The sequence below is a fragment of the Hyperolius riggenbachi genome, chromosome 4 (genome assembly GCF_040937935.1).
Source record: "Hyperolius riggenbachi isolate aHypRig1 chromosome 4, aHypRig1.pri, whole genome shotgun sequence".
Taxonomy (NCBI): domain Eukaryota; kingdom Metazoa; phylum Chordata; class Amphibia; order Anura; family Hyperoliidae; genus Hyperolius; species Hyperolius riggenbachi.
Window position 1 is genome coordinate 111,910,542 of NC_090649.1, and position 72,089 is coordinate 111,982,630.

Sequence of the window (72,089 nt, forward strand, 5' to 3'; positions counted from 1 at the left end):
AGATCTTAAAAGAAACCTAATGTGGCCAGTTTAGCTTACCTGGGGCTTCCTCCAGCCTCCTGCAGTCCTTCTGGTCCCTCCCAGTTGTTTTACTCTGCTCTGATCAGCAGCTGTTCCCCTCTGAAAGCTTCATGCAAGGCCCTGGGCTGTGTGTCGCCTAATCGCACATCCGTTGATGGGAGCATTCTGCACTTGTGCAGCTCATAAAAATTGCAACTGCGGAGCATAGCAGAATGACTGCAAGACTACGGGCCTGGAAGAAGTCCCAGGTAATGTAAACTTGCCACCTTTATTTCTCTCCCTCTAGATTGTAAATCTTCGGGCTCCTCCTTGTGTCTCCTAGCTGATCCTGCACCTCCATTACCGTACACCCATCCTATGGATCTGAGTGAACTCTTGCCTAATCTCCATGCTCCCATCCAGTGACTGACTAAGCGTTACATTGTACTCATACTGTTCTGCGTGATCTGTTTTTCATATATTCCTGTATTGTCTTATTGCTGTATTTCACCCCTAAATCCAAGATCCAAGATGACGCCGCACCGGTAGCCACGGCCACAGGGCTCCGGCCTCTTTTTCTCCTGTCCCTCTCTTTCTTATATGTTTTACCCCCTAACCCTCCTTAATCTATAGAGGAGGATGCGGGGAACAGAGGCAGAGACACGGACTGGCTCACGGAGGCTCTCACCTACTGGATGGCCGGCTGCGGGCTGCCAGCTGATCGCGCGGTGAGCTGATCAGCCATGTGCTCCCCCACTGCCATCTCAGGGCCGCTGCTGGTGGCGAGATCGAGGAGGACGCCGGCGGCTGCAGGACCTCTCAGCCACACTTCCCTCCCGGCCCCTCACCACGTGGGGCTACTTCGGCGCTGCTGCCCAGGGACACCAGAAGCCACAGCAGCGGAGGGAGACCGCCCAAACACCGCGGCCCACGGGAGAGGCCCCTCACCACGTGGGGCTACTTCGGCGCTGCTGCCCAGGGACACCAGAGGCCACAGCAGCGGAGGGAGACCGCCCAAACACCGCGGCCCACGGGAGAGGCCACACGGGATCCCATCTGGCAGGGCCACCAGCAGTGCTGCTCCGTCTGCTGCGGGTGAGTGCCCGCAGGAGAGGCCACACAGGATCCCCTTCAATCCGGCAGGGCCACCCACAGTGCTGCTCCGTCTGCTGCGGGTGAGCTCCCACGGGAGAGGCCACACAGGATCCCCTGCCATCCGGCAGGGCCACCCAAAGTGCTGGGGGTGAAGGCCCACAGGAGAGGCCACACAGGATCCGCCCCCTGTGCCCATAGGGAGGCCATCCACAGTGCTGCTGCGGGTGAGGTCTGCAGCCACAGACGAGGTACGCTGCCCCTGTCCACCACTTTTGCCCAGCCAGGGTGCCCCCGGCCCTATGTCCACCAATTGCTGCCCAGCCGAGATGCCCCCCGGCCTCATGTCCACCCTGCCGCTCAGCCAGGGCGGCCCCAGGCCCCACATCCATCACTGCTGCCCAGCATGAGTGCCCCCGGGCACCACAGGGCCCCCACTGTGTCTGCGCCCTCAGTACCCAGCCGTGCGGACTTGTAATTAGAAGCGCTACTCCTGGTTCGAGTGAACTCTGCTGTCCACCTCCATCACGATGCTCCGCTGCTTCTGCTTTCTCTCTACTTTCCGTGGACAATCGGTTGCACCTGTCTTGTTGGGAGCGTGTCGCTGTGTAGCGTCCAGTGCCGAAAATGGCAGCGCTCATATCAGCTCTCAGGCTGCTCCTCCTGTCCCACTCTTTTCTGCTCCTGCTATCAGTGTATGTAATTGCTATGCTTGTATTACGTTAACTGTATGTGTATGCTGTAATGCCCTTGTTTTTGCTTTTTATTTTTGTTCTGCTTTTATTGTTTATACGTATGTACCATGCTTAATTGTTTACGAGGCTCTGCTTCATTGTACGCACAAGCTGTTAATGTTGTCCTATGTATGCTTGTCCCACGTCTACGTATGTACCATGCTTAACCGTATGCTACTTTCTTGTTCTTTCTTTTCATCAACGACCCTGTATGTGCCAAAACCAATTCCGGGTACAACCCACCGTTGTACTTGGCGAAACAAATTCTGATTCTGATTCTAAATATTGCCAGTAACCTTAACTAATAATGGCCCATACTCATGAGCTACAAATGTAGCTAGTCGCTGGCACACGGGAGCGTGTGCGCGACAGATCGGCGACAGCTCGTTGCCGGGTCCCTCCGCATACACGCTGAGGAAGAGGGATTAGTGGTGTGACGGAAGCTGTCGCCGACTGCGCCAATCGCCTGGCGACAGCAGCGACGGTTCGGGGGGCGCGCGCCATACTCACGGGTGACCTGTAGCCGCAACACGCGCGTGCCACGTGGTTGCAGCGACAATTGTAGCCCGTGAGTATGGGGCTTAATGTACAGCGCTGCGTAATATGTTGGTGCTTTATAAATACAATAAATACATTTCACTTTAGGTATGCTTTATGTCTGCATGGTTAAGTGCTCAAATACAGTTATGCTGGGATGAAAATAGGAGAACAGTTCATTGAATAAGAGCCAATGGTTTTTCGTTTTAAAAAGTTCTAGTTCTAAATGTAATACTTATAATTTATACTATTCACCAAGACTGGTTTGAAAATTTGTTTTAAGTTTTGGAATTTGTTGGACTTTATGTCAAAGAGGTTGGAAGCATCTCAACATAAATACAAGAATACACAAAACAACCTCCCCCATGTGATGAATTATCATACTCATCCTCGTATGCGGAGAACTGGTTAGTCCAGCTGGTTTCTGACTGGTGACAGACAGCATGTCTCAGTGCGTAAAATCATTGGCCTGTAACACTATTTGTTAGTATAACACCACAGCAGTCTGTTTGTTCCAGTAACACCAGGCTGGGAGGAATGGCTGCAGAACGGTCAAAGTGAAGATCCATAACTGAGGTAAGGGTCATGCTTCACATGGTGTTGCTTATATTGAGTCACTCACTACTTCACTATATATACTATACTTCTGAAATTCTCTACAAAAGCAAAGCTTCAGTTATTCTATCTGTGGTCAGCCTCCTGAGCACGTACAAGGTATGTTGCCCGGTGCGCATCAGCACCTGATCCCATGGGCGACACTGCAGGGCTGAGGCTATACAGACAATATTATTATTATTTAGTATTTATATAGTGTCGATATCTTTCACAGGGCTGCACAGAGTATATTGTGTTCTCACTTAGAACTGTCCATCAAAGGGGTTCACAAGCTAATCCCTACCAGAGTCATATGTCTATGTATGTATCGTGTAGTGTATGTATCGTAGTCTAGGGCTAATTTAGGGGGAAGCCAATTAACTTATCTGTATGTTTTTGGGGTGTGGGAGAAAATTGAAGTGCCCGGAGGAAACCCACACAGACACAGAGAGAACATACAAACTCTGTAATGATAGTGCCCTGGTTGGGATTCGAACCGGTGGTCGAAGGCGAGAGTGCTAACCACTATGCCACCGCGCTGCCAGACATGCCACTAGCCTGCAGACGATGTATTTTGTTAACTATGCAGGGGTTGGGGGCGGAGCAGCAGTGTAAGTGCGTGAGAACAATGCTTTCATCATCACTCTGCTGAAGTGATCCACAAGGCTGAGGGTCGGTAGCTGCTGTACACACACTTGATTGAGGACGGTTGTTATCATCTACCTCGGTCAAGTTTCATATACCGTGTACAAAGTTTTAGTTAAAGTTTTAGTTACATAGCCCCCCTATATTATCATTCATTTTCATTGTTAATTATTTCAAAACATTATCTCATGTCATAATGTATGGAGATTTAATATTATAATAAAAAAAAAAAATTTAAAGGACACCCGAAGCGAAAATAAACTAATGAAATAAATAATTGTATCTATCTTCCTTCACTGAAAAATGACTATTTAAGATATTCCACAGTTTTATTTTATGTTTAAATCTGCTTTTTAAGTTTTAACTGTTTTATTGTTTTTGCTCAATGACACATTCATTGAAGTTTGCCAGCGCTAAAGATCTATGAACTATTGACCCTTTTTTATCCCTTTCCTGCTCTCAGAAGCCATTTTCTGCTAGGAAAGTGTTTTGTAGTTGGAATTTCTTATCAGTGAGGGCCACATCGTAGTTACTTCCTGTTTGAGTCAGGACTGAGTCAGCCACTTACCTAGCTGATAATTTAACCCTTTCAGGCAGAGAAAGAAAAAAATGAACACAGCATAGTTATTCATGTGCTTGGCAGTGTACATAACCATGTCTATCTCATCATGTCACATATCACTTTGGGTATCCTTTAAAATAAAAAAGCTAATTTTGAGGCAAACTGCAAAATACACATATTAAAAGTTTACAGGAACAAGTTTACAGGGACCTACCTGGGGCTTCCTCCAGCCCCCATGTAGCCCCCTGGTATCCTCTTCTGCTCTTCCTCAGTCCCACAGGCTGCTCCGGTAATCAGTGATTTTGGGTGAATTCGCTTGTGCAACCCCCCCCCCCGCCACTTTCCCCTCCGCCATAAGCATCCTGCGCATGCACAGTTCAGTCTTTAGAGAACCGCGCATGCACAAGACCTTTGCGGTGACCAGTGTGATGATGTGCGGGGACGACATCACCCAATTTCCAGAGCAGCCTGTGGGACCAAGGAAGAACAGAAGGGGATGCTGGGGGACATCTCTGGTTACGGAGGGCTAGTAGAATCCCCAGGTAACTCTGAATTTGTTTTTTTTATTACTGCTCAGGGTCCCTTAAAATCATCAAAAGATTTGTAATTCTGTCCAGTCTTGTGATTTAAATAGAAACGGTGGTCAGTCACTGTGGGGATACCACGGTCACCCGTATGACAAGGAGAGACCAGGAGCCAAATGGTGCAGTATTGTGGGGTGTTAGATGTTAGATTGTAGTATAAGAGTATTTATACTCATAAAGGTGGGCTCCAGTCCCTGCCACCACCGTACATCACCAACGGGGAAATAACTGCCCCCACTCGGTATTCCAGGTCCTACTGGAACTGGATGGTCGCACTCCTGGTTTGTCCTTCTTGGTTGCAGAAAACACCACACTCTTAAGGTGAACACCTCCAAAGGAGATGTAATGTATTGTACTGTGGGGGGAGGCGCCCAAAAATAGGTAATGTAATGAAACAAAACAAAAAAATGGTGGAGGGAGGGTGTCTTTACCACTCCAGATGGAAGAACTCAAACCACAGGGTAATGTAAAAGAATTCAATTATTTATTCAGCACAATTAAAAGGACCCCGCGTTTCTCAGGTCTCAGCCTGCCCCTTCAGGCCAATACAAGTGCCTTTAAAATATGGTCACAAGAATGGACACCAGAAATATGTGGCCTGAAGAGGCGGGCTAAGACCTGAGAAACGCATTGTCCTTTTAATTGTGCTACATAAATAATTTAATATTTTTACATTAACCCTGTGGTTTGGGTTCTACCATCTGGAGTGGTAAAGACACCCTCCATCCACCATATATTTTTTTTTTCATTACGTTACCTATTTTTGGGCGCCTCCACCCCAATACTATTGTGATGTAAATGGCTCTAAACATCACACCCAATCAGCATAGCTATTTGTGTTTCCATAAAATTGAGCACAGAACCATTGTCATTTTATTTCTTTGCCTATTAAATATTGTGTTACCTTTTACATTGGCTTTTCTTTTGCAGTGCAACAACCACATCTTAAATACAATGACTAAATATTACAAACTCCTGATCTTCCTGCTTCTTTTTGTAGTCTTAGGCTACCTGTACAGAGTTGAATACATACATTTCCCAGAGGAAAATATATTCAGTACTTTCATATCAAAATTAAATTCTTCCCAGAAAAATGATGAGAATTCTTTTAATAATAATAATAATTTGAATATTAGGACTTCAAAAGCAACAACAACAATAATACCATCATCCTCAACATCCTTGTCGTCCACATCAAAAGCAAGTCTCAAGGAAGTAGATAATAAAGACGGTAAAAGTCAAAAAGAGAATAACAGATTTTTGGAGAGTGTAAATGCCGCAGCAGCAAGATCTAGTATTACTAATGTTACATCTAGTCATTCAAGCCCATCTGAAGTTCTGAGAGGAGGAAATGGTGTCATATTTATGGAGACCACAGACAGGATGGAACCTCCTTCTCTGGTGTTGTGTGTAATTGAGTCAGCAGCTCGAGTGTATAAGGACAGACCTGTGGTCTTCTTCATGAAAGGATTGAAAGACATGGATTCAGAGGAAGCTAAAAAGAAATACCTTCCAGTATTCTCATCCTTTAAGAATATCTACATCTTCCCTTTAAAAATGGAAGAGGTTTTTGCTGAAACACCGCTTCTTCCATGGTACCACAAGGTAAGGCAACTTATAAAAAATGTCATTTATTAGCACATAAAAATACATCTGAACCATAAAAACACAATTTATGAAGCCAGTTACATGCCTCCTTTATTGATGTAATCGGACTTGTGGAATTTTAGGAATGGTCTTCCAGAGATGAATTGACTATCAGCACCTAGAGATAATTGTTGCTGAGTTAAGAGAACTTCCAGCAGTTGACTCCAGATATATACTGTATATACTCGAGTATAAGTCTAGAAATGTAGGTCTGATTCACTTCATAAAAGTATATGGGTTGACTTACACACGAGTCACGGGCAACACTGAGGGTACTGGGTTATGTGTGTACTAATAGTGACATTCCCATTTGCAGCAATTTACCCTGTGGTAAGTGATAGTTTGGGGAAAGGAAATGCCAAGAAAACACAGGTCTGAAAGTCCTGGCCACAACAATTAACAAGGAAATGGGCTGGGGGGAAATATTGGGCTGCATAAAAGGGAGTAAATAATTGCAGCACTTTGGGGCCTGAAGAAGGTTTTGGCTGCACTTAAGGGACAGGAGGGGTTAATGGCTGCAATACTGTATGCAGTGCAGTCATTAACCCCTCCTAAGCCCCAAGTGCAGCCATTAACGCTGTTGGGTAGACTTATACTTGAGTCAATAAAAAAATCCAGCTTAAGAGGGTTGAATATTGGAGTCAACTTATATATGAGGTTGACTTGTATTCGAGTATATAGGGTACTGTAATAATATTTCAATACAGGTATGTATTCAATTTTCTTTCCCTAATAAAAAAACAATAGTAAGCAAGACAGATTTTTTTTTACAGATTAATGTAGATGAACAGGGCTGGAGTTGCTCCCGTGTCCAAGAGGCCCCTGCACGATCTGTGCACCTAATTTGCTGCATGCTTGTTAAGGGTCTATGGCTAAATTTATTAGAGGCAGAGGATAAGCAGAGCTGCCAGGGAACTAGCATTGCTTAAAAGTAAATAAATATAGAAGCCTCCATATTCTTTTCACTACAGTTGTCCTTCAAGAAAAAACAATTCATTCTTGTCTGTGTTTCGCAGGCCAAACTTCCACATGCAGTGCCAGTAACAAGGTTCAAGGGTCAACACATGGTAGCTGTATAAGGGCGTTATGATTTTATATGAGAGAGAGAGACACAGACACGTACAGTATGTATTTTTGGATGTGTCAATAGGCCTTTTCAATGTAATTATTTTTTATTTTATATTGCAGTCTTCTCTGTTCTCCCCCTCCTCCCACTCACTAATTGGTGGCTCAGAGGCATTATATGACAGGAATTAACAAGTGCATGCAAAGCTGCTTGTCCTGACTCCGGCACATCTCTATCATTGTGTTGTATTGCGATTGGATACAAACAACTGTACTTTCATGTCTTCCATTTTGCAAAATCTGCTATTAAATATGGACGTTTAAAACCAGTTAGTGCCCATGTGAAAACGTTGTTTATGGTTGAAACATCTCTATCATTGTGTTGCCTCCAATCTCAACATATTCGCCTCACAGTGTGTTACACAGTTGCAGCAGTGTGAGAAACTCTCTGAGCAGATGAATCTGATTGAGGTCTGATGATTACTGAAGGGTCAGATTTTATATATATATATATATATATATATATATATATATATATATATATATATATATATATATACATACACACAATAGAAAATTAAAAACACCTCACCTAGCACAGTCAAGCATATAAATGAGTGATGCTCAGAGAGTTCAGTCAGTAGCTAGTAGGAAGGTGGGGTGCTTTTAATTTCCTTTTAGGTTATTCTTTGGCTTTTGGAATGGTTCCCACTAGATTGCTAATAAAAACTAGCATTTCTGGGACTCACCAGATTGGGGACACTTTGGGGCAGTTGGTGAGCTTAAGCGCATTCAAGCGTAACCAACAGCCCCTATCACTGTTTTCCTGTTGTGTGCTGCAGCCCCTCTGTATTTATATACAGTATTTCTTATGGGGACTGGGGATCTCCACTGCTGTGTGCATGCTTTGCATAGAATTGCATAGAATTTGGTTTGTGCTACTCAAATATATAAGAAACCTCACTGGAAATACAGTGAGACTGGAGGCGACGCAGAAGTTTGTGACACTGAACCAGCCACGAAATGAGGTCTAGGGTGCAGTGGCAACATTGTATATAATGTTTTCTAAATACAGCAAGATCCCCCTATATCTGGCACAGGTGGGGATTGCCTGATGCCAGAAAGAGATGGCCCAAACGGTTCGCCGGGCGGGTAGTTCGTGCGGATTTAAGCTGTTGGAGTCCGCGGCGAGTAGCGAACAGATAAGGCGGTTCGATCCGCCCCCTTTACTTTGTCATTGGGCTAAACTTTTGTGTGTGCTGGCACAGATGCTGCTCTGTCTGTCAGAGCTGGCCCTTGCTGTACTGTGCCAGCACACTATATTAAACCAGTGCATATCTTTTCACTGTATTTTTGTGATTGAACTTACTAAAGCATAGCTCTCTTTGTGGGTGACACACTGCATAGATACAGCCCACAGTCCCAGCTGGCATTTGTAGTCCACCAGCACACTGTATTATACCCATGCATATCTTTTCACTGTATTTTTGTGATTAACCACTTGAGGACCACAGTGTTAAACCCCCCTAAAGATCAGGGCATTTTTCAATAAATTGGCCACTGCAGATTTAAAGAAAACCTGTACTGAAAATTAAAAGTCAAAATAAACATACACAAGTCATACTTACCTCCTGTATAGTCTGCTGTTCAATCTATTTTTCCTCTCCCGCGTCCTGTTTGTCCACTGTGATCAATGGAATTCTCCATCCTCCAGTTTGAAAATAGCCATTACCCCATAACAGCTTCCTGGTTAGCACACAGTTAAACTGTAACATCGCCCACTTGAGCCATAGGGAAACATGGACACATCATTTTTCCTCTCAGCTGTAACTGACAGCAACTGATATATAACTGACAGCAACTGGTATATTTCAGTTCTGACAAAATGTTGTCAGAACTGGAAGGGATCACTGTAAGAAGAAAATGGTGAGCTTCTGAGAGGAACTGATGGCAAGGTAACTATGCAATGTTCATTTGAAGTTACCACATGTGTTTATTTTAAATAATCTCACTCAGTACAGGTTCTCTTTAAGTGCTCGATGCAGGGCCGCACATGCCAGCACACAAGTAATCCTTCCCCCCTTTTCTCCCCCCCAACAGAGCTTTCTGTTGGTGGGGTCTGATATTTATTTATCTTTTTTACTAATTTCCTACTTTTAATTTTTTTTACCTCTTAGTCCCTCCCTCCCCCCGCCAATCACTGTGATTGGCTGTCATAGGCTTCAGCCTATGACAGCGGATCACCTCCGAGCCCACAGAGGGGACAGCCATGTCACACGGCTGTCCCCAGTACAGTGATGCCGTGGATCGCAGCACTGTACAAGCTAATTAGAAGGCGGTTTAGCCGTCTAACAGTCTCATAGCAGTGATCACCGTTGGGAGGCTGAAGGCGGAGAGCTCTGCCTACCAATCGGAGATGTGTGCGCATTAGCATGCACGATCTCCTACAAAAAAGGCCCCCAAAGACCTTAAGCAAATCGGCATTGAGCGGTTCTGGGGCTGCCGCCACGTCCGCGCCCATCGGCGTGATGAGGTAGGCAAGTTATTAAACTTACTAAAGCATAGCTCTCTTTGTAGGTGACACACTGCATAGATACAGCCCACAGTCCCAGCTGGCATTTGTAGTCCGCCAGCACACTGTCTTATACCCATGCATATCTTTTCACTGTATTTAGTGATTAACCACTTGAGGACCACAGTGTTAAACCCCCCTGAAGATCAGGCCATTTTTCAATAAATTGGCCACTGCAGATTTAAGGGCTCGATGCAGGGCCGCACATGCCAACACACAAGTGATCCTCCCCCCCTTTTCTCCCCCCCCAACACAGCTTTCTACCAATCGGAGATGTGTGTGCATTAGCATGCACGATCTCCTACAAAAAAGGCCCCCAAAAACCTTAAGCCAATCGGTATTAAGCGGTTCTGGGGCTACCGCCGCCACTGTATTTGTGATTGAACTTACTAGCATACCTAGTTAGCATAGCTCTCTTTGTGGGTGACACTGCATAGATACAGCCCACAGTCCCAGCTGGCATTTGTAGTCCACCAGCACACTGTATTATACTAGTGCATATCTTTCCACTGTATTTGTGATTGAACTTACTATAGCATAACTCTCTTTGTGGATGACACTGCATAGATACAGCCCACAATCCTAGCTGGCCCTTACAGTAGTCTGCCAGCACACTGTATTACCACCAGTGCATATCTTCCCACTGTATTTGTGATTGAACTTACTATAGCATAGCTCTCTTTGTGGGTGACACACTGCATACAGCCCACAGAGAGACAGGGACAGTTAGCTAGGCTGTTCTTTATTGCTGAAAGCAGCCCAAAACAAAATCCCTTTTGAGGGCTCATATTGTTCTAGTGTGTGTGTGTGTGTGTGTGTGTGTGTGTGTGTGTGTGTGTGTGTGTGTGTGTGTGTGTGTGTGTGTGACACTGCATACAGGCCAGGCCACAGTCACTGCTGGGCCTTGCAGTTCTGCCATCCTCTTCTAACTATTACAAACAAGCACACTGTGTATCATAAGCAGTGCTTAGCTTGCAACTGTATTTGTGATTGAAAGTACTAGGGTATCTCTATATGTGTTAAAGTACACAGCCCTGTGATATACACACAGCTGCTGTGTATTTGACACTGATTGTGTGCCTCTTTGTGATTACACACACTGGGCTTGATTCACTAAAGGGTTCTAACACAGTTAGCACGCCTAAAAGCTTTGCACGTGCAAACTAGGGTGCTAAGTAGTTTTCACGGCAAATCTGTTACTGTTATTGAGCTATTTTAGTGCATGTAAAAGTTTGCGCGTGTAAAGTTTTACGCGCACTAGTTCGCGTGCAAAATCAGCTGCTTTGCGTGCAAAGTATGCTTATCACACTAGTTAGAACACAAAGCGGCTGATTTTGCAAGCGAAGTAGTGCGAACTTTACACGCGCTAAACTTGATGCGCGCTAAACTTTACGTGCGCAAACTCTTACGCGCGCATTAGTGCACGGAGAGGCAGTTTGCACGTGACAAGCGGCTTTTTACTGGCGTGCTACGTTTTAGTGAATTAAGCCCACTGTCTACCACTATTGAATATTGTTAGTAGTACCGCATTCCCCCAATATGGAAAAAATAACAGGCAGAGGCAGGCCACCCCGCAAGTCTGTTCGAGGTCGTGCTGGCATGATTTTGTGTGGCCCTCGACCAAAGTACAGTGTTCAGAGGGCACATACCCTCAAACCCCAAGATTGTGAGGACATAGTTGACTATTTAACACAGAACACCTCATCTTCCTCAGCTTCCACATGGAACCGTGAAATATCTTCCTTCTCCTGCTCCGATTCGGAAACCCCACAACTACTTAACACTCAGCCGGCAGCCACCACCGCTACTACTAGCACCACAGCCGCTCCACTTCAGATGTCGCAGGAGATATTCACACATGTTTGTGGGGAATTTACTGATTCACAACCATTACTGTTACAAGATGAAGATGCTAAGGATGTTATACCACATCATATGTCACAGCTAGGCGACGTTACTATGGACGTAAGGTGTGAGGATGATGAAGTACCTGTTGTTGGTGCAGTTTAGGAGGTGTCAGATACAAGTGAAGCTGTGGATGATGATGATCATGGCATAGATGTCACGTAGGATCCCAGAAGACAAGATGAACAGGGGACAGTTCAGAGGGGGAGTCAGAGAGGAGTAGACAAGTTGCTGTAAGAAGCAGTGGAAGCTCGTCGGAAACAGCTCATGGCAGTGTCCGGCAGCATGTATCACTACCTAGGGACAGCCAGCCAACGCCAGCTGCTGCTGCCACCTCCAAAATGCCATCATCCCAGAGCTCACCAGTGTGGACATTTTTTTGTGTCTTTGCCTCAGATTACAGCGATGCCATCTGTAATCTCTGCCACCAAAAAGTGGTGGAAAAAGCAACACCCACATAGGGACAAGTGCCTTACGAAGAAACTTGATCTTTAAGCGCAAACACCAATAGGATGATGAGCACATGAGAAAAAGCAGCACACAAACGCAAAGCCACCCTCTGCCTCCTCTTCCTCCTCTAGGTGCAGCATCTTCAGCCGCTTTATCCTCTGCTACCCTTGCACCTTCACAGCCACCCTCCTCCACTCCACCTCCCACCTTGAGCATTTCCTGTTCCTCTGTCCACAGCACCCAGATCTCCATTAAGGAAATATTTGAGCGGAAGAAGCCAATGTCTGCAAGTCACCCCCTTTCCCCGCGTCTAACAGCTGGCTTGGCGGAAATGTTAGCCTGCCAGCTGTTACCATAAAAGCTGGTGGTCTCTGAGGCCCTCTGAAAATTTGTGGCGATTGGGACACTGCAGTGGAAGATACCAGGCCGCAATTATTTTTCCAAAAAGGTGATACCCAAACTGTACCGTGATGTTGAAAGGCAAGTGGTGTCATCTCTGGCACAAAGCATTGGGCCAAGGGTCCATCCGACAACGGATGCCTGGTCTGCAAAGCATGGTCAGGCAGATATATTACTTACACGGCACATTGGGTAAACCTGGTGACAGCTGGCAAGCATGGAGTATGTGGCTGTGCAGCGGACTTGGTGGTGACACCTCCACGGCTTGCAGGCAGGCCTGTTGCCACCTCCTCTTCTTTTCCTCCTACTCCTCCTCCTACATCCTCTTCGCTGTCGTCCTCCTCCTCGACTGAGTGCTACTCTACTGCTCTCCAACTGCACACCCACAAATTTGGTCTGTTTTTGAGTGGAAAATTGAAATGTTTTGGTTTCGAAGAAATGGGAATGTCATCTTTTGCTGATAGTTTATTTCTGACCTCAAGACATGACTATAAAGTTGTAGGTTTTAATGAGCACTGGCTAAAATGTGTGTCTGATAAAAAAAAAATACTGCTACACTGTTCCACAGTTGGACATGCATCAAAATGTATCTACAGTGGGTTGCAAAAGTATTCGGCCCCCTTGAAGTTTTCCACATTTTGTCATATTACTTCCACAAACATGAATCAATTGTATTGGAATTCCACGTGAAAGACCAATACAAAGTGGTGTATACATGAGAAGTGGAACGAAAATCATACATGATTCCAAATTTTTTTTACAAATAAATAACTGCAAAGTGGTGTGTGCGTAATTATTCGGCCCCCTTTGATCTGAGTGCAGTCAGTTGCCTATAGACATTGCCTGATGAGTACTAATGACTAAATAGAGTGCACCTGTGTGTAATCTAATGTCAGTACAAATACAGCTGCTCTGTGAGACCCTCAGAGGTTGTCTAAGAGAATATTGGGAGCAATAACACCGTGAAGTCCAAAGAACACACAAGACAGGTCAGGGATCAAGTTATTGAGATATTTAAAGCAGGCTTAGGCTACAAAAAGATTTCCAAATCCTTGAACATCCCACGGAGCACTGTTCAAGCGATCATTCAGAAATGGAAGGAGTATGGCACAACTGTAAACCTACCAAGACAAGGCCATTCACCTAAACTCACAGGCCGATCAAGGAGAGCGTTGATCAGAAATGCAGTCAAGAGGCCCATGGTGACTCTGGATGAGCTGCAGAGATCTACAGCTCAGGTGGGAGACTATGTCCATAGGACAACTATTAGTCATGCACTGTACAAAGTTGGCATTTATGGAAGAGTGGCAAGAAGAAAGCCATTGTTAACAGAAAGCATAAGAAGTCCCATTTACAGTTTGCCACAAGCCATGTGGGGGACACAGCAACCATGTGGAAGAAGGTGCTCTGATCAGATGAGACCAAAATGGAACTTTTTGGCCAAAATGCAAAACACTATGTGTGGCGGAAAACTAACACCGCACATCACTCTGAACACACCATCCCCACTGTCAAATATGGTGGTGGCAGCATCATGCTCGGGCGGTGCATTTCTTCAGCAGGGACAGGGAAGCTGTTCAGAGGTGATGGGAAGAAGGATGGAGCCAAATACAGGGCAAACTTGGAAGAAAACCTCTTGGAGACTGCAAAAGACTTGAGACTGGGGAGGAGGTTCACCTTCCAGCAGGATAATGACCCTAAACATAAAGCCAGGGCAACAATGGAATGGTTTAAAACAAAACATATCTATGTGTTAGAATGGCCCAGTCAAAGTCCAGATCTAAATCCAATTGAGAATCTGTGGCAAGATCTGAAAACTGCTGTTCACAAATGCTGTCTATGTAATCTGACTGATCTGGAGCTGTTTTGCAAAGAAGAAGGGGCACGGATTTCAGTCTCTAGATGTGCAAAGCTGGTAGAGACATACCCTAAAAGACTGGCAGCTGTAATTGCAGCAAAAGGTGGTTCTACAAAGTATTGACTCAGGGGGCTGAATAATTACGCACACCCCACTTTGCAGTTATTGATTTGTAAAAAATGTTTGGAATGATGTATGATTTTCGTTCCACTTCTCACGTGTACACCACTTTGTATTGGTCTTTCATGTGGAATTCCAATAACATTGATTCATGTTTGTGGCAGTAATGTGACCAAATGTGGAAAACTTCAAGGGGGCCAAATACTTTTGCAACCCACTGTAAATACTGTATACTCCACTGATTAACATAATTGTGCTACTTGGATCCCTGAAATGAGTACTGTAATGTATGGTCTTATAGAGATCTGAAGGGCAATGTAATGATCTGTCCTATCTGGTTCACTGTTCCCAATACACTTTTTCTCCTAAGTGTTTCCTAGGTGATATTTTCACATCTTATCAATAAAATGCCCTGAAAGCCACCAACAAGAAAGAAAATTCTGTGAAAAATTAAGAGAAAAAGCGAGAAATTGATTGGGCTCACTGAGTTTAATCTGGAAAAAATATACATCTATAATTGCCTTATTGCTTTTAATGCTAGTTATTTGATGCAGTTTATGTTTTAAGACTTTATTCATTAGTAAATTACTTTTTTTTAGCTCTCAGAGGGCATTTTCTTTTTCATGGGTAACATGCATTACCTTATGTTGAATGTTGTGCTGGGGTATTGGTTTACATGATGTTTATACATCTGTGGGTGTGGTCAGGGCCATCATCAGAAATTTTGGGGCCCCTCACACATCATCAGGCCTGGGCCCTCCCTACCTGGGCCCACCACTGGTTGCTGTGCCCACCCACTAGCCACCCCACCCCAGTGTCCGTGCGCAAAGTGTACATGGCTCCGACACTAAAGAAAGCGGTATGCACAGCATGATGTGGGAAAAGTGGGCGTGACCATGGCATGTTGTGGGTGGAGGCAAATACTAACAAAATACAGGTAGTCCCCAGTTAACAAATGAGATAGAGACTTGTAAGTCCGTTCTTGTCCTTTATTGGTTCTCTTTTGTCCCTCTCTTTTATTCCTGTGCCTGTTTTGTCCCTCTGTCTCACCTCAGTTTGTGCCTCTTTTGTGTCCCTCTGTGTGACTTCATGTTCCCGTCTCATCTCTTTTCTGCCTGGGCCTATTTTGTCTGCCTCTTTTCCTGCTGTGCCTCTTAACCTCTTGTACTCTTCTGTCTCAGCTTGCCCCCTGCTCTAGCCAGGTATAGGTGCCCCCAGTATAGGTATCCAGGCATAGGTACCCCAGTATAGGTAGCCAGGTATAGGTTCCCCCAGTATAAGTAGCCAGTTATAGGTGGTGCCCCAGTATAGGAAGCCTTGTGTAGATGCCCCCAGTATAGGTAGCCTGGTACAGCTGGGGCCCCAGTATAGGCCAGAATATAGATAGCCTGGTATAGGTGGTGCACCAGTATAGGTTAGCCAGGTACAGGTGCACCCAGTATAGGTAGCTAAGTATAGGTGGTGCCCCAGTATAGGTAGCCAGGTATAGGTGGTGGCCCAGTATAGGTAACCTGTTGCCAGATATAGGTGGTGCCCCGGTATAGAAAGTCCGCTGTAGCGGGCTCACTCATCTGCTCCCCACTTTCAAGTGCTGATGTCACTCTTCTCAGTGCTGGAATGCGGTGTGCTGGTTAGTGAGCCGCAGGCTCACAGCCAGCACATGCGGCCCTTCCAGCTCTTTGAGGGGAGGCAGGGCCCCCAGAAGCCCTGGGCCCCTCACTGCAGTGTCAGTTGTCCCCCCCTGATGACTGCCCTGGGTGTAGCAGGGAATTTAAAAGGAATTGGAGGTGAGAGTAAAATTGAGGCTGCCATATTTATTCCCTTTAATCAATATCAGTTGCCTGGCAGTCCTGCTGATCTTTCTGGTTAGTAGGGTTTAAATCACAGAGCATACAGCTAAACTTGTCAGATTGATGTTATAAACATGTGATCTACATGCTGGTTCAGGGTATATGGCTAAAAGTATTAGAGGCAGTATTAGATGAGCAGGACAGCAAGGCAATGTACATTTGTTACAGAACAAAAACAGGTATTGCAAGGAATGACCACAGTTTGCAGAAACACTGATACTGAGACAGGAATGTGCAAAAAGGTGTTTTATTAAGAACCAAATCATGCAAAAAACATACAACCATATGCAAACAATATATACAGTGAATCTCCCGCAAAACCAAACAAAACAGTGTGCACACATATAACCAAAACCCTGACTATCTATCTATCTACAAACTGTGTGCAGGAGATATATATGTACAAGCAAATATATATACACAATAACGCGGTATTAAAGGGAGCAGGCAAAGACAGGTCAAAACGGAAATAACAGAGTCAGCAACGGGTAATCAGATACATACAAGGTACAAAGGAATAGACAGAAGCAGAGTCAGGACAGGCAAAGGTTCAGCAGCAGGTAATCAGATCACAGAGCAGGTACAGGAAACCAGGTAACAGATAACAGAGGTGACCAGAGACTCAGACCTGTAGCAAGGAAGTTCTGGCAATACCTTGCAGGAAGAGGCAGACTTAGGCCCGGTTCACATTAGCGGTTGTTTGCCAAACGGACCGGATGACCTGACCGGATCCGGACCGGATCCGGATCGGAACCGTACGGTTCTGATCCGGATCCGATCCGGATCCGGTCAGGTTGCATCAGGTGGTAATCAGGATGCGATCCGGATCCGTTTGGCAAAGTTAACGTAAAAAAAAAAAAAAAGGTTGGGGTCTGGGAGGTCAGCAGAAGGGGGACCTGTGGAATCAGGCCCTCTGCTGTTTAGCACTCACCTCCACCTCCGACATGCTGCCAACATCCTGCCAACACCTCCAGCTCGTGCTGCTCCACTCCAAAATGCTTGCCCATGTGTCCCCAGCCAATATCGCCGCAAAAATCCGCATAGGAAGTGGGGTAGAACATCCGGATTTCTCAGCCAGTGTGTTGTGCGGCCTCCGGTTCCCATCTGTTTGTATTGGCCGGATGGTGCAGTCCGGCTCCGCCCCGGATACGGCTGCCGGAGGGGCCGGATGAAAAAATAGCGCATGTTGGAACGGAGGCCGGAGTCCGGATCCGGCCCGGATCCGGTCCGGCTCCGGTTCTGCAGAACGGACCCATGTGAACGGACGCATAGGCTTTAATTGCTATGCCGTGCGTCCGTTCCGTCCGTTCTGCAGGCGGTGCGGCTCCGGCACGGCGATTCCGGAGGGCCACCGCAAGTGTGAACCGGGCCTTATATAGTCCATGTAATAGGAAGCAGCTGGTGGTAATTGATCAGAGACACATTAGAGGCCTCTGCAGGCCATACAAAGAACTGCAAGTCCTTAAATGTAATGATAAGCCACCTGCTGGTGGATAGTGGAAGTCCAGGGCAGTCCAACTCAATACCACCACCAGCAGGCAGGAGATGATACAACATGAATCGTAACAACATTGTTTAAAGGGAAATAAATATGGCAGCCTCCATATGTCTCTCACCTCAGGTCCCCTTTAAAAGAAAGTCCAACACTATATTTGTAATGGGTAGGATGGAGGCACTCAATGTGTGTTATATTTTAGTGTTTTAAAATATAAATAATAATAATAAAGAGAGGTAATCGCTTACCTCTCCAGAAGATATACACCAGTTCGACTGGGAAATGTTTATTCAAGAAGCAATGTGACAACGCATTTCACGGGTCATGGCCCACTTCCTCAGATCAATAGAAAATGCATTGACAGCATAGGGGATAGAGTGTAGGCTCCTCTAATAGTATTTATGGTGCCTCTGTGACTGCTTACTGAACAGGTGAACAGGTGTTGGCTTACTGAACAGGAAAGCCCTGGTCTCCTGTGTCAGAGGCAGAGCCCTTAACCATTACACTTTCCAGTCAGATTTATGTCTTTATATAACTGACACTGTCGTGCCCATGACCCATGCATGCAACCGTGACCCACACACGCACGCAACCCTGTGGGAGTTTTTTTTTTAAGATGACAAGAGGAGGATTATTTAACAATTCGTGGATTCAATGAGTCGAGTCATTATACCTAAGCACTGAGCCTTGCGGACAGGTGCTATTGAAGTGCCTTCAACAGAGAATGTGATATTGGGCGGGGGCATTGATTTGTGACAGAGCAAACTATCCTTGACAGGCAGGACTGCATGAGGAAATGGTTTCATGTACTTTCAAAAAAGGTCCTCCTGTGCTTACAAAGTTAAACAATTTATCACTGGCAGACACCTGACATTCTTTTTGTTTGTGAATATGACAGTGTTATCTTTGTATCTCTCAGTCACACATTCCATCACTCTATTTTTCTCTCTGACTAATTCTAGATATTGACAAGAAGTAGAATTTGAAGAAGATCGGTATATAGAAGTTGAGCTGCTGAAAACTTTGAGGGACAGAAACATTTCAACGGACATACATAACCCTATTCATATTCATTGTCTAATCCAATAAAAATGAGTGGAATTTTCCTGTGAGACTAGAAAATGTTTTTGTGCTTGGACTGGGATGACTGGCTCCATGTGCTCTGTAGAGTGCTGTGTAACATATTGTTACAATATAAATAAGCAATGTGCAGCAAAGAAAGTAAATTTGGGTGCCCGAAGGTGTCACTGCAAAGCCGCAATTCGTGGCAAAGGAGGTAAATGTGTCCAAAGGTGCCTGTCTGCCTGATAAAATCACAGGCAACAAGGCATGCCGATATGCACCGCCATTAGCCCGAATTTCCCTTCTTTGCCGCAAACGGCGTTTTTCATAATGGGCGCTTCTGGCGGCGCTCTTTTTTCCTCAATGGCTCCTGCACCATTTTTATCTTATTTTAACGAAGTACTCTGCCTGTTAAAAAAGGATGATCATTAAGCAATGTAACAACTAGTTGTTTTTAGAAAAAGGAAACCAAATTGTTGTTGACAGAGTCCCCACATTCTTATGCTGACCATAAAATGTTTTGCCTGGCAATGAACAGATTTCTGCAGATGGACAATTTTGTCTTAGATTGTCTAAAGCTTAACATGCTGATGCTTTCTCACCTAGCTGCCTTCATTGTTTTTACAGGTGGACCCAAAACGGGAAGTATATTGGACCCACGTTAGTGCTGATGGATGCAGATTGGCTCTGATCTGGAAACATGGTGGTATTTATTTGGACTCAGACATCATCTCACTTCGGCAGATACCACATCAGTACTTCCTGGCCAGAGAAGGAAGTGGTAGTTTTGCCAATAGTGCTTTTGGATTTTCTTCCCATTATGAATTTATATGGAAGTGCATGGAAGATTTTGTTCAGAATTATCGTGGTGAAATATGGGGGTTCCAAGGCCCAAGCCTGTTAACTCGTATGGCAAAGCAGCTTTGTACTATTCCTTCAGATAATTCGAATGACTTTATTTGTGGAAACATCAAAGGCCTAAAAATTGAGCGTTTCTATCCTGTATCTTTTCCAACATGGAAACGCTACTATGAAGTTTGGGACAAAGAGCCAACATTTAATGAGTCCTATGGTGTCCACCTCTGGAGTTACATGAATCGCAATGAACATAAATTCATGGTTCCTAGGAGCAATACACTGGTAGAGCACCTCTATCAAAAGTATTGTCCTTCTACATATGACTTGGTTGCAAAACAGACTAATGGCTAAACAATTGTCATCTGGTTAACTTCACTTTCTTCAAAGAAAAAAACGTGTAAAAATAGTATATCAGTGCTTCATAAGTTTCTTTTCTTTAGTCCAAAAAGAAAAGTAAGGCAGCACTCAAATAACCTGGGCGTAAAAGCGTGCAATGATTTACCCATGTATCAATGGGACTCATGTAACATCCACTTTAATCCAGCACAGATGCTTTATAGAAATATCAACTCTATTGTATAGAAAACATTTAAAAAGGTTACATTAAAAATGCTTCTAGAGTGGCATTAGCCCGCCGTTTCGAGCCCCTCCGGCTTTTGTTCATGCCATGCAGCATACTGTTATATTCAATGCAACAATACCCGTTTTATATAGTGTTTCACAAGTCTGTAGCAACCAATCATAACCTGGTATGCAAAGAAGCTCACCTGATTGGGAACTGACTGGAGATGGCCAAATGTATGCAGCTTTACCAGTACATTTTGTTGTTTCAAATAATACAACTGTTCTAAACTTGGGAAGGTACATCATGTATGTCTGGGGAATCTCTGTGTAGGGCACCCTCCAAAACAGGTAAATCTGCCTGACCCACCACATATAGTGGAGTTGGAAAAAATGAAGTTCCAAGCTAATTGATGCATTGGTAGCTATAGTAGCCATCAGATTTAGGTAGGCAGAGGAGCTCCCAGCATAGGAAGCCATATACAGCCCCCAGTATTAGATAGCCAGAGCTCCCTCTTCATGCAGAGAGTGCAGAAGAGTGAGGAGTAAAGTGACCCAATGTCTCTGAAGATCCAGTGGTGGAAGTGATGCATGCACTATGTCTTCCTCTTCAATGTCCTAATCTCCAATGGCTGGAGTGGTGTAACTCATCATATACAGTGGCTTGCAAAAGTATTTGGCCCCCTTGAAGTTTTCCACATTTTGTCACATTACTGCCACAAACATGAATCAATTTTATTGGAATTCCACATGAAAGACCAATACAAAGTGGTGTACATGTGAGAAGTGGAGCGAAAATCATACATGATTCCAAACATTTTTTACAAATCAATAACTGCAAAGTGGGGTGTGCATAATTACTCAGCCCCCTGAGTCAATACGTTGTAGAACCACCTTTTTCTGGAATTACAGCAGCCAGTCTTTTAGGGTATGTCTCTACCAGCTTTGCACATCTAGAGACTGAAATCCTTGCCCATTCTTCTTTGCAAAACAGCTCCAGCTCAGTCAGATTAGATGGACAGCGTTTGTTAACAGCAGTTTTCAGATCTTGCCACAGATTCTCGATTGAATTTAGATCTGGACTTTGAGTGGGCCATTCTAACACATGGATATGGTTTGTTTTAAACCATTCCATTGTTGCCCTGGCTTTATGTTTAGGGTTGTTGTCCTGCTGGAAGGTGAACCTCCGCCCCAGTCTCAAGTCTTTTGCAGACTCCAAGAGGTTTTCTTCCAAGATTGCCCTGTATTTGGCTCCATCCATCTTCCCATCCACTCTGACCAGCTTCCCTGTCCCTGCTGAAGAGAAGCAACCCCAGAGCATATTTGACAGTAGGGATGGTGTGTTCGAGTGATGTGCAGTGTTAGTTTTCCGCCACACAAAGTGTTTTGCATTTTGGCGAAAAAGTTCCATTTTGGTCTCATCTGACCAGAGCACCTTCTTCCACATGTTTACTGTGTCCCCCACATGGCTTGTGGCAAACTGCAAATGGGAGATCTTATGCTTTTCTGTTAACAATGGCTTTCTTCTTGCCACTCTTCCATAAAGTCCAACTTTGTGCAGTGCACGACTAATAGTTGTCCTGTGGACAGATTCCCCCACCTGAGCTGTAGATCTCTGCAGCTCGTCCAGAGTCACCATGGGCCTCTTGACTGCATTTCTGATCAGCGCTCTCCTTGTTTGACCTGTGAGTTTAGGTGGAAGGCCTTGTCTTGGTAGGTTTACAGTTGTGCCATACTCCTTCCATTTCTGAATGATCGCTTGAACAGTGCTCCGTGGGATGTTCAAGGCTTTGGAAATCTTTTTGTAGCCTAAGCCTGCTTTAAATTTCTCAATAACTTTATCCCTGACCTGTCTGGTGTGTTCTTTGGACTTCATGGTGTTGTTGCTCCCAATATTCTCTTAGACAACCTCTGAGGCCGTCACAGAGCAGCTGTATTTGTACTGACATTAGATTACACACAGGTCCACTCTATTTAGTCATTAGCACTCATCAGGCAATGTCTATGGGCAACTGACTGCACTCAGACCAAAGGTGGGTAGGAATAATTATACACACCCCACTTTGCAGTTATTGATTTGTAAAAAAATGTTTGGAATCATGTATGATTTTCATTCTACTTCTCACGTGTACACCACTTTGTATTGGTCTTTCATGTGGAATTCCAATAAAATTGATTCATGTTTGTGGCAGTAATATGACAAAATGTGGAAAACTTCAAGGGGGCCAAATACTTTTGCAACCCACTGTAAACCCCCCAGTGGAGGTGGATCACATGAAGAGTGATGCCATGCAGTCATGGAAACCAGGTCACCAAAGAGGAAGATGGACCTTGTGTGTCCTTCAACCACATTCAGGTGAGTCATTTCAACCACATCCACTACACTCTCTTCACAGGCCATGCTTCTTCCCCCTCCACTCCCCCACTTATCCTCTCTCCACCACTTTACCCTAGGTGGTAACCTGCCTCGCCCACCCCTAAAAATGATCCTGACCATGCATTGTAAGCACAAATACTTTATCCTTACGCACAAACTGTAAATTTATTAATTGTATACTTATCCACAGGCACCAAGCAGAGTAATAAGTGTTACCATGGGGACAAGCAGAAGGAGTGTACCAGAGCTATTTGAGTCCAGAACCGCTGGTGTATAGCATGGTGATGGTGTATATTGAATCCAGAACCACTGGTTTATAGCAAACCTATAGCTTTAAATTTTACAGAGCTACACCATTCCCACATTACAGATGTTCACTTAAAGCGGAATCATTGCAAATAATTTCTGTTTTAAGAAGGCAGAACACACTAATCATTGCTTTTTTGCAGGAGGGCTTTTTGGTCTTTTTAAGTCCACTACACTTTCCTAGTGGTTTGGGTCACCCTGAGCTGCTTGGTTACGCTGGTGTACTGGTCCAAGCCCTATCCTATAGAGCCATATCAATCCCTGCCATGCACTGAGGAGGACCAAAAGACTGAAACAGGCTGCCTGCATGTGGGGTTGGTGCGGCTTTGTAAAATTTAAAGGTATAGGTTTACTATACGCCAGTGGTTCTGGATGCTAGCCTGGCTTCAGGGGTATAAAGTGATAATTTGCATATTCAGTAGCAGTGCATTGGGGATAACCACAGATGTACATTTAAAGAGAGCCTGAACTAAAAATAAAACGAATGAAACTCTCTCTCCTCTCATGCATCCCATTTGTACACTGTGATTTTTAAAAATGGCCATTACCCCATAACAGCTTCCTGGTCAGCACACTGTTAAACTGTAACATCACCCACTTGAGCCATAGGGAAACATGGACATTACCTTGCATATTCAGTTGTAACTGACAGCTGCTGATATATAACTGACAACAACTGGTATATTTCCATTCTAACAAAATATTGTCAGAATTGGAAGGGATCACTGTAAGAAAAAAATGGTGACCTTCTGAGAGGAACTGACAGTGAGGTTAGTATGTAATATTCATTTGAAGCTATTATCATGTGTTTATTTTAAATAATTTTACTCGCTTCGGGTTCCCTTTAAAGCTGAATTATTGCAAATAACTTCTGTTTTAAGAAGGCAGAACACACTAAGAATTGCTTTTGAGTAGGGGGACTTTTTCAGTCTCTTTTAATCCCCTATCCCTTTCCATGTGGTTTTGCGTCACCCCGAGCTGCCTGGCTACTCTGTTCTTCTTTTATTTGTAATACTAGGCTACCTAAGCCCATTTAAAAACGGGCTCTAGGTAGTTAAAGGGATACTGTAGGGGGGTCGGGGGAAAATGTGTTGAACTTACCCTGGGCTTTTAATGGTCCCCCGCAGACATCCTGTGCCCACACAGCCACTCACCGATGCTCCGGCCCCGCCTCCAGTTCACTTCTGGAATTTCAGACTTTAAAGTCTGAAAACCACTGTGCCTGCGTTGCCGTGTGCTAGCTGCCACTGATGTCACCAGGAGTGTACTACACAGGCCCTGCATGGTCTGTGTCTGCACCGTGCGCTCCTGGTGACATCTGCGGGAGCGAGGACACGGCAACGCAGGCACAGTGGTTGTCAGACTTTAAAGTCTGAAATTCCAGAAGTGAACTGGAGGCGGGGCCGGAGCATCGGGGAGAGGCTGTGTGGGCACAGGATGTCTGCGGGGGACCATTAGAAGCCAGTGGGACGTTACAGCAGCCAGTAACGCAGCCTAACTCACAGCACTGTAAAATCAATGTGCTGTTCACAGTGCACACGTTGCGTTACATAGTAACGCAGCACGTTTAAACAAAGTGCTGCATGCTGTACGATATACTGGGCTAAAGCCACGTTAGACTGTTTGCACATGCTCAGTAATGTTGAAGAAGGAGGTCTCCCCTCCTCCTCATTGGCCAGCCACATGGCTAATTAATATTCACTGCACTGTGGTGACTCGTGGTGGAACTGTAGTGTTGTCCGGTTCATTTGATCATTTTTGTGAGTCGAATCATCCGGATCATCACAATGAAAGATTCGGTTCACAGTGGATGTCTGTCTGGAAGAAACAGGAACATACAGAATGTACAGTGCAGGGAAAGTCCTGTCCTGCTAGTCATTTCACCCAGTCTGCTTCCCTAGTTAAATGATTCAAATCATTTGGTTCAAAGTTCCGAATCTTTTCAATGATCCTATTCAAATGATCCGAATCCTTAAAAAGGTCCGGACTTCCTATCACTGCGTACGTTAAAGAGGGGCGCTGGGAAAAAAGGGCGCCGGGTTTTAAACGATAAACATGGATAACGTTTAAAAATATAATGTACTATATTTCGTTTAAAAATAATGTTTTATAAAGTTATAAATCATTAAATAATGTGCATGAAATTGGCAATTGTGAAAACGTTAATCTTCCGTTTAAAAAGTGAAACGTATAATAACGTTTAAAAAAAAATAGTAAGTAACCATCCCTGTACCTACCCCTAACCCCTAGACCCCCGTGTTGGTGCCTAAACCTAAGACCCCCCTGGTGGTGCCTAAACCTAAGACTCCCCTGATGGTGCCTAAACCTAAGACTCCCCTGGTGGTGCCTAAACCTAAGACTCCCCTGGTGGTGCCTAAACCTAAGACCCCCCTGTTGATGCCTAAACCTAAGACCCCCCTGGTGGTGCCTAAACCTAAGACCCTCCTGGTGGTGCCTAAACCTAAGACCCCCCTGGTGGTGCCTAAACCTAAGACCCCCCTGTGATAAGCATTAATAACGTGTGAAAAAAATATTGTGCTGTTTTTCGTTTAAAAATAATGTTTTAAAAAAGATTGTACTGTTTTTCGTTTAAAAATAATGTTTAAAAAATTATAAATCATAAAATAATGTGTAATCATGAGAAGCAGTTATAAAACAGTAAAAGTCTCTGGGCGCCGCTTATAAAACGTTATTTTTCTCCGGCGCCCTTTTTTCCTGTCGGGCGCCCATTAAACGATATTTATTATGGGAGTGAATGGCGGCGCCCGATTTGTCCACTTGCCTCAGGCGCCCGAATTTACTGTTACCCCTATCACTAACCTGGAGTGGCTGCTTTGAGAGCTGCATAACGCAGCTCAATCTGACGTCCAACTTCAACACCACCATGCGTTGTGTTAGGGGCACGTTATGTGACCATAACGTCCCCTAAAACACAATGTCTTGGTGGGAAAGTAGCCTTAAGCAATACCACTTGCCTGGCAGCCCTGCTGATTCTCTGCCTCTAATACTATTAGCCATAGCCCCTGAACAAGCATGCAGCAGATCAGGTGTTTCAGACTTTAAAGTCAGATCTGACAAGACTAGCTGCGTGCTTGGTTCTGGTGTTATTCAGATATTGCTGCAGAGAAATAGACCAGCAGGGCTGCCAGGCAACTGGTATTGATTAAAAGGAAATAAATATGGCAGCCTCCGTATACCTCTTACTTCAGTTCCCCTTTAACTTACTGGCTAAGATGTACACACCTGACAGCAACGCATTAAAAATCACATTACCTTTTCTGTGTGGGATTTTTTTTTTTAAAAGGAAGCTGACCTCAACTCCTGAATAATGACATAAAAACAGACAAGACAGGTAAAACATGAAATAGTAATCCTTAGTGAATTGGTGCTTTCATTTTACAACGTCATGCCTTATAAACCACCTGACAAACTGGTTACTGTGAAAATAACAGGGATACATTTAGGTCAGTATTTTTGTGCAAATCAGGCAATAGATAGAAAGTCTGACAAGACTGAGGACAGGATACACAATAGGATTTTTAACAGCACAAAACAGTTCATGGGTGTGGCGCGCCAATTAACTCTTTCATTTGTCAGCATAATTGACATAAATAAAGAAAGCCACCCAGATTTCCATAAATCTTATAAAAATGTCCTGCTAGAGCCTCTTAATGGCTCCATGACGTTTTTATAAGTCAAACAGTGCTGCTGCCGCTGTGCGCGTGCACGTGCACGCATGCGCGCTCCCGTGTGTGCACGTGCATTCCTGCGAGCGTGCACGTGAAATTAATTAGAAAAAAACCATAGAAAAAAATACGCCTTTATTTCCAAATAATTTATTGTCACCATACTTTGTACTAGGGACATAAAATCTTGTGATAACCAGGACAAATAGGCAGATAAAATGTGTGGGTTTTATGTACAGTAGTAGTGTTTATATTAAAACTATAGGAGATGAAATTGGAGAAATAGTGAATTTTTTCATTTTTTCCTTGTTTTTCCCTTTAAAATGCATAGAAAATAAAGTAATTAGTGAAAACAAATATCAACCCCAAAAAGCCTAATTGGTGGTGAAAAAAAACAAGAGATAGATCATTTAATTGTGATTAGTAGTGATTAAGCTATTGGCAAATGAAAGGGATGAGCACTGAAAGGTGAAAATCGCTCTTGTCCGTTAGGGTAAAAAACGCTTTGGGGTGAAGTGGTTAAACTATTGAAAAATGTCCAGTATCTGCCTAGTATAACACTTTTAATTTTTGCCTGCGAGAATGGGAGGGAATGAGACATACATATGAATTTGTTTAGTCCACTTTGCGACCGCCTAACGCCAATTGGCGTCCGCAGAGTTCCTCCCCCAACGCTGATCAGCGTCAAGTCCTGTGGGCGAAGATTAGCAGGGAATGCCCGTGCGCATGAAATATCATTCCCTGCCGAGAATGTTTGTTTAAAAAAATGCCGTTATTTATACAGTATGTACAGCGCTGCGATCTCCTGCAGTGCTGTATGGGGACAGCTCTGTCACTGAGCTGTCCCCTCGAGCTGCTCCCAAACTGATCACTCTCCTAGGCTGATGCCTATGAGAGGCAATCACACTGATTGACTCTCAGGGGGAGGGAGGGTGGAAAAAAAGAAGACATTTTTATTAAAAAAGCTCTGTTGGTGGCAAGAAAAGGAGGACAGATTCATTTGTGTGCTGTTGTATGGCTGTGCAGCACACTGCTGAAGCTGCAGTGTGCTGAATTGTAAAAAATGGCCTGGTCACTAGTAGGGTGTAAGCCTGTGGTCCTGAAGCTGTTAGGGCTTGATTCACAAAGCAGTGCTAACTGTTAACACGCTTGAGAAAAGCCCCCACAGCGTGGTGCGCGCAAAACGTCGCATCCGATGCACCTATAAGGTTGCATGGGGTGCGACATTAAAGTTATTGTCAAAACGGTCACGCCCAAAGGTGCTAAGTAGGTTAGCACGGCTTTGTGAATCAAGCCCTTAATGTCGCCAGAGCATGAGATTATTGCCATTGCAAAGACTAGTGAATGGGAACATATGTTTCTAATGCCAATCAAAGTGCCTCTTCTATAGCCAACTGTAACAATCCTTCAGTTAAAGTAAATTAGTAAGCTTGAAAAGTTATTACTCTGTGTTCTAAAGATTCTAGAGATTCAAAAAGAATATTTTTTTTTCTTGTGTTGCCCACTGACACTGCATTATACAGCCCTATCTGTTGCAGCTGGACCTTGGTAATCGCTATACTGTGCCAGGCCCTGTCTAACTATCTACTGCATACTGGGACACCTACCTATGCCTAGCTAACTACTGGGGCACCCGCCTACCTATACGGGTACACCTACCTATGCCTAGCTAACCACTGGGGCACCTACCGACCTATACGGGAACACCTACCTATGCATAGCTAACTACTGGGACACCTACCTATGCCTAGCTAACTACTGGGACACCTACCTATGCCTAACTACCATATGGGATTGAAAACCGCTCTCGCCTGCACTCTGGCCATGTTGCGCACCAGTCCGGCACGGCCATCACAACACAAACAGCTGTTTGTGGTGCATTACACAGTGAGTTTGGTGTGTCAGTGTGAAGCAGTACTCTAATTACACTCCCTGATTGATGTATACGCATGCAAGATGTTTTAAAGCACTTTAGGCCTGCAATTTAGCACTCAATGGGCTTGATTTACAAAACGGTGCTAACTTTAGCACTGGCCCTTAGCACGTCTAAACTCAGTTGATATGTGAGAAGTAGTGATCGTGCGCAAAGTACCGCGCGCAAAGTTCTGCGCGCGCACTGCATAGAGCGCAGGGCGCTCCGCGCGAAGTGCCCACTAAAGCCTATGGGACTTGCGCGCGGTACTTAGCGCACGATCTGATTGAGAAAACTGGTGCTAACCTACTTAGCACCCTGGTTAGCGCGCCTTAAGACTTTAGACGTGCTAAGTAGGTTAGCACCTCTTAGTAAATCAAGCCCAATGTGATTTCTGCTCTTAAAACACTGCTTTGCGTCCAATGCTGATTTTTCCCGGGGATTTTTGGCATGTATCCCACTCTGCCATGCCCCCCTCCAGGTGTTAGACCCCTGGAAACATCTTTTCCATCACTTTTGTGGCCAGCATAATTTTTTCTATTTTTCAAAGTTTGCCTCCCCATTGAAGCCTATTGCGGTTCGTGAAAGTTTGCGCAAACTGAACTTTCATGGGAGGTTCACAAACCAAAAATCGGAGGTTCGGGCCATCTCTAATAAGAAACTGATTAATATTTGGCAGCCATGTATAGCAACACAAATACTATTTAGACTACATGCTTTAAACCTCGTAATCTGTGCTCCATATCTAGATTAAGTTTGAAAATGTGCACAATTGAGTCTATTGTGGGTGGAATAATATCTTTCCAGTTTGTGCAGATGGCTTGTCTATTTGCACAAAGAAGATGTGTAGTTTTTAGACGAGATTCTCTGGGAATATTTGTGAGGTCTATATGTAATAGAGCTGGCAGTGGGTCTAATGTTATTATTGTATTCGTATAATGAGAGATCTTTTCAAAGATGTACATCCATATTGGCTGAATTTTTGGATAATGCCAAAGTATATGCATTAGATTGCCTTTCTCTCCACATTTTCTCCAGCATTCACTGGAGCTATCTTTATCATATTTTGACATTGTGTAAAAAGTTTTTGTAGGGTTTCCCAATGGGATATGCATTTTGAGTATTTACAAATCTGTTCCGTTGCCTTTTGCCATTGTTCTAGTGAAAATTGTTTTTGTAGAGTATCTGACCAAGTGTTAACAAATTTTATCAGAGTGTATGGCCTCAATTCACTAAGATCATGCTAGAGATAATAAGGCAAGAGAAAACTTACCTCCACACAGTGAGAGAGTTATCTTACCTCTTCATTCCTTAAGTTACCTCTCCTGTAGTTAATTTACCTCCTCTGTAGTTAATTTACCTCCTCTGTAGTTAATTTACCTCCTCTGTAGTTATTTTCACATGCAGCTAATTAACAGCCTGTCTTTAACTCTGGAGTTATTTTAAGGATTGGAGAGTTAATTTAAAGACAGAAGAGTTAACTTTAGGCTTGCCTGAGGTAAAATGTTTCCTGATTACTACATGCCTTATCACCATGGTAACAACTCTAGAAGAGTTATTAAAGACAGGAGATAAGTTTAGTGAATTGAGGCCTTTGTCTTGTTTTGTATGAGCATATCATAGCACGTAGAAATACCTTTTTTTGATATTGAGCCATTAATAAATGAGTTAAAGGGATAATATCGATTAACATGTGTTTTTTAACCTGAGTTTGAGAGAGTTGCTGAAGTGCTGGTAAATAATGATGTACACATTTCATTTGCTTATCTCTTTTGTTTACTGTAACAAATTCCTTTCACTCTGAACTGACAGCACTGTCTGCTCATTTCTGACAGGAGAGTTAAGCTGGCCATACACTAGACCGATTCCCGCCAGATCGACAGCAGATTCGATCACTGGGATCGAATATGCTGTCACATCGTTCCCGCAACATGCCGAATTTCGATCCATTTCGTCCGATCCCGTCGATCGCTCCGTGCGGAAAATTACCGTCGATCGCCCGCGGATAGGGAGCGCGTCGCTAGCGGCGTTCGAGTACCCGACCGCCGACGCAATAGAGCCCGCATACATTACCTGCTCCGCTGGCACGACTGTCCCCGGTCACCGCTGCTCCATCTCCGCGCTGGTCTGGTCTCCAGGTCCGGCATGTTTCACTTCTTCTAGCCCGGCAGGAAGTTTAAACAGTAGAGGGCGCTCTACAGTTTAAACTTCCTGCCGGGCAGGAAGAAGTAAAGCATGCCGGACCTGGAGAACAGAGTGGAGACTGAGCAACGGTGACCGGGGGCAGTCACGCTGGCGGAGCAGGTAATGTATGTGCCGGGGGGGGGGGGGGAGCGGCGGCAGCAGCAGCAGCACCACCACCACAACATATTGTGAACGGTTTCAGGCTGAAATCGGTTCACAATCTGTTTGCAGTAAAGGTAGCGATACGATCCCTCTCTGATCAGATTCGATCAGAGAGGGATCTATCTGTTGGTCGAATCTGATGGCAAATCGACCAGTGTATGGCCACCTTTAATGAGGAAAGGGGGGGATTTCCCTCACTGTTATCTCTGTGTGTAACTGTGTGAGGGAAAGCTTTCAGTAAAGCTTTTTGCCTCTGATATTTAACATTAAAAATAGGAAAATGTTTACACAGCTACTTAAACATTATTTGTACATTGTCATTTTATAACACTTGGGTATTGATAGTATTCCTTTAATAAATGATTTGGGTCATAAGGGAACATTGGTAAGACTATGTTGGATACAATGGCGTATTTGTAGGTAAGTGTGGAATTCAGAATTTTCAACACCAAATTCATCCTTGATGTTCTGGAAGAATTTTATCTTATTGTTGGACATTAGATCATGAATGTGAGTTATTCCTGCTCTGTGCCATGGTTGGAGATTGAAATTGCGTATTAAGAAGGGAATACATTCCAGAGGTATTTGGTAGTTGGAATTTGATTATATTTGAAGGCAGGTGTTTTAATAGGTGTCGCCACGCTCTGATTGTGGTTGGAATAGTGGGGTAGGGAGGGCATACTATTTTTGGGTTTATATAGCTAGCAATTAGGAAGTGTTTAGGAAGACCCTTTAATAGCTTAGTCTCTAGTGTTGCCCAGAGTAGTAAAATGTCTGTTGGCCTCCAAGCTTTGGATATTTCCAAATTGCATGCTATATATAAGGTTTTAATGCAGGGAATTCCCACCCCTCCTAATTTTTTTGCAAATGATGAGTACGTTATGTGCTAATCTGTTCTTTTTACCTGCCCATATGTAATTAAGAAGGATTTTATTAATATCTGTGAAAAATCTATTTTTAGTGGTATGTGGACAGATCTGAGAATATATGTGATCTTAGGTAAAGTAAACATCTTGAGCGCTGCTATTCTGCCTGCCCACGAAAGTTGACGAGAGGAGAATTCTTGTAATTCTGATTTTATCTTATTTAATAGTGGGATGTAATTGAGTTTATATAAAAGTTTAGCTTTACTTGAGATTCGGACCCCTAAATATTGTATGGAGTCTTTGGTCCAGAGAAAAGGGTATTTCTGTTGTATTAGGGATTTCATGGAGGGAGGTATGTGAATACCTAGTATAAATGATTTTGTTTGGTTTATTTTATAGTAGGATACTTTGGAGAATAAGTCTAAATCAGTTATTAAATGTGGGAGAGATTGTGTATGATTTGAAGCAGCCAGAATAGTTTCATCAGCAAATAAGCCAATTTTGTGGGAAGTTCCATGACAGGAGATACCTTGGATGGTTGGATTCTCCCTAATTTTGCAAGCTAAAGTTTCCATCACCAATCTAAATATCAAGGGGGATAAAGGGCAGCCTTGTCTAGTTCCATTGGTGATGAAAAATTTGTTAGAGTTAAACCCAGAAGTTGTAACTGAAGCTGTACGATTAGAATATAAAGCTAAGATACCAGTTTGTTTATGGCCTTGGATCCCAAATCTTGTCAGTGTTTCCTTCAGGAATTCTCAGTGTACCCTGTCAAATGCCTTCTCTGCACCTAGTGATAGATACAGAGAAGGCATCCCAGATATTTCTGTGAATCTTAAGAGGTCAATAAATCTTCTCGTACCATCACATGTTTGTCTACCTTTTGTGAATCCCACCTGTTCCAGTCCAATAATTTTCGGTAAGATGTTTAATAATCTTCTTTCAATTATCTTTGCATATAATTGTGTGTCTCCATTAATGAGAGATATAAAAGGTTAGTTGGAGGTGCTACATGTGTCCTTCCCCGGTTTTGGAAGTACTGACATTTTTGTTGCCAAAAACTCTTTTGGTATAGTGCCTGAGGTAAGAAAGCAATTGAACACTTTTTGTAGTCTGGGGGCTAATATTGTATTAAAAGCTTTGTAATACTCATTACTATACCCGTCAGGACCAGGAGCTTTATTGGGCTTTAAGAAATTAATACTTTTAGAAATCTCTTATATTGTTATAGGACTATTTAGGTAGTCCAGATCTAAAGAGGATATTTTTGGTAGATTTATGGAGTCTAGGAATTTTGATATTGAATCGGGGGTGGGTTGGGCAGTATCAGTGTCTGAATTTAGATTATAAAGACTGGCATAGTAATCTTTAAAAGCATTTGCTATTTCTTTAGGATTAAATCATTTATTTTTGGTAAATGGGTGAATAATCATATTTATGTTGGATTTGGCTTGTTTGCTTTTTAATATGTTAGCTAGTTTTTTTCTAGCCTTGTTGCCTTGGGAGTAATGTGCTAGCTTTAACTTCTTAACTAAAAGCTCATATTCACCTTGGAGTGCTAATCGCAATTCTTACCTTAGGTGAAATAGATCTATGATTTATGAAATCTGAGTTTCTTCGATAATTTTTCAGCTTGTTCTATTTGTTGCGTTAGGGTATGTATTTTACTCAGTTGTTTCTTTTTCCTTTGGGCCCCTAGTTTTATTAGAGTACCTCTAATGCTTGCTTTGTGGGAAGCCCACAGTGTAGCAGCTTTAACCTCCCCATTGTCATTTAATTCAAAGAATTCCTGCAGTTCTTTTTGAATTAGGTTTTTGTTGTCAGTTGTAAGTAATGAAGTGTTCAGCTTCCAGTTAGGTCTGTCGGGGCGTGGGCCTGCCATACCCAAACAGAGAGAGACTGGAGCGTGATCAGACCAAGTAATGTTGTTAATAGTAGAGCTTTTGATATCTTGTAGAGTGATCTTGTCCACTAAAAACAAGTCAATTCTTGACCACGAATCATGCACTTTAGAGTGGAAGGTAAAGTCTTTGTCATTGGCATTGTATACTCTCCAAGCATCATAAAGGTGTAGTGTCTTTAGCAGAGAGGGAATTTTGGTACGGTGAAGATGGGTAGAGTCCAAGTTAGGGTTCACACATATGTTAAAGTCGGCTCCTATTACAAGTGATCCTTTCTGGTGCATCTTAATAGTCCTAATGAGGGATTTGATGAATGAAAGTTGTTTGGTGTTTGGAGCATATACATTCACTATTGTGAATAGTCTGTCATTAATTTCGCATATTGCTATGATGTATCTGATTTGTTTGTCTTTTACCACTTTTTGGGCCTGATTCACAAAGCGGTGCAAACACTTTGCACGCCTGTGAAAAGCCCTTTATCACGCCTAAACTTAGTTTAGGCATGATCTGAAGGAATTCGCGCGAGCTCCCGCGCGCAAAGTTTTGCGCGCAGCGCACCGTGCTTCGCGCGAAGTGCCCATTAAGCCCTATGGGACTTTGCGCGAGTTAGAGCACAAAGCGGTGATAACTTTGCTAGTGCAAAGGTTATCACGCCTAAAGTCTTTTAGGCGTGATAACTGAGTTATCACCGCTTTGTGAATCAGGCCCTTTTGTATGTTAACTAAGAAGGATTCTTTGAATGCGATTAGAAGTCCTCTTTTCTTTTTATTGCAGTTATTGAATAGTAGCTGGTGGAAACCTCTTAGCGAGCAGTAATGTTCTGTGGTATCCATTAGGTGTGTTTCTTGTAATAATAATATGTCCGTTTTAAGGGCTTTAATTTGTTTGTTGAGGGGAAATCTTTTAATTGGAGAATTTAGGCCATTCACATTTATTGTAGTAAAGTTAGGAGTCATAAGTGCTTCTAGAGGCTCGCAATATTCGGACTGAGAGCTTATATAAACCATGTCGTTTTATGCAAATTGAAAAGCAAAAAGGTAAGGATGTGTTGTTATAGATTACACATGGTGAGTCGATAGGGACTAAAGCAAATTAACTTATATAAACACAAAATAAAATAACTGCAAACACGTGTATTGTGAACAAGTATTCTGTGACCATTCTAAGGTCAATAGCAGGGTTGCTTGGGTAGTTCTTTTTAATACCCACCTGGATCCGGATCCGGGTACCCAGATATCTGGATCCAATTCACCCCAGTGAATTTTGGTATCCGACCAAATTACCTGCGGGTACCCGACCTATTCGGGTATCTGGATAGAAAAACCGGAAGTGCCCTTTAAATAGCTTTAAAAAGGGTTTTTAGGGTAAATGATGCATCATGTTTTTTTTTAAAGGGAAACACTAATTTATTATTTGGTGGACATAAAATGAAAAAAAAAAGCTGTCAATTAACATCAGGACTAGGTTCCAGACAGCGGTCGTGCAGCCCACATTGGCTATCATTCATAAAGCATTCCCGCATGCGGAAATGCTTAATACCGCTGACTTTACCGACCACATTGCAAAATGTCAATTCATAAAGGCTCTTTCCGCATGCGGAGCTGACATTCCTATGCAGAGTGATAACTTGATACGCAGTTATCCAGAAAAAGTAGCAAAATGTCCATTCATAAACATTTCTGCATAGCGGTATGTGGAAGGGGATTAGCGATCCCCTGTATGTAGCGGGAAGCTTGCTGAGTACTTGTAAGTGAATCGGACGGACCTCCCAAGCAGCAGAAGAGAGAGCAGTGCACGGAGGGAATCGGGCAGCTTTTCTGTTTCCGCATGCCTACCGCCCACCTACCGACACCATTCTCCAGAAAACCTCCGCACTGCTATCACACCAGGCACAATTTTTATGAATGACCACCCAGAAGGCTAAACTACCGACGGCGGTATTCTCCCGCATGGGTTCTCCTTACCGCCAGCAAGTTTATGAATAATAGCCATTGTGTCCAAAGTCCAATCGCACAACTGGGACATGACAGTTTTCAGACCAGACACCTCCAAAAAATGACACCGCAATTGTGTTTTTAGGTTGAATATAGGTGGTGGTATCAGCAGCAGTGGCCTGTGGCACCGTGGCGGTGGGAGCCAGCGCCAGCTTGCCTCTTGAACTCCTCATGCTCAACAACATGTTTTTTGGCCAGATGGGTGATGAAGCTGGAGGTGCCATACTTGTAGGGGTCACAACCTCTGCTCATCTGTAGTTTGCACACATTGCATATGGCAAACTTGCTGTCCAATGAGGGCAGAGTGAAAAACCGCCAGATTGGGGAGGTGAAGATTCCCCTGCGGCCTGAATGGGATGCTGCGACTTTTCTCCCTGTGGTGGTTGGGGGTTGAGTGGTGCGGCTGGTGGTAGAGGCAGAAGGATGTGGTGGGTCCTGCATTCCACGACCACTGTCTGCAATGCTGATCCTTCGTGCCAAACCCACCGATGCATCCTCCTCCTCAGAGTCAGAGCTGACATCCCCATCCTGTGGATGGTAGTCACGGTCCTTCATCCCATCATCAACATCATACTCCCCCTCCTCAAAACCCAGAACATCCTCCTCAAACTTTTTGCGGTTAACAGCCCTGAGTTCAATCGTGGCGCCTGGAGCGAAAAGCTCGCTGACTGAGGGTAGGCTGCCCGCTGAGGTCGACACTGACATGGCAGACCTTCTGAGGGTGGCCGTAATGTTGCTCCCTGTCCTCTTGCCCTTGCTGCCCCTACCCCGGCTGCAGGTGCCATCAGACATAGTACAACTTATACGTGATGATGTCACCAGATGATGTGGGGTACTTTTACTTTTAATGAAATCGGGGTTGGACTTTAAATCAAATCAGCACGGAGTGACAGACCGCAGAGTAGAGGACAGACTATGCATACTATCTGTTTAACTGTCACTCTGACAATGCTCAGCACAGCAGCACTGCAGTAATCTGTAGTAAGCTAACACAGTACTACTCTCTCTAACAACTAACTGCAGTACTAACTAACTATATAATACAATACAATAACACAGTAATCCTATTCCCTAACCTATACTGTCCTGCTGGCATGCACAGCACACGCAGACACAGACAGGACCTAACTGACTGAATGAAATCAAACAATTACACTAGCTAGCTAAAAAAAACAATAGAACAATATTGTAGTGAAGGTGTTTAGCACTCAAAGCTTTAGGTTTATCACTGTATACAGGCAGCACTTGCTAAGCCAACAGCACTGGAGCAAGTTTGTCAGTGACCAGCCAGCCACACAAGCAAGGACAATCTGTCTCATCATGCCAGCCCTCCTTATGGCTGGCCAGGGTTCCCTTCTGTGATTGGGTGCCAGGGCTTAGGCTGGGAGGCCTCTGATTGGCTCAATGAGGTCAGGTGGGGCTGGCCAGAGTCCCCCTCTGTGATTGGTTGCTAGGGCTTCTGCTGGGAGCCCTCTGATTGGCTGGGAGCCCTCTGATTGGTTCAATGACATAATCTCCCTTGTTACAGTACCCAGATCCGGATATCTGTCGGATATCCACGGGTACCCGGATTATGCGGCCAGATACCCACATAGAGCTATCCAAATATTAGCCCAGGTATCTGGATCTGGATCCGACCCAGATAGCGTAAAAATGGTCGGGTACCCGGATCCTGATGAGCATCCCTGGTCAATAGACCTGGTGGTTACCAAGATGTCGAGTGGTAACAGCACTGGTGGGGTAAAGCACTACAGCTTAGGTTGTGTAGTGCTCTATATGGCGGATGGAGTATACTACCTTAAAGAGAAACTCCAACCAAGAATTGAACTTTATCCCAATCAGTAGCTGATACCCCCTTTTACATGAGAAATTGAATGATTTTCACAAACAGACCATCAGGGGGCGCTGTGTGACTAATTTTGTGCTGAAACCCCTCCCACAAGAGGCTCTGAATACCGCGGTACTCTGTGCAAACTGCCACAATGTAACAATGTTCACAGACAGGAAATGGCTGTTTAAAGCTGTCTGTAACAGCCAGAGCAGCTAGAAAGAGCTACATAACTTGCCCACAGTAACAATGTCACCATGTAATACATGTCAGAATGTGAATCTGGGAAAGGAAAGATTTTACAATGAGCAAACACTAACTAAATCATTTATACATAATTATTGTAAAAATGAAGCACTTTTTTTTATTAAATTATTTTCACTGGAGTTCCTCTTTAAATGGCAGAGAAAAAAAAAGAAGAAGGTACAATAGGAGATCTGACTTTAACCAGCATTCATTTGGAGACTCTATTCTCTGGGTTGTTCCTCGAGTAAACATTTGGACCACGGTTTGGTGTTGCAGCTGGTTCATTGATGACGCGTCATACTAAGCCGGCACTAGAGGAAGCCGCTCGCAGAAACCGGATGTCTTCATTCACTGCAGGCATGATGGAGGAGGTAAGTCGCTCGCTGCCGCTGCTCACACGGGGGATCTCAGAGATAGATGGGGGAGTGAGGAGAGGGGAGGAGAGGCATGTGGGGGGCGAAGCAAGGCACGAAGCCAGGCACAGTGGGGACACATTAAAGAGACATGGAGAGACTGGGGGAGGCATGGGGGACACGTTGGAGGCATGGGGGAGGCCAGAGAAGACATGGGGAGGCCAGAGGAGGCATGGTGACACATGTTTGAGACATGGGGGAGACCAGTGAAGACATGGGGGAGGCCAGGGGAGGCATGGGGACACATGTTTGAGACACGGGGAGACCAGTGGAGACATGGGGGAGGTATGGGGACACATGTTTGAGACATGGGAGGAAACCAGAGGAGGCATGGGGACACATGTTTGAGACATGGGGGAGGCCAGGAGAGGCATGGGGGACACATGTTGGAGAGATGGGGAGGCATGGAGGAGACAAAAGGAGGCATGGGGGAGGCCAGAGCAGCCATGGAGGAGACATTGGGGAGATTGGAGACATGGGGGAAACTGGAGGCAGGAGGTGACATGGGGATACAGGAGGAGACATGGGGGAGACAGGAGGAGGCATGGGGATGTCATGGGGGATACAGGAGGACACGAGGGACACAGGAGAACACCATTTGGGCGAGGTCATGTACAAGACGCTCCTGAAGTATGGACGCACCAGGTTTAGTTTTTTATTTTTGGCCTGTTTTTTGCCCTCTAAATCTAGGTGCGTCTTATATTCCGAAATGTCTTATACGGCAAAAAATATGGTACATGCTCTTAGAATATCTCATCTGGACTATTGTAATATACTACTTTGTGGACTACCAACTAACAGACTGGCACCACTCCATTCTGTACTGAATTCGGCTGCTTGACTCATACATCTTTCTTCTCGCTCCACTTCTGCTGCTCCTCTCTGCCAAGCTCTTCATTGACTACCAATTAACCAGAGGATCCATTTTAAACCTACAAAGCTCTCCAAAATCTCTGTCCCTGTACATCTCCTCACTAGTTTCCAGATACCAACCCAACCTAATCTCAGACCTGCACATGACCTTCTATTAACCTCCTCTAGAATCACCTCCTCACATTCATTTATACAAGATTTTGCACATGCTTCACCCCTCCTCTGGAATCCCCTGTAACAATACCTCAGTCACTCTCCAACCTTTGATATGTTTAAACGCTCCCTCAAAACTCACTTTTTCTGGTAAGTATACGCTCTACATTAGGCCATTTCTCCTTTGACCTCTGGCCAAGTTGTACTCCTACTTGATAACCTAAAAATACACTGCCTCTAGGTATAAATATTGCATACCACTACCCCACCTCTTGTTCCACCCCCTATTCCTTTAGATGGTAAGCTTGCAAGGGCAGGGCTCTCTCTCCCTTTTCATCTTTGAATTTGTTACACATTTTATTCATGTTACTTTTGCCACTGAAATTGCCAATTCTGTATTTTGTACCAATTTCGCATTTGTACCAATACTGTGCTTTGTATACTGATGTACACCATTGTCTGTATTAATATGTACCATATGTTTGTTTTATATAAATTAATAATAATAATAATAATAATAATTATGATAAAAGCTGTTTTGTTGTATAAGCCTTAAGGCTGGCTGGCCTGTTCTATTGCACTGTTCTCAAAATGTAGGTGAACATGAAAAAGTGCTATCAACATTATTATGAGTATTTTCTTGCTTGCTGGTGGTTTAAAAGGCATCATATTGACAAGGTGTGAAGGTATCACCTATGAGAAAACTCAGGAGAAAGAGTTAATTTCATATGGGCCAGGGAGAGAAAATTCAAGAGATGAGTTTGTGAATCAACATCTATTTTTCAGGTGCAGCAGCTGCTCCATCTAGTTTATGCATCTCTAAGCCTTGTAGACTTGCATAGAATTGGCATGGGTTCTTACCTGTTGGTGATGGGGTGGTTACCCATTGTGTTAAACTGGGTTTCTAGTCATGGACCCAAGGTGAAAATAATCTGATGAGATAAACACTTGTATTTATCCTCCTACTCCTAAAAATGAGGGTTTTTTTTAGATATCCCATAGTTTTATTTTATATTGCAGATTGCACAATGTGCAATGTGTTGCACAATGCAGATTGAATGTTTTGTTCTCTCTGCTCAGTGGCAGCCCACCTATTTAGGTGTCCCTAAATGAAAATACATGAACTATTGACGTTTTCTGTCTCCCCCTGCTTTCCGTAGTCGTATTCTGCCAGGAAAACTTTAATGGCTGCAATTTTTTCTTATCATTGATGTTTACTATATTCCAGATAAGGTACAAACAAGACAGATGCTGTCACTTCCATGCCTAAAAATTGGAGAGCTGTAAAAACAGCACAGGCGATTTATGCACAGCCGGTGCCACCATAGGCCGTAATAGGAATTACGACTATAGCGGCGCTCACTGAATAATTTGGGCACCATCAAAAGACGGCACACAAACAAACACTGTAATTTGGCTGCCAAATTTGAAATTGCATTTTTTTTTATTAAAATTGATCAGAAAAGTTAGAAAAATCTGATTTTGGGGGAAGAAATTGAAAGGTGTGTTTTGGGTTGAATTAAAATCATTGGCCCTAATACATTGGATGTTTACATTCAAGATGAATGAAACTTTATTTGTTGTGTGTTAAATTACATAGAATTGATTTATCAAGTATTGAATAAAAAGAAAAGTGGGATATTTATTGTATTGTATTTTTTATTAGCATTGGCACCGTGTGTTGTGTTTGGTTTTACTGTGTATCTCATATACTGTTCATCATCATTGATGGCACAGATAACCTCCTAAAATGAGTGTTCTGCATACATAGCACCATAGATATAATTGATGTGAAAGTGTGACTTTATACAACAAAATGGGAAAGTTAACATTTTTGTGAACAATTACACTGTAAGGCTGGGTGCACACATAGCAGAAACTCTAGCGTTTTATACAGCAATGTTAGTCAATGAGACGCAGAAAAACATGCAGAGAACTGCGATTTACAGTATGCGTTTCGCGAACGCTGGTTTTGTTGCATATTATGCAGGATGGCTGCAAAAGCACACATAATGAAAGTCTATGGTGACGTATATGCATAGCATGTTAATGCGTTTTACATGCGTTTTTCAGCTTTTTTGAGGTATTTACATTTTTATGATGTTTTTCCGCTTCCTCTTTACTTCCTGGTTATTTCGCATAAAACGCAGGAAAAAAATGCATGCAATACGCATACAAAACGCAAATGCGTTTTCAATTAGCGGACAACAAACGCACCAAAAATGCACAGCACCTCACTTTGAACCTCTATTATGAAGGCACTTGATGAAAAAGCACAAACTGCAATGGGATGACCACCTGAGGAAAAGCAGCACACAAAAGCAAATCCTCCCATTGCAGTGGAAGATACCAGGCCACAATTATTTCTCAAAAAAGGTGATACTCAAACTGTACCGTGATGTTGAAAGGCAAGTGGTGTCACCTCTGGCACACAGTGTTGGGTCAAGGGTCCATCTGACCATGGATGCCTGGTGCGTCTCCTCACCATGGCAACAGAAGCCGCTCAGCTCGTTTTTTGGAAACCGGAACCGATATCAGTGAAGCGGCAGACAGGTAAAAGAAATACAAGAAGGATTACATGCTGATGGGGCCCCTTAGAGCCTCTTATCTTGTACATCTGCTGCACAAAGGAAGTTGCAGGACATGCTGGGTTTTCTTTTTTTTTCTTTACATTCCCCTCAGACATAGCTAATACAGCCTGATTGGCTGAAGCCTCTTTCCCTCCCATTTTTCCCTCCCACAGGTCTGTTCCTCTCTGATTGGCCAATGTTTCTCATGCTGAGACAATGCACTTTCTACTGCAGAGCTGGGTGGGAGTGTCTGAAGACTGGGAGGAGGACAGGCAATGATACACAGACAGAGTAATGGAGGAAATGATGTCAGGATTAGCTTCAAGATAGACACAGTCAAAATGGAAAATCCTAAGAAGGATTTTCTCTTTTTTTATTATAGAAAAATTACTAAAATCAAACTGTGGACAGGTGTGTGTGTGTGTGTGTGTGTGTGTGTGTGTGTGTGTGTGTGTGTGTGTGTGTGTGTGTGTGTTTTTTCTGAGATAGTATAGCTGACAGCTCCTCTTTAAATTTCCCAGAAGGCTCTTCCTACTGTCATGTATACACCAGGTGCTGCTTGGTAATGAACACTTACCACTCTTCTTAGTCGTGAGAGTAAATGTCACATCCTTCCCTCTGTCACTTCCATTCTCAGTATCATTCTTTCAAAAGTCTAAATACAGCAGGTGCTAATTGTACTGTGACTAGAAACTTACAGGGAGGAGCTGTGCTGTTTTTACTGTCATCTAGAGCTATGTTGGCAGAGTGCATTTCATACTGTGAGCATAAGCAGAAAACTCCCAAGGAAACACTTCATACAGGGTGAGAACTAACGCCCCATGCTTTAAATTACCTTCAAAATTTTATGAACACTCTCTAAAAGATACATGCCACAGCCAGGTACTGCTATTTTTTCTTCTTCTTTTTTGCTACGGTATAACAATAGGCATAAACTGTTGATTTCACGTGTGGCTACATTTTTCTGTTTCTTTCCTTTCTGCACACGACACAACATGTTAGTGTGAGGTAATTATTTACGGCAGTTTGTGTGACTCTGCAAAGAATAGAGGTTAACTATTATTATTGTTATTATGTTTTATTTAAAAAAATACAGTTTTACTTATTGCTATTCAGAGGGCAATACAGACAATAGTCAGGATTTGGGAGCATAAATACATACTTAGCTCATGAAGACTACAGACTGAAAATTCCACATCATAAGTGCAAAATGCATACAGGATTCAAGCATGGCAGGAAAACATCCAGTAATACAGGTTTATGTACATTTCATAGCATAAGTACCACAGAGATTAGAAACACTTGTGACCTTACACTCTAGAGCAGGGGTCTATCGGTAGATTGCAAAGGACTTCTGGGTACATCCAACCCCATCGCCTGAGTGACGTACACGTCATTTTCTGTCTCTTGGGCGAGCTTAGCGTGATATGCTGTCCTGAAGTTTTGCTGTTTCAAGGTAGGGAGCCGTACATTTAAAAGCATCATGTACCTGGGCTGGATGTGGCTGGATAGGCTATAGCTTCTGGGGGAGTGCAAGGGCATGGAGAGGGGGGATTGGTATCTATCCTTCCTCTCTCTCCTCTGACCACCCTCCTGCACCCATTCATTATGGAGCGATGTCGGGGAAAGGCAGCAGTCACTTACCTCCTCCGGGTTCCAGGCGCTAGAGGTCCTGTTTGTCTTCTCTGTTGTGTTGTTGCTCAGTACAACCTGCTTCTCAGCTTGAGCTCTAGAGCCTTATCTGAGAAGCAGGAAGCACAACAAAGAAGACAGACGGGACCTCCAGCACCTTGAACTTGGAGAAGTGGAATTAGGGCTGCCAGTAATCCTCATCTGCCTCACTCCATAATGCTGTGTGTGTGTGTGTGTGTGTTAGGGGTCACATCTGGCAACTATACATTATACAAGGGGGGGGGGGGATAGGCATCTGGCTACTATCTGGGTGGAGAGGGGGGATTAGGGGGCACACCTGGCCATTATACTGGGGGAGGGAGGGCACATTAAGTATTTCCACCAGCTTTTTATGATACTGTTATTATGTTTATACTCTACTTACAGCGCTTACAAAACCCATTTGCAATTTATTTATATTTACTTTTATAGACTTCATGGCTTGCATAATATATATGTTTTTATGTTAATTATTTCTTCCTTTCATGGTATACCCACTGAAATGAGAATTTTTTATGGTTCTAAAATAATCCTACTGGTTTATTAAGCCTTGCTGTAAAATAGTCTCAGCTCTAGAGAATACACACCCTTACCTCAGGCTGCTATAATATCTTTAACACTACCGGATGTGAATTCTCTTCCTGACAATTTTGTCATTTCAGCCGTGTTGCTATGGATACAGTTGTAACTTTTTAATTTCCGGTACTTATACTATTTAAGTGATACTGTGTATATTTTGTTTTTTTTCAGGACAACCTAGGCTTTTTCTGGGTAACATTTTTTTGAAAATGATTCTACTTTGTATGGCTTTTATCAGGAAAAATTGAGATGTAAACACATAAAATGCACTTTTTCAATTTTCACCTTTTCTAATTTTTACATGGATGGCAAGTCCAACCGTTATAAAACATATAAGTTTATATTCTTTGGCTCTTCCCAATTAAAACAATATCACATATGCCTTATCTGTATATTTGAAAGACAGTTGTGATATGCACGTTGTGGACGCAGTGCTGCACATATATGTAATGACGGGGGAGCTTGTGCGTGTGCGCATGGGGGCGTATGCATGTGTGTCGGTGGAACGACAGAATCTTTAAAAACTTGGAGCATTACTGGTTTCATTACTAGCTGGGCATGTGGAAGGTCTTCCTCTCCAGCCTGCCCATCTGTAGAAATTGGATGCATCGCTAGGCAACAACAGAGCAATACATCTGTAGAGCTTGGTGACATTCGAACTGTCGCCCTACTAATCATATCCGATTGCTACAAGAGGCAGTCAATAAAGGGTGTATAAACAGATAAAGGTTTACAAGAAGTTAGCAAGGGTTAGAACTTCACTGATGGAAAAGAAAAACACTTTATTTTTGAAAGTGGACCTGAACTCTTGCCCAGGACAGAAGGAAAACGTAGAGAAATGCACCCTGTATGTATTTAGAGAGTTTAGCCTGTCTAATTCCCCCCTCATTTGTGTCAAATCATAAGTTGTAATTTGATCTCTCCCCTGTGTCACATGACTTTCATGGCAGAGATGGCAGATAAATTCATTTGAAAGCACAGGCTGTTAACAATATGTCTGCTTCAATGAATCAAGAAGTAGAAACAAAGCCCATTTATTTTAGGATTTGTATCAGCTGTAACAAAGAAATGTTTTTGTTTAAAGGTTATTATGCTGTGGAATATCTTTAAGAACAGAGAGGAAGTTCTGAGTTCAGGTCCGCTTTAAACATAAATCTGTCAACGTAAAACAGAAGGCATTTGCAAATATTCAGGAATAAAAAAGGAAGAACTCCCCCCCCCCCCTTAGTTTTATCATGGTTAGTATAGCAGGCAGGCTTGGTAAGTAGTGATGGTTGAACATCAAGATTTTGTGTCGGCGAATGCGTTCACCGCGAGCTCCATAGACTTTAATAGCTGGCAAACTTCTAAAACCTTCAAGGCATCTCTGCAGCCACTATTTATTTAAAAAAGGTGTACAAAGTATTCAAAAAACCAAGACAGTAACATTTGGCGGGGAAATCAGTGGCAAATAGTCGCCAAAAATGCATATTTTACGCAAATGCCATTTAAATGGGTTTTCTTTCTAAAGAAATGTGAATGGCTGCCAACTGTTGTGGTTAATAGCACAGCCCACTAGAATCACCTAAATTGCAGGGTATGTTAAGGAGAACAGTGGGAACTAGGGGAAGAATGGGGAGCCCTGGAGGAACTTTTGAAAATGCTTTGAGGCTCTCAGCTCTCTCAGCTATACTCAGTATAGAGTTGTGCAGGGAGCGTCATGTGTGGCAGTGGGATCTTCAATCAAAGTATCTTTGTTGCATCATTTTCAAGGATAAAGTAATAGTTAAAAAAGTGAATTTGTTGTTTTACTGTTAAGATATGTGTAAATTGAATTGATATCTGTAAATTAAATTGAGTTGTTTTACTGTTAAGATATCTGTAAAAGTAACATTGGGCCCGATACAATTTAGTTTTTTTCCAAGGAGATAATTTTTAATCCTCTTTTTAAATAACTTTTCAGCACTCTGCACAGTTGAAAAATACCAAAAAGTAGGTGAAAAGGTACTGTCAAAATTATTATTTGTTCCGTGCTGGTGGCTTAAAGGGCATGATATTTATGATATGAATATATCAATTAGGAGAAAATGAGAAAAAGTGGATCGACCCATTGAGTACAAAATTATTACCATTTCATTCTTAATTATGTCAATGTAATTTTTAACCTGTAAAATTCATTTCTAAAGGAAAACATATTTTGTCTTGCAGTGTGACAACTATTCATTTCAAGAAAATGGCAAAATTCCATAGAATCTTGGTCCTTATCATTCTTTTAACAGTTTTAGGTTTCATGTACAGAACTGAGATAAGGGAACTGACCAAAGACTACCTAATTTGGTCTGCAAACCCAATTATTGACTTAACTAAAGAAGCACCAGAGGCAGAAGCATCATCTACCTCAAAAACAAGTTTCAAAGTAGCGAATAAAAAGGAACCCAAAAGTCAAGGACCGGAAAAAACATTACTGGATGCAATAAATAATAAACTAACATCAAATATTGCCACCAAAAATTTAAATCCATTTGATGTCTTAAAAGGAGGCAAGGGTATCATTTTTCTGGAGACCACAGATAAGATGCAGCCACCTCCTCTGGTGTTATGTGCCATTGAGTCAGCAGCTCGATTGTATAAGGACAGACCAGTGGTCTTCTTTATGAAAGGATTGAAAAATATTAATTCAGAAGACGCTGTAAGGAAATATCTCCCAATGCTGTCTTCGTTCAAGAATGTCTATGTTTTTCCCTTGAGAATGGAAGAGGTTTTTGCAGAGACACCACTTTCTTCTTGGTATCAAAAGGTAATCTTACTATAACTCTTTTTTTTGCTCTGCAGAAAGGAAGGAAGAACATATAAGACAAATATACTTTGTTTTTCAAACTCAAACATACAAAGATTCTGAAGAACATATCATGCTGCTGGCCGTATAAGATGTCCAGATGATATACTGAGAAGAGAGTAATGGGCAGCGAAGCACCATAAAATTGCACCATGTCCTGGTTGGGATCAAGAGCAGGTAGAGTCAGGACAGCACACAGAAATTACAGGAAAAAATAAATCAATAAAATCAAGGCGAAAGAAAGATCAGACAAGAGCAGACTGGTAAACATCCCAGATTTGGATTAACAAATACAGGGTTTGAGGAGCTAACCTACTTGGAAATTGACAAACTGACACATAGGAGCAAGAATCAGAAAAACTAAGAGTTGTAGATACACATATACAGTGCATATAAACAGGGCAGGATTTGTACTCTTTACCGCCCAAGGCAAATGTCACCAGCCGCCCCCCCTCCTTCTCCTTTCGGTATAGGAAGCAAGATGACCCCTCCCCCTTACCTCCAGTATAGGTAGCCAGATGACCCTTCCCTCTTATATAGGTAGCCTGATGACCCCCCAGTATAGGTAGCCAGATGACTCCCTTAATTCCTCCTTTTCCCACCCCCCCTTTCAGTATAGGTATCTAGCTCGTCTTCACACCGCAGCAGCCATCAGTGTCACTAATTTCTCCACTCATCTCCAGTGTAGAAGATTCCTCTTCCTTGCCGTCTCAAATGCTGCCCAAGTCCATAGCCGCCGGACACAATGTAAATGTGCACATAGAGCAAGGTGGCTGCTGCACAGGTGGCTAGCAGCCGAGTACCATGGTTAGGCGCTTGCCTGATTTCCCTGCATTGCAGCATTTGCAAGATTGCAAATGCTGCACCAGTTTAGCCTGTTGCTTTGGTGCCCTTGCTTCTGTGGTGCCCTCGGCCATGGCCTAGGTGGCCTTGGCTTAAATCCGTCCCTGCATATAAATGACAATTATCTAGCATGGGCCTGAAACCCATGTATCTATGCTGCTATTGCGGCCAGGAGGTCGCACTGGGGGTGATATACAGGCTGGGAACGCGAACAATCACTCGCGTTCCCATGCCTGTCGGCCGGTGACGGCGAAACCGGAAGTGTTCGCCGGCGGGTCCAGAAGCATCGGACCGGAGCTGCGAGGGCACCGATCGGCTGCAGGGGGCTGAGGGAAGCCCCAGGTGAGTTAATCTCATTTTTTTTAACAGGCTTTAGGTTCACTTTAATGGACCTATAAATTAAACTATAGCCTAAAGGCAAAAAGATGTGAAGAAGGAGCCGAGAAAACAATATCACTCTTATTTTTTTTTATTTATTTTTTTTACGTGAAAGGTGTTGTATTTTTACAAGATTAAAATGGGATGAACCTCAAACTTCAGCTATGCTTTAAGCCTGGTTTCACACTATGGGCTCGATTCTCTAAAGTGTGATAACTGCTATCACAGCAGTTATCACATGAGCAAAGCGGTAATTTGTGTGATAAGCGAAGGTTTGCGCCCGATCACGTGCACATTTCATGGGCAGCTCGTGCGATAACTGCTGTGATAGCAGTTATCACGCTTTAGAGAATCGAGCCCAATGAATTGTCATTAGCGATGCGGTGCATCATGCCCGTCACACCGAATTGCACCTCCAAAAACAGGCCTTCAGGGAACACCCCGTTAGTACCCGATGTTCCCTGTCTGGCATTCGGCTAAGCAGAAGGTGCATTTGCGGTCACTTCCTGCTTCTGGTATGTGGAAGTGTACGGAAGCGTATCATTAAAATACGCTTCAGCGCATGCACGCTGTGACAACGCAATGACAACGTTTTAAAAAACCCTGTGTCGCCATAGACGGACATGATTTCCGGGCTGAGGTAGGTCGCCGCAGGGGTCATGCGGTAATGTAGGTATATGCTAGCGTCAGGGCCGGCCTGCCCATGAGGCGCGGTGAGGCGGGTTCCTCAGGCGGCAGGAAGTGGAGGGGCAGCACCAGGCATAAAGAGGAAGTGACTGCGCCGCATTCTTGCCGCCTTCTAACCTAACTGGAAAGAGACGATAGAGAGTGCAGGCTGCAGTGTAGACTCTGCAGTGAAGTCCGGCTGCTCTGTGGTGCCTCCGTGTCTGCACACACCGTGAGTGACCCTCCGCCGAGTCCGCCCGGACTGTGTTCTGGCTGGGACCCGCCCCCCATTAGGCTGTACACAGCCCGCCAGTTCTGCTGCCACGTGCCACCCACATGATGCCGCCGGCCTCCGAGTCCGATGACTCCGAGCTCTGTGGCCTCTCCAAGGCTGCACGTCACTGAGGCCTGCTAGATGATGATGGCGGCGGCAGCCGCCCGCTCTGCTGCCCCTGATTGTGCTAGTCACGGTCACTGAGCACCGCAGACGTTACCGTGACGATGATGATGAGCCTGCTGCCGCTGTTCACCGCCCTTGCCCGCCAGCACGAGATGGAGCATGCCCGCCGCCGCAGCCGTCTGTCCTCTGCCTGCCAGTGCAGGATGGATCATGCTGGATGCCCGAAGCCCGCCTTTTGCCGCCGCTAGACCCCATCCCCGGTGAGTGAGTCAGTCACTTTGCTGACTCAGGCAGGCTTTCTTTCACGGTCGGTTGGTCGGTCGTGTGGGGGATGTACAGCAGATGGTGGGGCCTGTGGGTATACAGGGCACCAGTAATGGAGGACGTACAGTAGGGAATTAGTAATGGTGGGCGTACTGTGGGGATGGAATCAGTATTGAAGACATATTGGGGGGCTTGGCAAGGGGAACAGGAATCAATGAAGGGGATGACAAAGTCGAAAGGAAGATGAAGGGGGGGTGGCTTGGCAAGGGGAACAGGAATCAATGAAGGGGATGACAAAGTTGAAAGGAAGATGAAGGGACCAGGGGCACAAGAAAGGGGCTAAGTGGGAGCAGGAAGATGGTGACATGGGAGTGGGGATCAAAACATGGAGAGGGAGGAGGGCAGTGACTGCAAGGAGGGGCATAAGACAGAGAGACTCAGGAGAGAGAGTGGCAAATAAGGAGGCACAGGGGAGAGGACACACAGAAGGGAGGCACAGGAGAGAGTTGCAAAGGAGGCACAAGAGAGAGGCCATAGAAGGGAGGAACAAGAGAGAGGGGCAAAGAAGGAGGCACAAGAGAGGCCACAGAATGGAGGCACATGGGGAAAGGACACACGATCTTTGCCTCAGGCAGCAGAAAGTCCAGGACCGGCCCTGGCTAGCGTTAAATCGGGCACTTCCGGCGCAGTGTACTGCAATGTAGGGAGTATGAACTTCCTCATGGACTTTCATTAGGCTGTGGTAGCAGTGTGGCAATTTGCAACAACGCATCACGCCAGTGTGAACAATAGATAGAAATAAAGATAGATCCCTCTCAGTTCATAATCTGTTCAGAGGGAGATCTATCTGATCAAATCCTTCCACAGGCTGAAAACAGCGTTTAATAGATTTTAGCACAAAATGTATTAATCATCCATTGAACTGCAGTGCTGCACTGTTTGATGGAGTGCAATGCCATTGGGTCCTTGATCTGCAACCGCTCCATTGCTACAACCATTTTGATCAAAATTTGGAATTGCTGAAATTTGATCTAATGTCTGACTAGGACAGCATTATTTAATTGAAATTAGGATCCATACAGCTCGTTGTGTTGTTGATCTCCACAGCAGAGTAAATCACGCTGATAAAATTGTTCCATGTATGGTCTGTTCAAACAATGTAGAAAAGTGCTTCTGCTGTATATGATACCACCTAATAACCTTTATTTTGATGAGAATAGTTGTCATTCTTCTGCAGTATATCGATGTAGTACTGAATGTTGATAATACTACCTGTTTGTGCATTATAATGGCAACATTACATTTTGTTCAACCGACCAGGTCATTAAAAATACAGTTAAACCAACTGGACCTAACCATTGTGGGGCCCCACTTCAAACAGTTTGTGGGACCCCACAGCTAACAGTTTCCTATACTAAGCTGGGGGTCTGAAAGGAAGGATGTTAGGTTATTGAGTTGAGAGGAAGTGCAGAGTTTAGAAAAAAAGAAAAACAACCTAAGTGAGGCCATGTTCAGCAAGGTGACTGTCTGGGACAGTGCATTTCTTATTGACCAAGTTCACTGGCTATATTTAGGAGCTTTGTAAAGAATGAGTTACCGCGATCATCATGCCTATATTATAATAATAATAATCTGATCATTTGTATAGCACTTTTCTCCTGTCATGCTCAAGAGCTGCATCCACTGGGACACGTTCAAAAGGCCACCCTGCAGTGTTTGGGAGTCTTGCCTTGAACTCCTTACTGAATAGGTACTGACCCTAGCCAAGATTCGAACCCTGGTCTCCCATGTCAAAGGCAGTGCCCATAACCAGTATTACTAGAATCAGAGATTAGCGAGATTGGCAATCTTCTTTTCATAAAAATAATTATTTATTAATTATTTTTTAATTACTTTTATTTTGTATTTACTGTATATAGCGCCAACATCTTCCGCAGCACTTTACAGATTACATAGTACAGATTATATATATTACATATAGCCACAATGGTCCCATTTCTAGCCAAAAATCATTTGAGAGATCAGAAATTCTCATCAGATTGGTTGTAAATAATCTCAGCTGATGGGCAATTGTCGTCCGATTAGATTTTCGTCAAATCAAAATTTGGATTTTCTTGTTGGTTGTGAAAGATAAGAAGTAAAGAATGGTTCGTTTGATGGTGTAGTGAATGATTTTTCTTCCGATGAGAATTATCTGATCGCTCAAACATTTTTTTGCTAGAAATTGGACCGTTAGTGGCCACCTTTACCCTTACCTCAGCCATATTTCCATTGTAGTCTCAGGCCAATTTTAGGGGACGGAGTGCAATTAACTTGTCTGTATATTTTTGGGATGTGGGAGGAAACTGGATATGCTGAAGGAAACCCACACAGACACGGAAAGAACATGCAAACTCCACACAGATTTTAATGCAACAAATTTCCTACATGAAGAACTTGTAACAGAAAAAAAGCATGTTTTATGTCCTCGTCCCAAAACTTTCTGTGTAGCTGGAACAAATTTATAGCAATGAAACCGCACTCTCTGGCTTCTCACCGAGTAGGTAGATGAAGCGTGTAGACTAGTGTTGGGCGAACACCTGGATGTTCGGGTTCGGGAAAGTTCGCCGAACATGGCCGCAATGTTCGGCATGTTCGGGCCGAACCCCGAACTCCCCGAACATCCCGCTTGTAGGGGCCCTATGGGGTCGCAGGCATAAGGGGGGAGCATGCCCCGATCGCGGGGGGGGTCGGAAATTCCCCCCACCCCCTCCGCTAGCGCTCCCCCCTCTGCCCGCTTCCCCATACAAAAGTTGCAAGAAGTACCTGTGTCCGGGTGGTAGTGGGTGGCTGTCTGGCTGGCAGTGGGCGGCACTATGCAGTGACTAAATGAGGAGGAGGAGTCCGGAGAGTGACGCGTTGAGGGAGGCCGGGCAGCGGGCGGTTCAGCCCCTGTTCGGCCGAACAGGGGCCCTGTTCGGCTAGTAATTTGGCAGTTCGGGCGAACGCGAACAGTTTGGCCGAACACCACCAGGTGTTCGGCCGAACTCGAACATCACCCGAACAGGGTGATGTTCTGCAGAACCCGAACAGTGGCGAACACTGTTCGCCCAACACTAGTGTAGACCACATATCACAGGTATAACAGAATCTTCGTATAGCAATAAATCTGTAGAGATCTGCACTGCTTCAATATTATTCTTAGTTTATTGAATGTTAAAACGACATACAATAAAAAGAATTGTGGGGCAAGACAGTCTGCTGTTTCAGGCTCCCACCTTTCTTCAAACTGGGCAACTTGCAAGAAAGGCGGTGCAGTGCGGATCTATACAGATTTATAGTTAGAACAAATAAAATAAATGACCTTTACCTGGCAAACCATATTATACGTGTTAACCGTTTTATTGAATTAAATGTTTTGTTTACAGGTTGATCCAAAACAGGAAAAATATTGGACACATGTTAGTGCTGATGGATGCAGATTGGCTCTGATCTGGAAACATGGTGGTATTTATTTGGACAGTGACATTATCTCAATTAACCAGATACCAGTTCGAGACTTCTTGGCTAAAGAATCAAATGTGTCTTTTGCTAATAGTGCTTTTGGGTTCGCTGCCCATCATGAGTTTATATGGAAGTGTATGGAGGACTTTGTTCGAGATTATCGGGGAGAAAGATGGGGGTATCAAGGACCAATTTTACTAACCCGTATTGGACATCAGTTTTGGAGTTCTCCAGGAAATGGTGAGAATGACGTTACTTGTGGAAGCATTACATGCCTGAAAATCCAGCGATTCTTTCCTTTATCATTCCCATCATGGAAACGCTACTATGAGGTTTGGGACAAAGAGCCAACATTTGCAGATTCCTATGGTTTGCACCTCTGGAATTTCATGAATCATGATGAAAACATATCTGTGGTTCATGGGAGTAATACTTTGGTCGAGCATCTATTCCAAAAGTATTGTCCTTCTTCTCATAAAGTATTGGCTGAAAAAAAGACGAGTGATTAAAGCAGTGCTAAACAAACTTTGTGCAGCCCACGGCCCGCATTCCTTAAATTCCTCCCCTTTCTCTACCAGCTGGTGAAAAGAGGGGAACTTAAAACTCACCTGACCGCAGAATCCAGCATCTCGTCTCCATGGGAACAGGTTGTCACATGACATCAGGATGTGCCAGTGTATTACACACCAGCCAGTGTACAATACGCTGGCACATCCCGACGTCGTGTCATGTGACACCCTGCTGCCATGGAGACCAGATTTTGAATTTGGTGGAAATGTGAGTTTTAAGTTCCCCTCTTTCCACCCATTAGCGACTCTGCAGGAAGGGAACGAGGGAGGAGAGGAACAGTGCACCTGGGCTGTTCCTCTCAGTTGATCCAGCACTAGTTTAAAGTAATCAAACACAGAACATTTATATCGCGCTTTTCTCCTGGCGGACTCAAAGCACCAGAGCTGCAGCCACTAGGACGCGCTCTATAGGCAGCAGCAGTGTTAGGGAGACTTGCCTAAGGTCTCCTACTGAATAGCTGCTGGCTTACTGAACAGGCAGAGCCGAGATTCGAACCCAGGTCTCCTGTGTCAGAGGCAGAGCCCTTAACCATTACACCTTCCAGCCACCGGTTTGTTAGTGGTGATGAAGAACAAAGAAAAAAATCTAAAAACACTAAAAGAACTATTTAGAAAATGAATTACTGTATTTGGCCATTTCTAATGGCCAAGTTGCCAGAGAAGCAGATGTGGGACTTCTAATTATGAGACATCACCAACAAAAACTTTAATAAGCTTTAATACATTTTCAACTCCATGTCAAAAACACCCGTCAGTTATTGCTATTTCCCACTTGCTGTTCCAGTTCAATGTGTCACTTCCCGCACACAGTAAAGCCCCATCCCTGTATTATTATTATTATTATTTATTGAATTTATAAAGCGCCAACATATTACGCAGTGCTGGACAATAAATATATACAATGATACAAGGATGACAGACATAACAAGGTTATTGTAACGATTGGTGTAGCAACACAGACGTCTGATTATGTGTGATCTGCAGAATCACCAATAATACAGACGCTATACCTGATTATGTGGTGATCTGCAGTATCACCAATAATGCAAGTATAGCTAACAGGAACACAGAGTGAGATGTGCTTGGTGCAACAGTAACTGATTAGCTTAATGAGACCTCACCAGAGGAGCTGGTGGGTACTATCAGAAACAGTAACTGAGTAGATTTAACTAAACCTCACCAGAGGAGCTGGTGAGTACTATCAGAAAAGCACCTCACCAGTGGCAAGGTCCCACTGGTGAGTAGAGAGGTCAGACAGGCTAGGTTCGGCAACTGAGAGGCAGATACAGTACAGAATCAGTAGGCAAAAGAGTAGTAGGTATTCAGGCAGAGGTTCAGCAACTAGATCAGATGGGCAGAGGTACAGAAACGTTAAGCAATAGCGGAGTCAGAGATAAGCCAGAGTCATACACAGAATATCAATAATAATACAATAAACAATAGTCCTAGTTTTGTGTGAAATCCCTGGTTTCCTCCCAGATCAAAGCACACCAGATACTAGTCTAAGGTCTGAGCGCTAACACGTATGTATACGCAACCGCAGACAGGTTGCGAGTGAACAGGGAGGCTTAAGAAGCAGAGGAGACCTCACAGCCACGCCCACAACAATCAACCAATCCTGAGCGGCGTGAGTTCCCTCTGACGTCAGCCGACCAGCGGGTCAGCTGACGCGCCTCCTCCCAGCATAAAGGTCCTGTCTATGCGCACGGCCGCGCGATACAGTGACCCTATGTGCAAATGACTGTCCCGTCCTCGGCGTGCTAGACGTCGGCGGAACGGAAAAAACCTCCGAGCAGGGAACCGAGGCGGCTGCGGTGACACTCCGTGTGCCCGCAGCTGCCAGCACAGCAGATGTTACAGTTATACAACATAGAACAAAGTTATAGATGCAAATTGTACAAAATACATGATCATGCAATATGGGCTGGTTAGGTAGGCCCAGTAACACAAGTACAGGCTGTCATAGGACAGGAGTACATGATCCTGTAGATTACACTAGGGAATGGAGGACTCTGCCAGAGGCTTGCAATCTAAAGGGTGGGAAGGAAACACTAGGTGGGGCTGTTAAATATTTAGTAGAGAGTTACTATGTGGTAGGAGGTGGGTAGGCCATCATAAAGAGGTGGGTTTTGAGGGCTTGCTTGAATGAGTTGAAAGAGGGAGCAAGTCTGATGGGTGGTGGAAGGGCGTTCCAGAGGGTGGGGGCAGCTCTTGAGAAATCCTGCAGGCGGGCATGGGAGTGTGAAATGTGTGGGGTGGTGAGGCGAAGGTCGTTGGAGGATCAGAGGGGGCGACCTGGTGTATACCTGTGAACAAGCTCTGAGATGTAGGTAGGACAGGTTTTGTGCACAGATTTATACGCCAGGCATAGAATCTTGAAAGTTATCCTGTAGTGTTACCCTTGTGCCTTATCCCCCTTTCCCCCACCATGCTATCAAACTGTGAGCTCCCATCACTGCAGTGCCCCCATGTCCATCTCCCATGCATACAGTAGTCCTCTCCTCTAATTTACCTCACTTTCCCTCCCCATGTTTCTGAGAGGACTGTTGTGCGCTGTGAGTGGTAAAAATAAAACATGTATCAATGCTTCTAGTCACACTCTGCAATGGGGGCTGCAAAAGACTGGGAAGCCCAGGTCAGAAGTCTGACAAACAGGCGTGCCTCTAAGGTTTTTGTTGCCCCAAGCGGCTCATCCCCCCCCCCCCCCTCCGAAAATGGCAAAAATGGCTGTGGCTATGACATGATGGCCCCAGCCCAGTATAGGTAGATAGATGTCCTCCTCCCTGCAGAGGCTTAAGGCCTCCCGTGTTGTACCCTCTAGTGTTCTGCGGCTCCCCTCCTTTCCTGCAGAGTGCAGAGTTGTGGCGAGTACAGTGATTCACATGTTCATAATCCAGTAACAAATTGCACTGCTCTCCTCTGCTCTACTGCTTAGCGTCTGGGCACCATGGCTCTGTCATCATGCAAGGCACTGGGTGGAACCATGGTAACCAGACGCTGAGCGGCAGAGGAGAGGAGAGCAGTGTGATTCCTCACTGCATCATGGACATCTGAGTTTCTCTATTCAACACAACTCTGCAGGACAGGAGGAGGGCCACAGAGTACCACAGGGCATCCCAGCACAGTAGGCCTGGGGCCCCTGCATAGAAAGACCCCAAGCCAACCACATGGGTTGCTTTCACCCTGGTGACAGCCCTGTAGACAAACAAGACAGGTAACTTTATATTGCACTTTACATACTGGCTTGAGCTGGGATTCAAATCCTGCTTAAAGGCTTAAACCCTACATCAAAGGCCTACATCAAAGGCAACAGCCTTAACCAGCATGCTATCCAAAATGTGTTCCCTCTGAGCCCAGGTTCCCCAATGCTCACATATGGGCCTCTTCTCCTGGTACTTACACTATTGAAGTTAAATTAGTAATAAGGATGCAATGGAAACTGGATATTGTCTCATGTAGGCCTCTCCAGCCTTTTGCATTGAGATTAACATGGGTGACCAAAAGACACGCTGACGACTAATATACAAAAACACTATAATAATAACATATTAATTAACTTAACATGGGAGAAAACCTTTAGGGCAATAAATCACTAATCAATTAACACAGCCACTGGTTAACTGGATCAGCTGCTAGAATCTGGGATTTACTAATTCCACATTTTGGGGACAGTAAGCATATCAGCTGACTTAAAGAGGAACTCCGGTGTAAATAATGTATTAAAAAAGTGCTTCATTTTTACAATAATTATGTAGAAAGGATTTAGTCAGTGTTTGCCCATTGTAAAATCTTTTAAATCCCTGATTTACATTCTGACATTTATTACATGGTGACATTTTTACTGCTGGTAGGTGATGTAGCTGCTGCTTGCTTTTTTGGCAGTTGGAAACAGCTGTAAACAGCTATTTCCCACAATGCAACAAGATTCACAGATAGTAAACTGCCAGGATGATGGTCCTCAGAGTTTCTTGTGGGAGGGGTTTCACCACAATATCAGCCATACAGAGCCCCCTGATGATCCGTTTGTGAAAAGGAATAGATTTCTCATGTAAAAGGGGGTATCAACTACTGATTGGGATGAAGTTAAATTATTGGTCATGGTTTCTCTTTAAGTGATCATAACTGCCACCCACTAACCGTGCCTGTGGTCGCTGATTCAAAGAGAGGGTGGGAATACTGATAGTCATGTCTATGAAAACTCACGGAGAGGCATGTGATTTGTTTGGTCAGCTAATTTGCTGTGATCACAGTGGGCTTGATTCACAAAAGAGTGCTAACTGTTAGAAGGCCATTTTCATGCGAATTTTCACATTGCGCGCGATCGCGAATTTTCACGCGCGTTACGCGCGAAAATTCGCGATCGCGCGCAATGCGAAAATTTGCGCGAAAACGGCCGTGCTAACAATTAGCACTCTTTTGTAACTCAAGCCCAGTCTGTTTTAGCACATGATCATGACTAGCAAATCAGAGACTTGCATTATCTATTACCAGTCAGTCAGGTAATGGAACACATGCTTCTCCATGACTTCTTCTAAACATGACCATCACTAGATGGAAATATTCTCTAACTACTAATAAAGGTCACATAAAATTGTAATAATGCTGAAACCTATTGCTGGCTGTCAGGAAATAGGTAAACCCAGCTGTAATCATTACATTTTCTAAATAGGCCACAGCTGACTCTGCACTCCACTGCAGTGTGTAGCAAAGTGGAGTGGAACTTCAAGTCGTAGTTTTACGTTGCTTTATATTATGCCCATAGATATTGCAATAAAAAGCTGATTGCCTGAAATGCATATTCATTAAGCAGCCACTATCTCTTGTGTATTAGTTTCTTAAAAGTATCAATGTTCCAAGTACATCAACCGATTGCAATAAATAAAAACACCGTTTTTAAAACTGAGTTGAATTAATTGACTGATGTTCATTGGACTTTACTATATGTGTACAATTCACTTACTTGAGTTGCATATTTTTGATAGATCAGAGATCATAATTCATAGATCCAGTCCAAATCTGTGATGTTTCTGGATCTACATCTTTACAAGCAAAGGAGTTGCGACTTGCATTGCAAAATTAGATTTTCTACCTGTAGAGCATTTTATTATATAAGATATTTCTTAACATTAACTATATCTGTGTGCAGCATTTGCCTCCTTTAGCAGAATGTTCAAAATAATTTAAAAAAGGCGCTAGTCTAGTTGAGGGGACCCAGCGAAAAACCTCATCGACCAACGGCGGTTCCCTGCTCTCTTCACATAACGAAAGCTTAATACAACTTTGTTGTGGCCCCCATTCTGCTTCAAAATAGGTATTTGCCTGTGTTACTCAGAGCTTCTTAGTTCTACTGAAAAACTTTGCAAATATACCCACTCATGGTCAAGTGTATGCCAATCTACAATTTCCATTGAACAGATCCAACTTGCCTCTACTCATATATCTAGATACTCAGGATGCATTACCCATTGGGATACACTTTAGAAGATTATGTTACACGGGTATGTCACACTTCTATGTATGTCTAGGTATTTACAAGGTCAATACCCTGAATGTTGGAGATGTGGAAAGTTAGGCTCACTGGCCCACATACTCTGGTATTGTAGACCATAGCTGACCTATGGAAAAATATTGCTGAATATATAGTAACCAACATTTGGGCTCCTTTGACATTGACCCCACATTTAGCTATCTTTCATGTGGGCCTACAAAAATTGATTTCTTAAAACAGAAAGTATTTGCGATAATTCAGGTTGGAGTGAGCTCCGAGATGTCTCCCACTGCATCACTGCTTTCATGTGGTTCTAGATATTGTTCCCACACCATAACGCTTAGAGATTCCCCAGATATTATGTACCACTCGTCACCAGATCATATTACATTGGTCCTCCCCAGAACCACCTAGGAAAGCTAAAGTCAATACTCTAGCAACAGACAGCATACATATGGAAAGGAAGTGAGGCATTTAAATGGATGATCTTTGAACCACATTGCAAGGTAGTTCATTCAGCTATACTACCAACTTCCGCATCACCATGTGACACATGAAGATGTAATCTGACATATGCTATAGACCTTAAACCAACCATCAAGAGCTTTACTATTGAAGGTATTTATCCCTATAACCTTATGTTACATTAATGTAAACTTTTGCTTTTCTAATTTTTGTGATTGTTACCACATATTTGCTGTTTTACACTCTTACTGATGTGACTGGTTTGTGTCATAATTTGTAATGCCAACAGAAATAACATTGTGGCTTGATGTATGTCAATTTTCTTATGTATTTTTGTCAATAAAAATCAGTGATAAAAAAATAAATAAAAATACAATAAAATAAAATAAATAAAGGTCACAACCAAATTGCCATGAGCAGGAAGCAGCCATGGGTCCCCATAACTAGTGCCAAAAAAACTACCTAGTCCTGGATTGCAGGGATCCAATCCATCAATTGCCAGTAACTGCCACATGTATGCCATTCACATTTAGAGTGAAGGTGGCCTATGAACACATATGACTTTTTAAGCCAGTAAAAGCACCTGCATTAAAAACAGTTGTCATGTAACTACAGGTACCGTATTTTATGGGAGATGATCTATTATGCAATGGTCCACCACTGGAGGCCTCCTCACATACACTTCATGTTTTTGACTGGTATCCCCATACATATTCATCTTCTATGCATGTAAAGAATATCATTCAGTTGTGTAACTACATCCAAGTTAAGTGGGAACTTCTTATTCACCAACTGTTGTGTACAATTTTTCATCACAACAACGCTGAATTAAATCATCACTGCCTAAAACAGTTCATAAGCTATTGATTCCAGAAAACATTTGTGAGGAAAGATCTTACCTAGGAATAGGAGGCACAACTTTACACATCTCTGGGCATGTGCATAGCCTGGGAGTTCTAATTGATGGGGATTTAAACTTCAGAACTCATATCTCTGCTGTGGTGAAATCATCCTATTAGCACCTGGAGAACATCGCAAAATTCAAGCACCTCATCCCCCCAAAAAATCTGTCAACCTTAGTTCATGCCTTCATCACATCCCAACTAGACAAATGTATTGTAATGCTCTCTACACCGTCCTTCCAAAAAAGGACTTGCACCGTCTACAGCTGATAAAGAATACTGCTGACAGACTGATGACCAACCAACCCCGTCACTGCCACAGAACACCAGTCCTGCACTCCCTTCACTTGCGGCAGAGGCATAGCTTTGGAGGGGGAAAGGACATGTGCCTCCGGGCACTGGGTCCCTAAGGGTGCCCAGCCGTGAGGTGTCTTTTTTTTTAAATTTATTTCCCCTGACTTAGCAGTGAAGGGGGAGTAGCGGGCACAACGGCATGGAAGGGGGTCCGTCTCCCATCATTATAAGAGGAATATTCACAGTGAACTCAAGTTTTTATCGACTAGTCCAGTTTTGCAATACCATATCTCCATGTATGCAGAGTAAGTCACAAGTAATGCAGAAGGCTTCCTGAGGTCCTCTGGAGCTAATAAGGGGCGTATCTTGGGGGGTGGGGTATGACATGTGCCCCCGGGCGCCGGGTCCCTAAGGGCGCCCAGCCGTGAGGTGGCCTCTTACTTCCCCGACTCAGCGCAGTGAAGGGGGAGCAGCGGACACAACGGCGGGGAAGGGGGTCCGTCACCCCCCTTTCCTCACCTGGGGCTCCCCCTTTCTCGCCCCCCCCCCCCCAAGATTTAAGTAGCTGGCAGTGGGCGGCGGCCAAACACTTCCTATTCCTGGCGCGAAGGAGATCTTTGTGCCGCTGCTCTGTTGACATCACTGACTAGACCAGAGTAACAACGCACAGATCTTCTTCGCGCTGGGAATAGGAAGTGTTCTGCTGCTGCCCGCTGCCAGCCGCTCCAACTTCCCTGGCAGACCATTTATACCACTGCTAAGGTCATAAATATTTGGCCCCACCCATTACCACGCCCACATTCTGTTGCGTGGCCATGCCCCCTTTGTGGGCGCAGTGCAGGTCTCCCTTTAGAGGGATGCATTAATAGTCTTTGTCCCCGGGCGCTGAAAGCCCTAGCTACACCTCTGACTTGTGGTGGCTACCCACAAAATGGACGATCCTATTCAAAATTGGCCTACTAACATTTAAATCACTACATAATCTGGGCCCCTGGATACATGAAAGAAATGTTGCAGCTGCGTAGCAATCCCTGCAATCTCAGATCCACAAGTTCTAATAATCTAGTCATACCCAGTGTCCACCTGGAAACTTTTGGTCCCAGAGCCTTCTGTCATGCCGCTCCTACATTATGGAACTCCTTACCTCAGCAGATCAGGACAGCTCCAGCTCCATCTCTGGAAGTGTTTAAATCCAGACTAAAAACCCACCTGTTCAGTTTGGCATTTGCAGAAGAATAATTGTTGTTGTGTTAATACTTAATTTTGCTATCAATTTCTGAATCTGAGAGAGCCTAAGCACTTTGAGCCCTATGGGAGAAAAGCGCTGCAGAAATGTTATTGTTACCTGATTCCTGAACACAAGCATGCCCCGTTTCTTCTCTAGAAGTCATGGCAAATGTTTCACAGGAGCACTAACCTGCTATTAACCAGAGTGGTTGTCAGATGTTCTGACTATATGTTTATAAAATTATTAGGGATGAGCAGGCTCAATTGCCAAACATGATTTTGATGCATATTTGAGAAATTTTCGCTTTGTGAAAATTTTGTAAAATTACAGTCAGTATTCATCTAATTTTTCCACTTGCATCAAAGGCTATGGGGTCTTTTTTCACATGATTGCACTTTTTTTTCCGTTTAAATTATAACATCGATTTTTTCAAAAACTATAAGGTATTTTTGAAAAAAACAAAACATTTTTGTATGTATGAGGGATCCTAGTTTTTGAGAAAATAAATTTTATAATTTAAACTGAAAAAAGTGCAATCATATGAAAAAAAACATTTTCCCCGAATTTAAAGGGGAAACACTTAAAAAAAACTGTGCAATGTCATATTGAGGCAGATTTTCGTTCATTATAAAGCTCACGCTCATGCTATTGTCATCAGATTTGCTGTGTATGTCAGGGTCAACAGTGGGAACATGATCTTAAGTTCATTGAAATTCTTGAGTACATGCCCATGCTTTGGATTCTAAGTCATTTTGAAAAAAAAAAATCTTCTTTGACTATTAATATATACCGTAATTTTCGGACTATAATATAACGCACCTTTTAGTCCGAAAAATACAGCATATATTAATCCAGAGCAGATTTACACTTAGACGCACCTAGGTTTAGAGGACAAAAATCAGGGGAAAAATATATACTAAACCTGGAATAAAATGGATGTATGCTAGCCATGACTGGATGGCAAATTTGGAACTGTTTTTAGAAAAGGTAGGTCAAATTAAAAAAGGAGGGGATGGGGATCGTATGACTGTAGAAAACAATTGACAACTCTTTTGAGCACTTACCCATACAGATTCCACTCTGTCACAGTCCTCAGCCATGTTTTCCACAGACTAAGCTATAGTTAGTATAGCTAGAGCTGGGCGGGGAGTGGTGCGGTGTGGTGTTTGGAGATCTTCAATCAACTTAATGAAGCTTAAAAGATTAGAGGATATTGGTGTGGGACATTTCCAAGGATATTGACGTGGCAACATTTTCTTAAAGGTAGAGGTAAGTATTTCTGGTTAATTAAGATAAATAAAGGACTTTTTTCATTGTTGTGTTTTTATTTTATTTAACCCTTTGTGGAAATGGGTAAGGGGTACTTTGTACCCCTATACCCATTTCTCGTGGGAGGGGGTGGGAATCTGGGGGTCTCCTTGTAAAGGGCACTCCCAGATGCCACCATGAAGCCCCACCCCCACCAGGCGTTGTTGGCCCCACCTCCTCCTGAAGCACCGGAGGTGGGAAGAGACCCTTGTAGGCTGGGATACCTCAGGGTGCGAAGCCCCACACGGCCGGGGCTCCCCTTTCTGGCTTTCCAAGCCTGCATGGGGAACAAAGGGTTAACAAGGCTCGGTAGGGGGAAGCCCAAATAATTCTTTCCCTCACTCTGAACATAAAAAATACTTTCATATACATGCTAATACAATGGGCTCGATTCACAAAGCGGTGCTAACCCAGTTAGAGACTTTAGGCGTGATAACCATTGCACCACTCTGGTGAAAAGCCAGTTTAGGCGTGATAAGTTTAGGTGTGCTAAGTTTAGGTGTGATAAGTTTAGGCATGCTAAGCTTAGATAAGTGTAGATAGCGTGCAAAGTCCCGCACGCAAAGCAGTGCCATTAAACTCTATGCGAAGTGCACCAGACTTTGCCAGCGCAAAACTTTTGATCAGCTGTGCATTGCGGTGCTAACGCAGTTGGTGCTTAAACTTATCACGCCTAAACTTATCACGCCTAAACTTATCATGCCTAAACTTATCACACCTAAACTTATCACACCTAAACTTATCATGCCTAAACTGAGTTTAGGCGTGATAAAGGGCTTTTCACCAGGGTGCTAACTGTTAGCACCGCTTTGTGAATCAGGCCCATTATCTGTAATTTTAGTGCAGTGACTTTGCTATACATTGCTATTTTTTCCCTTTAACTTTAAAATTAATTTTCTCAAAAAACTATTCTCTTTTATATCTATCTATATATTTTTTTCCTTCTTGTACCCACTGTCCTCCTCCACATACCCTGCACATTTGTTTTTTATAGCACGTAAGGGGGCTTGGCTATTAACCGCTTAAGTCGGCAGCCAGTGATTTAAATGTAAAAAATGTGAACGCAATTTAAAAAATTTTTTTTTTGCATGAAATGCATTTAAAAAAAATGCATTAAACGCAATTTTTAAAAAAATTGCATCCAATGCGAATTGAGAACAGCCCATGTTTGTCGGGAACTGTTCGCCTGGTAAATTGTTCAGGCCATTTCTACTGGTTGATAACAAGTTAAGTTATCAACCATCAACCAATTAAGTTAGCAATCAATACAATGTCAAGAAGCGGCACAATTCTCGGATGCATAAAACTGGAGCTAAAATCTTGGGATGCTAGTATACTACTCTACAGCCTCTATAAATCACTTGTGAGGCCACATCTGGAATATGGGATACAGTTTTGGGCACCAGACTATAGAAAGGATATTGACCTTCTAGCATAGGTACAAAGACAGGCAGCTAAATTAATCAGAGGGATGGGAAATCTCACTTATCAAGAAAGGTTGGACAAACTGGGCAGATAAGCTTTTTGTCCCTAGGGTTGTACAACGGCAAGGGGACAGGATCTGCGTATGGAAGAAAAACTTTTTTTGCCATCGGTTAGAAAGGGGTCCTTCACAGTGAGAGTGGTAAAATCTGGAATATTTTACCTCAGGAAGTATATATGGAAAGCTCTATATCTGCATTTAAATAGAGCTTGGATGCTTTCCTTGCATTGAAGGGCGCCATTGGCTATAATTATTCCATAAATCCTGTGAGAGTTCATCCAGGAATTTATCTGACTGCCATCTGGAGTGGGTAAGGAATTTTTTCTTTGTTAGGCTAATGGGCCCAGGCCTTGTAAGGTTTTTCGCCTTCCACTGAATCAATTGGGATATGTGCGGGTTCAGGATGGTGTTTTTTTTCCTTTTGGTTGAACTTGATGGATGGATGTCTTTTTTCAACCAAGGTAACTAGGTTACTATGGTGCGTCCATAGTGTAGGGGCATCTTGTACATGTTCTCCCACCAAGCCGTCTCTATCTAAGCTATGCTGCCCAGCTACATTAACCCCTGCTGCCTCCCCCCCCCCCCCCACCTCCTCCCGCCCTCTGTTTTCCCAGCTACATTAATCCACTCTGACACATACAAAGATAAATAAATACTCCTTCAAGTCTATGATAATTTCAGTGCATGCTTTTCACCCTTCTCTTTTCATAACTAGCGTTATACAGGTGGCAGCCATTAGCAATTCCTCCTTTGCTGGACACTATCTACTTCACCAGTTTGCCGGATTCTGTCCCGGCAATTTGAAAGGAAGGGGAGGGGTTTCTCCAATAAATGTAAAATATTTTCTATTTATCATCATGCAGCTGAAAAAAGGCTGCTATTTATTATTATAATTTAGAAAATGGATTTTATTTCTGAAATCTTGTATTTTTAATTTGGGTCCACTTTAAATATATCATATATAGGAGACACACACAGTGATATTTGAGAAGTGAAATGAAGTTTATTGGATTTACAGAAAGTGTGCAATAATTGTTTAACCTTCCTGCCGGTTATCCCGAGCTCAGCTCGGGGTAACCTGCCGCGGAGGATTCCTCAGGCCCTGCTGGGCCGATTTGCATAATTTTTTTTTGTTACACGCAGCTAGCACTTTGCTAGCTGTGTGTAACTTACGATTGCCGCCGCTCCGCGCCGATTCGCCGCAACCCGCCGCATCAGAGGGTGCCCCCCCCGAGACCCGTGCGCTGCCTGGCCAATCAGTGCCAGGCAGCGTCGAGGGGTGGTTCGGGACTCCCTCTGACGTCACGACGTCTATGACGTCGGTGACGTCATCGCGCCCGTCGCCATGGCGATGGGGGAAGCCCTCCTGGAAATCCCATTCAGAACGGGATTTCCGGATGGGTAAATGCGCCGGCGGCGATCGGCACATTCGGGGGGATGCCGCACGGAGGGGGGAAGCATGTAGCTAGCGCTAGGCTAGCTACTTGCTATAAAAAAAAAATGCCAAAAAACACCCTCCCTGCCGTGCGCAGCAATTTTTTATAACGGCAGGGAGGTTAAACACAATTAGGCAGGTGCATAAATTTGGGCACCACATAAAAGAAATGAAATCAATATTTAGTAGATCCTCCTTTTGAAGAAATTACAGCCTCTAAACGCTTTCTGTAGGTTCCAATGAGAGCCTGGGTTCTGGTTGAAGGTATTTTGGATCATTCCTCTTTACAAAACATCTGTAGTTCATTCAGGTTTGATGGCTTCCGAGCATGGACAGCTCTCTCTTTAACTCACACCACAGATTTTCAATTATATTCAGGTCTGGGGACTGAGATGGCCATTCCAGAACGTTGTACTTGTTCCTCTGCATGAATGCCTTAGTGCATTTTGAGTAGTGTTTAAGGTCGCTGTCTTGTTGAATCCAGCCACGGCGCAGCTCCAGCTTTGTCACTGATTCCTGGACATTAGTCTCCAGAATCTGCTGATACTGAGTGGAGTCCATGCGTCTGGCAACACAGCCCCACAGCATGATGGAACAACCACCATATTTTACTGTATGTAGCAGGTGTTGGAATGATGTATTGTTTTTTACTCCATGCATAACGCCCCTTGTTATGCCCAAATAACTCAACTTTCGTTTTATCAGTCCACAACACCTTATTCCAAAATGAAGCTGGCTTGTCCAAATGTGCTTTAGCATACCTTAATCGGCTCTATTTGTGCATCCTCTCGCATACAGGCTTCCTCTGCATCACTCTCGCATACAGTATCTCCTCATGTAAAGTGTACCGAATGGTTGAACGATGCACAATGACTCCATCTGCAGCAAGATGATGTTGTAGGTCTTTGGTGCTGGTCTGTGGGTTGACTCTGGCTATTCGCACCATTCGTCGCTTCTGTTCATCCGAGATTTTTCTTGGTCTGCCACTTCAAGCCTTAACTTGAACTGAGCCTGTGGTCTTCCATTTCCTCAGTATGTTCATAACTGTGGAAACAGACAACTGAAATCTCTGAGACAGCTTTCTGTATCCTTCCCCTAAACCATGATGGTGAATAATCTTTATCTTCAGGTCATTTGAGAGTTGTTTTGAGACCCCCTTGCTACTCTTCAGAGAAACTTAAAAGAGGAGGAAAACTTGCAATTGACCCCCTTTCTCATAATTGTATTCACCTGTGTATGCAGGTCAGGGGTCACTGAGCTTACCAAGCCAATTTGAGTTCCAATAATTCGTTCTAAAGGTTTTGTAAACAATAAAATTACAACAGTGGCCACATTTATGCTCCTGCCTAATTTTATTAAAACAATTATTGCGCACTTTCTGTAAATCCAATAAACTTAATTTTACTTCTCAAATATCACTGTGTGTGTGTCATGGCATATGTTAGCACACAGAGAGAATCTGATTATTGGTGATCTGCAGAATCACCTATAATAAAGATATATTGCTAACCTCTGGGCACGACAGCAAAAGTAACACAATAAAGACAGTAAAATAACAGAAGAGTGGAAATATCCACCTCACGGTAATTCCTCAGAGGTGTGGTTACCTCTGAATGGGAACCCCGTGAGTGAGATCCTCTAACCAGGTGGAGTGAGGAATCTCGACCCCTAGCAGTAATAGTCTGCTTGGGGCAGGCGTCTCGGAGAGGCAAGCCTCAGAGATAACCCTCCAGTGGGAGAATTTCCACTGAAGGGGGAAGGGTCAGACAGGCAAGGGTTCGGCAACAGAGATGACGGCAACAGTACAGGAGCAGAAGACAGAAGAGTAATCAGTAAACGGGTAGAGGTCGGCAACAAGGATCAGATAGGCAAAGGTACAAGATCAGCAAGAGATAGAGTAGTCAGGGATAGCCAGAGTCAAAACACAGATCAATATACAATAATATTCCTAAGCTAAGGTGTGAAATCCTTAGTATCAACACCAGGGCACTGCACTAAGGTCTGAGCGCTAACACAACAGTGTATTCACGACAGCAGACAACTTGCTACTGACAGGCAAGTTGTATTTGTAGCTAGAGAGCTACTCAGCGCCGCCCCAGAGCCCCAACCAATCAGGACACCTCCTGAGGTCAGCTGACTAGTGAGTCAGCTGAGCCTCCTACGTAGGAGGTAAAAGTCCTGCCTCCTAGCGCACGCGCGTGCGACCATTTGCCTCTGAGAAGTGGAGAGGCCAGGCCCCGGGTCCGTGTCCGCTTGCGGAGAGAATTCCGCCAGCCGCCATGCGAGACCCGCCACCGTGTCGCCAGTCGCGGCGGCGGTGTCTCTCGCAGAGTGTGCCGGCTGCTCCGCACGAGTGACGGAGTCAGCCGGCTGGGAAGCGGAGACCGCCGCCATGCTGTCCAGCGTGGCGGCGGCGGTTCCGCTAGTTCTCACAGCGTGTCTCTAATATAATATATTTAACTGACATTTTTTATCGTAACAAGCAACGATTTATACAGGAAAATCATGAAAATTAACAAGGTTGCCCAAACTTTTGCATCCCATTATATATGTATATATAGTGCTGCATATATGTTTTTTTTTTGTCCCTAGGCTTGTGCAAAGGACTAGGGGATGATATCTGCGCATGGAGGAACAGTTTTTCACCATTTATTTAGGAAAGGATTCTTTACAGTACAAGTGATTAAAATGTGGAATGTATTAGCAAAGGCAGTGGTTATGGCACATTCCATATGTGTTTTTAAGGGGGGCTTAGATGCTTTCCCTGCATTGAAGAACAACCATGGCTATAATTACTAGTAATTCCTAGCGGTGTTGATATAGGGATTTTGTCCTGATTGTCACCTGGAGTCGGGGCTTGGGGGCTAATTGGACCATGCCTTGTAAGGATTTTTCACCTTCTTCTGCATCAACAGGGATATGTGAGGGTGCAGGATAGTGCTGTACCTTATTTTCTGATTGAACTCGATGGACCTATGTCTTTTTTCAACCCAAAATAACTATCTTTATGTGGACCCATTAATGATACATTCACTGTATATTTAGTATTTACACAAAAATGTTTTTAACTTGTATTATATTTAATGATAAAAGTCCAGACTTTGCTGCTGTCTAAGCTGCAGTCATACACTTCTAGCAAGTCATGTGATGAAGCTTATAAAATGATTTTACAGGTGAAGGGTAGATACTTAGAGAGATGGGCTGTCTTACAGCTAGAAATATGTTACATGGTGAGTTAAGTTGAACAAAGACATACGTCCATCGAGTTCAACCTGAGTGTTGTCTATTTGAAGTTCATAAAGTGAACACAAGCAGTAAACTCCACAGAGATACTTCCTATAGAGGACAGGTAAGGGCATTATACTAGTCAGACGACTTTCCACAGATCTTAGTTTTTCAATTATCTTACTTGCACCCTCACTGAGAAATCATGAAAGCTGCAATTCCTGAGGTGGTTCTAAGGTTCTAAAAAGCCAGCCCTGTCCTAGAATTAGTATGGAGACAAGACCAGGTGCTTAATGTCTAATGGTGATGTGTGGATGCATGATAATTGCAGGTGCATGACTGCAAATATTATTTAGAGCTTACATAATAATATCACTGAGCCGGGCGAGCCCTCATGCAAGATTTGTGCAAGTAGTTGCTAATGTTCTCTCCCCCCCCCCCCTCATCCTGTCAGTGTAAGAAAGTATTGTAGTTAGTTAAAGCCTGTCTCTGTCTGTAGTCTGCCTCGGATATATATTCATGCATACATATTTTATGCTCTAAATTGTAATATCACTTTGGATGAGAATTGTGATTGTATTTGCTTAATAGTGATAAGTAGTGATTTTTTTTTTATTATTAGAATGCATATTTTTGTGTTAAATAGTAATTTTGCAAAATGTTTTGTGAAAATGCGTTTCTCTCACGTACTGACTTTGATGCATTTGGTGAAAATACATTTTCACATGCATGTCCACTGTCCATACGTCTTTGCATATAGGCTCAACTATGTAAAAACGTGTTATCTCATTCCTATTGACTTCAATGCATTTGGTGAAAATAAAGTTTCACATGCATGTTCATAAAGTTGCACAAATATGCTGTATACTCAGTAATGCAAAAATATGTTTTCTAATGCCCATTGACTTAAATGCACTTGCAGAAAATTAATTTCACAACATAGATGTTAATCTATCGGAGAACACATATATTCATTTACAGTATATGAAACTCTGTTAAAGAATATCTGTAACATCAAACGCTCCCCTGGGGGTACTCACCTCGGGAGGGGGAAGCCTCAGGATCCTAATGAGGCTTCCCACTCCTCCCTCAGTCCCTCGGGGGTCTCGCTGCAGCCCTCCGTACTGCGGCAATGTAAATATTTACCTTCCCAGCTCCTGCGCAGGCGCAAGTCTCCGGTGCCTGCGCAGTAGAGCAGACCCGACTGAGATCAGATATTTCCGTCTACTTCGGAGCCGAAAGCCGCCACAGCGCCCCCGCTGGAGCCTGCAAAGGTAAATATTGAACTAACAGTTGGGTCTGTCGGGCGGCTGTTTGGAGGGCTGCAGCGAGACCCCCGTGGGACAGAGGAAGGCGTGGGAAGCCTCATTAGGATCCTGAGGCTTTCCCCACCCAAGGTGAGTACCCCCCAGGGGAACTTTTTGAGTTTACAGTGTCTCTTTAAAAAAAAAAAACATTAGTAACTTATGTGGGCAAAAGTTTGTGTAACTTGTGAAAATTATGCAAAATCAAGATTACACGTGATTGTTGTAATTACGATCACGATTATAACTGCAAAAATTATGGAAAAACTGACAAAAGCTAAATTATCCAGTGCAATCAACACTTACTAAACATTTGCAGAAATAAATGATTTATAATAATTAAAACTATATACACTTATACAGTATGCACTATTATTACTTTTGTTAAACATAAATTTGCCAACTTAACCATTTAAGGACCAGCGGTCTCTTGGCACTTAAAGACCAGAAACCGCTGGTCCAATCCCGACGGAATCCCGACGAATCACCGCACATACCTGCCGCAACCGCCGTCATTGCCGCTCACCGAGACCCCCAGGACATAGACTCTGTTGTCTCTATGGGAGCGACTTACATTGAAAGACAGGGCCAGGAGCCAATGAAATCGGCTCCTGACCTGCTCACATGACTCTGCCGTCATAGAGACAGGCAGAGCCTGTGAGATGCGATGAGCATCGTCGGGTTTGAGCGGCGCGATCAGCGGGGAGCAGCGGAAACAGCGGATGAGCGCTGAGGACAGTGATTGAGATCTACGTCCTGCCAGCCAGGAGCCCACCAAAACAGGGCGTAGATCTCAATCACTGCAGTCCTTATCTAGTTAAACAAAAAGTATTTTCAATGATCCAGCTTTATGTGAACTGAACAAGATAAATCTCTATGATGCCTCACTGCAAAATATGCAAATCACCCCTTTATGTTCCTAGAGTTACAGATTGCCCAGCAAGCTGGTGGCGAACACAGTGAATCCAGCGCAGGAGACTTGGGCACAGCCGGCGCCACCATAGACCGTAATAGGAATTACGGCTATAGCAGTGCAGAGGGAGTAACTTTGGCGGCGTCAGAAGACGTAGCTGAAGTTACTTTTAAAACACAATAATTCGGCTACCAGCAATTGCTGGAAGCTGAATAATTTCATTCCCCACCATCCATGACGGCCTGGAGGGGGAATAGTATTTAACACGGTTGGGACTTGTGCAGCAGCAGGATCAGCCATATACGGGCTGTATCC

The 72,089-nt window shown here is 43.8% G+C and overlaps 2 protein-coding genes across 2 annotated transcripts; both read left to right on the plus strand.

Moving 5' to 3' along the window:
* The first annotated feature begins 5,942 nt into the window (after window positions 1–5,942).
* LOC137504688 (alpha-1,4-N-acetylglucosaminyltransferase-like) lies at window positions 5,943–20,380 on the plus strand. The gene is made up of 2 exons (XM_068233271.1): window positions 5,943–6,353; window positions 19,799–20,380. The coding sequence occupies exons 1-2, from the start codon at window positions 6,114–6,116 to the stop codon at window positions 20,378–20,380; spliced, it is 822 nt and encodes a 273-aa protein (XP_068089372.1). The 5' UTR covers window positions 5,943–6,113.
* A 26,485-nt stretch (window positions 20,381–46,865) lies between these two features.
* LOC137504689 (alpha-1,4-N-acetylglucosaminyltransferase-like) lies at window positions 46,866–53,819 on the plus strand. The gene is made up of 3 exons (XM_068233272.1): window positions 46,866–47,087; window positions 53,085–53,639; window positions 53,739–53,819. Exons 1-3 carry the CDS (start codon window positions 46,866–46,868, stop codon window positions 53,817–53,819), a joined length of 858 nt encoding a protein of 285 aa, XP_068089373.1.
* The last annotated feature ends 18,270 nt before the right edge of the window (window positions 53,820–72,089 follow it).

Excerpts from the sequence above, each read along its gene's own strand:
- LOC137504688 (XM_068233271.1), top strand. The coding sequence starts at position 6,114 with ATGGAGACCACAGACAGGATGGAACCTCCTTCTCTGGTGTTGTGTGTA. Across the intron at positions 6,354-19,798 it reads TTCTTCCATGGTACCACAAG|GTGGACCCAAAACGGGAAGT; the intron begins GTAAGGCAACTT and ends TTGTTTTTACAG.
- LOC137504689 (XM_068233272.1), top strand. The coding sequence starts at position 46,866 with ATGCAGCCACCTCCTCTGGTGTTATGTGCCATTGAGTCAGCAGCTCGA. Across the intron at positions 47,088-53,084 it reads TTTCTTCTTGGTATCAAAAG|GTTGATCCAAAACAGGAAAA; the intron begins GTAATCTTACTA and ends TTTTGTTTACAG. Across the intron at positions 53,640-53,738 it reads ATTGTCCTTCTTCTCATAAA|CTGGTGAAAAGAGGGGAACT; the intron begins GTATTGGCTGAA and ends TTTCTCTACCAG.